The sequence below is a fragment of the Bos mutus genome, chromosome 8 (assembly GCF_027580195.1).
Source record: "Bos mutus isolate GX-2022 chromosome 8, NWIPB_WYAK_1.1, whole genome shotgun sequence".
NCBI lineage: Eukaryota > Metazoa > Chordata > Mammalia > Artiodactyla > Bovidae > Bos > Bos mutus.
In genome coordinates this window covers 36,798,533-36,868,577 of record NC_091624.1, presented here as the reverse complement: position 1 = coordinate 36,868,577, position 70,045 = coordinate 36,798,533, and the positions used below count along the sequence as shown (strand labels likewise).

General features: G+C 54.5%; 2 protein-coding genes across 7 annotated transcripts in view; both read right to left on the bottom strand.

Moving 5' to 3' along the window:
• Positions 1-448, bottom strand: part of ENHO (energy homeostasis associated) — a 2,084-nt gene extending 1,636 nt beyond the window's left edge. The window contains exon 1 of the mRNA XM_005903040.3: positions 71-448. The gene's annotated coding sequence lies outside the window, so the exon portion shown is untranslated. The remainder of the gene's footprint in view (positions 1-70) is intronic.
• Positions 449-23,812: 23,364 nt separating this feature from the next.
• CNTFR (ciliary neurotrophic factor receptor) lies at positions 23,813-62,563 on the bottom strand. 6 transcript variants are annotated; one of them, XM_070375439.1, is made up of 11 exons: positions 61,498-61,637; positions 53,511-53,624; positions 42,071-42,212; positions 41,796-41,880; positions 37,374-37,607; positions 30,652-30,769; positions 30,319-30,485; positions 29,105-29,268; positions 25,085-25,265; positions 24,562-24,730; positions 23,813-24,466 (listed from the first exon to the last, which is right to left on the bottom strand). In XM_070375439.1, coding segments are annotated over exons 4-11 (1,119 nt in total). In that variant the 5' UTR covers positions 42,071-42,212; positions 53,511-53,624; positions 61,498-61,637; the 3' UTR covers positions 23,813-24,465. The 6 variants fall into 6 exon arrangements, with proteins under 6 accessions (XP_070231540.1, XP_070231537.1, XP_070231538.1 ...); XM_070375436.1 differs by lacking the exons at positions 42,071-42,212; positions 61,498-61,637 and adding an exon at positions 62,428-62,563; XM_070375437.1 differs by lacking the exons at positions 42,071-42,212; positions 61,498-61,637 and adding an exon at positions 62,233-62,251.
• Positions 62,564-70,045: the final 7,482 nt, after the last annotated feature.

Below are 70,045 nucleotides of genomic sequence, written 5' to 3'. Positions count from 1 at the left end.
TGTCTTAAGCTTCTTTATCTCCGTCTCTGGTTCTCAACCCCCATGCCCGTGGTGGGTGGGCCCCTCTTACCTGAGTTAAGCCCGGTGCGCGCCCGCGGGAGAATCCGGGGTAGCGGGATGCTGGGCGCCGAATGATGCTCGGGAGTCTGCGGGCGGGGGGCAGCGGGAGGTGGGCACGGGTGACTTCCCCTCCCCCGGCCCTCCCCCTCGGCAGCGCAGCCTCCGCCGGCCGCTCCCGCCGCGGCGCGACCGGGGCGGCCTCTGCCGCGGGCGGTCTGCGGCGAGCGGCCACCTCCTCCCCCTGGGGCGGCGCCTCCTCCGCGGCCGCGGCCGCTCGCCTGCTCGCACGGCGGCGCTCGGGCGGCGGCGGCAGTCTGGGCGCGGGGTTCGGCTAGGCTCGGCTGCGTTCGGCTACGTTCGGCTGGGCTCGACGGGTCTCTCGGCTAGGCTCGGCCAGGCTCCGCCGGACGCAAAAACAGCGAAGGAGCCCCGCCTCCTGGGAGGCTGCGGCCGGTGGCTTGCCGGAGGAGGAGCCATCCCTCGCCGCTGCCGCTATTTAATTGGCTGCCCGTGCCAGGCTCCCTTGCCATTGGTTGTGCCCTGGGGAGAAGACAGGCTCACCCCTTGTGCGGGCGGGGGCGGGGGTGGGAAGAGGGCTGAAGGGGCTATTCAGTCTGGATACTTCCCCCGGGGAAGGGTACAGGAGCGGGACCCGCCTACCTGCGGGGATTTCTTACACCTACCTCACCAGGAAGATCTGCACACCCAAAAGCTGAAAAAGGCCAAAGCCTCTGTATCCACTTGAGGGGACCACCTCTTCATATCTGGGAGAGGTCTCTGTCCCCTTCATCAGCAGGAAGGCACTGGGATACCACATCCGGGAGGAGACCGAACCTCCTGGTGTTGAAGTCCCCTATACCACCGCACGTCCACTCTCACCTGAATGTGAACCCTGCATCCCCACTTCAGAGGGTCTGTGGTTGGTTCCACATTCCCTGGCCTCAGGACGTGTGAGCAGCTCTGACAACATAAGTTGTTTTGACACATGTTGAGTTCCTACCCAGTATCGGTCAGGGCTTCGTACTCTGACCTTCTATGGGGGAGCCTAGGACAGAGGGGAATGGGGTATTTTGAGGGATGGCTTAGCCCCGGCTGGAATATAATCAGGCACGACTGTCCATCCTAGAAGCTCCTGACTCCTCCATTTAGAAGCTCTCCTAAGAGAAAAGTCTGTTTGGGCAGGAGCCATCAAGTAGGGCTTCCCACCCGACTTCATATGCCAGTGATTCCTCAGTGTTCTGAATGGACCCTTTTCTCATTCCACTAGACATATTCTCCCATGGGTAAGCACAGCTCTGAAGCTATACTGTGAAGACTTCTGAGTGCTCCCAAATCCAATGTTAACTTATCTCTGGACTTCTAGATGCAAACCCAGCCAGAATCAGGGTGGTGTTGATTTCTGGTTCTGCCACTTAACTAACTTTGTGATCTTGGGCAAGTTACTCAACCTCTTTTAGCCTTGGCTTCCTCATGTGTAAAATAGTTTAGCCTCAGCTTCCTCATCTGTAATAGCTACCTCTGAGGATGGTATTTATACCAGACACATCTCAGCAAATGCTGCATCTCAATAAATGCCAAATGACACAACCCCAGGGACCACATGGGTAAGGGACCCCCTTCCTTCAATGACATCTCTATAAATCCAAGTGCTATCTTGAAAATGAGACAAGGAAGGGTAAAACAACCTGAAAGTCTGAGTCATCCAAACCTATTGAGTTACTTAGACATGTCTAAAATAAAATTTCAGACCCAACTGAATTTACCAGAGAGGATTAATTTTAGTTTCCCCTGCTCCTGTTACCCAGCAGGGTGGGGGCACTGTGAACAAGATCAAATCAGTTCTAGGAAAGAGAGAAGACTAATAATATTGCACATCTGAGTGTAATATGAGTGAATTTGTGACCCAGCTGCAGGAGTTTAGATTTTATCCAGAAGACAGTGGGGAGCCACTGAAGAAATTTTGAACAGAGGGGTAAATGTGATCATATTCAGAAATTAGAAGGATGATTTGGGCGGCTGGGTAGAAGGAGGGATTGAAGGCATTTGAGAGTGTAGGTGAGGGATTGAAATGACGTAGGGAAATAGGAATGGGGAGATCAAGAAAGCATTGAGAATATAACTCTCTAAGTTACAGTTGTCAGGACTTGGAGCCCTAGACCTATAGGATATGGGGAGTAAGAGGGAGGAAAAGTCTGGGATAACCACCTGGCTGGTGATAGGGATGCATGTGTGCGTGTTCAGATGCTTCAGTTGTGTCTGACTCTTTGCGACCTATGGACTGAAGTCCCCCAGGCTCCTCAGTCCATGGGATTCTCCAGGCAAGAGTACTAGAGTGGGTTGCCATGCTCTCCTCCAGGGGATCTTCCCCACCCTGGGATGGAACCCGGGTTTCCTGCATTACAGACGTATTCTTTACCACTGAGCCACCAAGGAAGCCCGGTGATAGTAGTACCGTGATGCTATTTGCTAAGATAGAGAACACAGGAAAAGGAGTAAGTTTCAGCAGGGGTTTGAGGTGGGGAGGTGATGAGTTCTGTTTCGGGTATGTTGAATTTCAGGTACTAATTGGACATCCAAGTTGAGATGTTCACTAGATGGTTGGATAAACAGGTCTGAGGTGCAGGAGAGAGGTCCAGGTTGAAGATAACATTTTGTGAGTTTTAGCAGAGGGGCAGTAGTCAAACCAGGAGAGTGAAAGAACTCATCCAGGAAAAATAGGAACTGGTTTAAACAAAAAGATACATTTATCATCAGATACCTGAAACCTAAAGACAAGGATGCCTCAAGAACAACCGAAACTAATAGGTACAAAAGCCATTAGCATCTCTCCACTTTTCATCTCTCTTATTTTCTGCCTGTCTCCTTCATTTCCATCCTCTGCCTTGCCTCAACATTGTCATCCCCACCCCAAGACTGGCTTCCAAGGTGCTTCTGGTCCATGTGCTGAAAAACAAAACTTCAGACAACCCCAAAGCTTAAAATCGTACTGTCTAGGCGTCCAAAAAGACACTGGCTTCATTTTCTTGGCTGCAGTTTGCATGTTTCTCAGGAAGCACTTTGATTGACTCAGCTTAGTTAGAGGCTTGGACCAATTAACTGGGTCCAAGGAATGGATGAGAATCAGATTGCTTAACATGGCCCTACCATCATAACTGCATGGACTTTGGGATGAGTAGAACAGAAGAAGAGAGATTCTGAAAAAGCAGAATGGCATTTGTTCACTATAGTTCATTGTTTCCCTATATGTATGATTCCAAAAATGCCCTCACCTATATAATCCAACTATCCCATTGTATATATGCCAATAAATTAACTTCCTTTTCAATGGAGGACAGCTCAATGACACATCCAGCTGCTGCTTCTGGAGGGTAAATCACAGGACCAATATTCTTCGTATCCTTTAAACCACTCCTCCCCACCTGCCCACAAAAAAGCCTCCTGATATTTAGAGATGGAAGATATAGAGAGTAAAATGGAGTAGAAAGAAAACATTGTACGGTAGCCACTAATTATATAGTGGCCATTATATAGTGGCCATAATAGAATGTATTTTGGCCATGAGTAACAATGAAAATGATGGGACTAGAAAATCTCTTGGCAGCTATTGGTTGACTCACTTCTTTGAATACAGAGTTCTTCCATCAGCCAATCTGGTTGCCCCAGGTTTTGCCCACAAAAATGAGATTCCTTACCCAGTGCTCTGAGAGCACCATTGTGGGAGGGTTTCTCTATGGGACACTGAACTGATTAGCACTCCACTTTCTGGTGGTGTCTTAGGGATTTTTCTGGAATTGAGCAATCACACATCTCTGCATTTATAAGGATTGGGTATGGTTTTATTTTTCCTCCCAGATGATACTATTCTTTTACAACTATTCTTTGAAAATCAGCCATCTGTCAATTACATCTGGGGTGGGGGTAGGGAGAATTCCGTTGGCTAATATCATATTTCATTGATCTTGAGGCCCATTTTTCTTCTAATTTAAACAACTCTAAAATCAGAATATATCTTACCATTAATGGCATGTAACAGCCTCTATTTTTTTATTTCAAACCTCTATTTTTTTAGTGATTCATATTATTCATTTAGTAATTCAAATAACTTGCCTCTTATAATTGATAGAACATGAGATTTACTAAATATAGCAATTTTATCAGTCAGAGTTCTTGATCACAAATAATGGAATCCACTTCTGAATAGTTGAAGCATAAAAGGGATTTGTTCAAAGATATCGTGTAGCTCAGCGTTGTTAGGAGGGTTAGGGGAACGGGCCTGAGGCTGTTTCTAGGAGCAACACCCAAACCACACCGTGCAACCTGATGAGGAAGTGGCAGTCATCACTGCTCCAAACACTAAGCCCTATGGCACTTTGGTGGTAAGAACTCAGTATTGTTTTTTTTATTTTTAATTAGAGGATAATTACAATATTGTGATGGTTTCTGCCGTACTCAATGTGCATCAAGAACTCAGTATTGTAACCACGAGGAAGCCACTGCTGTTGCCATCACCACTCCTAAAAGCTAGACACTTGTGCTATAGGAAATTCAAGTCCTATGTCCAACCTGCCTCCTTTCTATATCGGTCAGAATTTGTTAGATAACACAGAATTCGTTAGATAACAACCTCCAGATCTTACTGGCTTAAAATAGCAAAGATGTATTTCTTGTTCAGCTACGGTTCCAGTATGGGTGAAAGGGAGAGGAAGAGTCTTCTCACTGTGGTCACTGAGGGATCTAAGCTATCGGAAGCTCCACCAGCTTACGATGAAACCTTCTTCTTTTTAAAATAATTTTTTTAAGTATTTATTTGGTTGCACTGGATCTTAGTTGAGGCACACAGGGTCTTTCAGTAGTGGCATGTGACCTCTTCGTTGCAGCATGTGGAATCAAGTTCTCCGCTGGACCACCAGGGAAGTCCTGACGCTACCTTCTTGACATAACCTTCAGAGTTGGCTGTGGCAGAAGAGAGTGAGGTTGGAAAGCGTATACTGGCTTCTGCTCACACTGCATTGATCAGAACACATCTCATGACCACAAGCACTGTCCTCCTGGTGCTTAGAAGGAGAGGAGAACCAGAAATACTGCTGAACTTTAGTGATATTTACCTCACTCAGATTGCTCATTTCCAATCAAAGATTCACGTGGGGGAAGTAGCATGCCTGTAGACAAAATGCAAGGGGTGCCTGGAATTTTAGTTCTGACTTCTGTATTGAGGAGGCTAGGTTTTTAAATGAGAACTTTGCCCAGATAGAAACACTATTTAAAAGTTGAAAACATCCATGAATACCACAAGACTTCCACTTCCATAATCAATGCTAGAATTTTGTAGAACCACGCTTTCTGAATCTTCAGGTTTGCCAAGAAGATGCAAGGTTTGTGCCAGCTCTTGGAGCAGTTTCTCCTTTTTAGCACTCTGTCTGGGAGCACTTTCAGTCCCTCTGACTGTGGTTTCTGGCTTCCTGGGGCATCACAGGCTGGAGTGACAAGGCTGGAAACCTTTCTTCAACCTGTCCTTGAATGATGTCCTTGCCTTTCCTGCATCCTATTCAAGTCACTTTATGGTGAGAGACATCATCACGTTTGCCTGGCAGCGGGGTGGTGGTGGTGGTGGTGTTTAGTCGCTAAATCGTGTCTGACTCTGCAACCCCATAAACTGTAGCCTTTCAGGCTCATCTGTCCATGGGGTTTCCCAGGCAAGAACACTAGAGTGGGTTGCCATTTCTTTCTCCAGGGGATCTTCCCGACCCAGGGATTGAACCCGGGACTCCTGCATTGATAGGTGGATTTTTTTTTTTTTTTTTTTTGCTAAGTCACCAGGGGAGCCACACCTGGCAGGGTAGAGATATCCAAAATGGTGGTCTGAAAGCAATTAGAGGACTACAGAGCAAGTTTTAACTTATTTAACTCAGATATGGGAATGTTTCAGTCTTGACCTCAGACTTCTAGGAGCTAGATCATTTATGCACCTTGCTGAACTGCAGAAGCTAAGTTATCGGCTGTTCTCTGATATTGATTCCCTGGACCTGAGAGGCCCAGGTCCCAGCAATCAAGATGGAAGTACATTGCAAGAGCCTGAGGAACTGAACAAGCCCTGCTTGTTGTCCCGACCCTGCCTTCTCCCTCTCCTTTCTTCTTTCCAGACAAGCATCTTACACTTCCTCAGTCACCACAATAATAATAATAATAATAACAAACCCAGCTTCTGATAATGCTCAAATTGATAGTTTAAATCCAGGTACCTAACAAAATGTTGATTCATCTCTTTCAGTTCCAGTTCAGGTTTATGCTTCTCAGTTCAAACTCCAAAATTCCTAAGGATTTGCTCTCATCAGCCTGGCTTTGGTCAGGTGCCATTCCTTGCCCCAATTATGGAGCCCTGCACCAAGGTCACAGATGTGGAGCCCTGCACCAAGGTCATCCCTGAAACTGACTGAACCCCATAGCAACCATTGCCACGAGCCCCCCAATCTAAACCAGCCAGCCCCCTGACTCCGTATTTGATAAAAATAGCCACCCTATTACGCACCCTATAACACCCTATTGTTATTGTTGTTCAGTCACTAAGTCATGTCCAAATCTGCAGCCTCATAGACTGCGCACTCCGGGCTCCTCTGTCCTCTGCTATCTCCTGGAGTTTGCTCAAATTCATGTCTTTGAGTCCGTGATGCTATCTAACCATCTCAGCCTCTGCTGCCCTCTTCTCCTTTTGCTTTCAGTCTTTTTCCACATCAGGATCTTTTCCAATGAGCCGGCTCTTCACATCAGGTGGCCAAGTTATTGGAGCTTCAGCTTCAGTATCAGTCCTTTCAATGAATATTTAAGGTTGATTTCCTTTAGGGTTGACTGGTTTGATCTCCTTGCAGTCCAAGGGCATCTCAAGAGTCTTCTCCAGCACCTCAATTTGAAAGCATCAATTCTTCAGCGCTCAGCCTTCTTTATGGTCCAACTCTCACATCCATATATAACTACTGGAAAAACCATAACTTCAACTATATGGACCTTTGTCAGCGAAGTGATGTCTCTGCTTTTAAATACATTGTCTAGATTTGTCATAGCACCCTAACCAATCACCTAATGCCACCCTTCCAGCAGGAATTTTCTTTGTCTTGAGGCTATAAAAATTGGCTACTAGCCCATGAAAGGTGTTGGCTCTCCCTGGTCTGTCAGGAGATGAACCCACTGTTCTAACAGCATCTTCTGCTCTAATAAACTTTATTCTCCATTCATTCTGCTTCATGTCTGGAAATTGTTTTCCAACCTACGCTTGGACCACAACACCAATGACCTGTGGAGAGGGAAGGGAGGTGGGGTCATAGGATGTGACTCCCATGAAACCATATGAGTAAAAGGCTGTTCCACCAGAAGGGAAAAGAAGCATGAAGGAGGATACCATACTGATGTTCATGGATACATGTTCAAAGTAAATAAGGAAGAAGCTCTCAAAGAGGTAGAACATAGTTTTATGTTCTACTATATTTACAGGAAGGAACATAGTTTTAAGGAAGCCAAGAAAGGACAGAGATTCAAGAAGGAGGGAGAGATCAGCAATCCATAATGCCAAAGAGAGGGCCAGGTAGTTCATAGGAAGGGACCATTGGACGTCAGAACAAGGAGTTTATTATCTTGGCAAAAAGCAGCTCACTCTATATTTGCAGTGGGCAGTGGAGATGGGGTATTGTGGTTTCAGGAGTAAGTTCAGTTCAGTTCAGTTGCTCAATCATGCCCAACTCTTTGTGACCCCATGGACTGCAGCACGCCAGGCATCCCTGTCCCTCGCCAACTCCTGGAGTTTACTCAAACTCATGTCCATTGAGTCGGTGATGCCATCCAACCATCTCATCCTCTATCGTCCCCTTCTCTTCCTGCCTCAATCTTTCCCAGCATCAGGGTCTTTTCAAATGAGCCAGTTCTTCGCATCAGGTGGCCAAAGTACTGGAGTTTCAGCTTCAACACCAGTCCTTCCAATGAATATTCAGGACTGATTTCCTTTATGATGGACTGGTTGAATCTCCTTGCAGTCCAAGGGACTCTCAAGAGTCTTCTCCAACACCACAGTTCAAAAGCATCAATTCTTTGGCACTCAGCTTTCTTTATAGTCCAACTCTCACATCCATACGTGACTACTGGAAAAACCATAGCTTTGCCTAGACAGACCTTTGTTGGGAAAGTAATGTTTCTGCTTTTTAATATGCTGTCTAGGTTGGTCATAACTTTTCTTCCAAGGAGCAAGTGTCTTTTAATTTCATGGCTGCAGTCACCATCTGCAATGATTTTGGAGCCCCCTAAAATAAAGTCTGTCACTGTTTCCATTGTTTCCCCATCTATTTCCTATTAAGTGATGGGACCAGATGCCATTATCTTAGTTTTCTGAACGTTGAGCTTTAAGCCAACTTTTTCACTCTCCTCTTTCACTTTCATCAAGAGGCTTTTTAGTTCCTCTTCACTTTCTGCCATAAGAGTGGTATCATCTGCATATCTGAGGTTATTGATATTTCTCCCGGCAATCTTGATTCCAGCTTGTGCTTCTTCCAGCCCAGCGTTTCTCATGATGTACTCTGCATATAATTTAAATAAGCAGGGTGACAATATACAGCCTTGACATACTCCTTTCCCTATTTGGAACCAGTCTGTTGTTCCATGTCCAGTTCTAACTGTTGCTTCCTGACCTGCATACAGATTTCTTAAGAGGCAGGTCAGGTGGTCTGGTATTCCCATCTCTTTAAGAATGTTCAAGAGTTTGTTGTGATCCACACAGTCAAAGGCTTTGGCATAGTCAATAAGGCAGAAGTAGATATTTTTCTGGAACTCTCTTGCTTTTTCTTACTTCTGGAACTCTTGCTTTTTCTGGAACTCTCTTGCTTTTTCTTACTTCAGGAATAAGAAGCGCATGCAATATAGATTACTGACTGGAAAAATTGGGTGGAAGGAGAATAGATACAGAAGGATGTGGAATTAGAGGAATTTTTTTTCTGAAATGTTTTTGGATTCCCCTGGTGGTGCAGTGGTTAAGACTCCATACTCCTAATGCAAGAGATCTGGGTTCAATCACTGGTTGTGCATACTGTGCTCAGTTGCTTCAATCGTGTCCAACTCTGTGTGACCCTATGGACTGCAGCCTACCAGGTTCCTCTGTCCATGGGATTCTCCAGGTAAGAATACTGGAGGGGTTTGCCGTGCCCTCCTCCAGAGGATCTTCCCAATCCCAGGATCGAACCCAAGACTCTTATGTCTTTCTATCTGCATCGGCAGGTGGGTTCTTTATCACTAGCACCATCTGGAAAGCCCGAATCCCTGGTCAGGGAACTAGATCCCACATGCCGCAACTGAGACCAGCACAGCCAAATAAACAAATAATAAAAATAAATTTTAAAAAATAACCCTGAATTCTAACTCAGGCAAGATGGTTCTTTAAATAAGTAGAAATAAAATAAAAACATCTTATATGTTTCTAACACAGGATTGTTTAAATACTGGTGAGAAGGAACCAGGAGAAAGGATATAATTGATAACTATTTTTATTATTACTCTCTGTCTGCCCCAGGCTGCACAGATCCAGGCATGAAGGGAGAGGAACGGAAGCCAAGGCCCTGGCAGAAGGTGTGAACCACTTTGACTTTTCCTTGGCCACACCAGAAAGTAGGGTGGAGAGAGGAGGTGCCTGGCCTTGACGCTGGGTGACCCAGGTTGGGGCCCAGAGCACCCTGGGATCGTAACATGGTCTGTGCCCAGACAGAGAGGCTTTGTGTAGACAACAGAGAGTCCCAGGCCTGGAGCCAGCACCTCAGGTGGAGGCAGGGTTGATACAAAGCAGTCACACTCTGGGATGGGCAAACGTGCCATGTGCTCTGGTTCCCCATCTCAGAACCATGCCTGCCGCGACCCACTCCCCATTTGATCATCTTCCCTCCTCCCTGCCGAGCAGTCACCTGCTTGCTTAGCTCCACTTCCTACCTCCCATCACTCCTCAGCCACTGCCCCCACCTTCTGTGCTCAGCATCCCTCAAACTGGCTCACCAAGGTCATTTTCATCTCCTTGTCACATCTAATGAATACACTTCTGCCTTTATCTTTGTTGACTTCTTGGCAGTGGTGAGGCTGTTGATCCCTTCTTAAGACACTACCATTCTTTTTTTTGTTGTTATTTTCTTATTCTTTCTTGACACTACCATTCTTTGTCTTCCACGAAGCCACTGTCTCTGGGAACATTTATTCCTTCTCCTAACAACAGCTATTGTTTATGAAGCACCCAGAGCTGTACAGGTATCACAGATTTCCCTCACCTGCACACAGACCAGGTCAATGGAGCAGATGAAGGAATGGGGGATCAAGGCAATTGGGGGGCTCTTCTAAAGCCCCATAGCAGCAGTGACAGCCTAGATTAAAACCCAAATTTGAGGGACTTCCCTGGTGGCCCAGTGGTTAAGAATCTGCCTGCCAATGCAGGGAACACGAGTTTAATCCCTGGCCTGGGATCCCACATGCCACAGGGAAACTAAGCCTGCACGTCACAGCTACTGAGCCTGTGCTCTTGAGCCTGGGAGCTACGACTACTTACTGAAGCCCACATGCCCTAGAGCCAGTGCTCTGCAACAAGAGAAGCCACTGCAATGAGACGCCTGAGCATCACAACTAGAGTTGCCTCTGCTCGCTGCAACTAGAGAAAGCCCGCATGCAGTGACAAAGGCCCAGCACAGCCCAAAATAAGTAAGTTAATTAACTTTTCTAAAAAATGAATTTGCTGCCTTACCCTCAACTCCGCCATGCAGCATGGCTGTCTTGCTTCTCTGGCCCCTCCGCAGCCTCTGTGGTAGGTTATCCTCTCTGCACCCACCCTCCTTTCCTCTTCTCCTCTCCAGTGAGCTCCTCCCTGGCATCATGAGTTCAGCACCCACTGTTGTGCCAACAGTGCTTTAACACCAACCCAGACCTTCACTCCCAAGTCCCAGACTAGTATTTGTTGCTGCTGCTGCTGTGGTTATTAGAAGCTAAGATTTATGGAGTGTTTACAACATAGTAGGCACTGTACTAACTTCTTTATATACATCATCTCATTAAATCCTTACAACCCTAATGAGATAAGTGTTGTCTCCCCATTTTCCACTTAAGGAAACCGAGCCTTAGAGAGATTAATCACCTTGTCAGAGGTCAACAGGAGCCCGGGTTACCTGACCCCTGAGCACATTCTAGTAACTACCGACTGGATGCTTCCGTACTTATACTTGACGTGTCTGCATCTGAGCCCGGCTGCCTCTTACATGCTATGTAACCACAGGCAAGTGACTGAATGTCTGAGCCACAATTATTATCAACTTCCCCACAGCCTATCCTCCTCCTACGCTCACTAGTTCAATAAACAGCCCTCCAGTCTTCCAGTCAACAGGGCTTGCTCAGGTCTCTTTCTTCTCCCTTCCTCCTCCACCCTATGCTCAAGACGTGGTGGTTCTGTGCTCTAAAAGCACAGTTCTCCAAACTGGTTTTTACCAGTGGGGACAGGAAAGCGTGGAGGGGCAACACACGGGTAGGGGGGTAAGAGTACAAACTACCGTGTATAAAATAAGCTACAAGGATGTACTGTGCAACACAGGGACTATAGCCAATATTTTATAAAAATTATAAATGCAGCATAACCTTTACAAATTGTGAGTCACTCTATTGTACACCTGGAACTTATATAATATTGTACAGCTACTGTACTTCAGTTTTTAAAAAAAAATTTTTTTTAAGGCGAAAAAAAAGACACAGTTCTCATTGTCCCGACCCTAGTGCTCACACACTGTTCTCTCAAAGCACCTCACGCAGTCCTGCTTCTAGTCTCACCACCATGGGTTCTGAATTCACTTCCTCCTTGCCTCCTCTGCAGGGCCCCAGCGCAGTCTTTCCCAACACAACCTCCCCAGCTCCCAGGGCCCCCTGACTCTCAGCAGAAGCTCCTGAACCTCAGCCTGGCTTTCAGAGCCCAGCCTGCCCACGTCCACCTTCTCTGCCGCTCCAACTCTGCACCCAGTCCGCTCCTCCCCACAGGAGGGGCCTCATGTGCCCATCTTCCCCCCCAGGGTGGCATTCTCTGCCTCTCCACAGTCTCTCCTACAACTGGTATGTGCTTGCTTTTCTGGTAACACTGAGTCCAGAGATTGAGTGTGCTCAGGCTGGCAAAATTGGTAATGTTTCTCTATTTTATAAACCAAATAATTATATAAATGAAATGTATTTTATATAAATTATATTGTTGTTGTTGAGTCCTAAGTTGTGTCTGACTCTTTGAGACCCCGTGCAACGCAGTAAGCCAGACTCCTGTGTCCTTCACTACCACCCAGAGTTTTCTCAAACTCATGTCCATTGAGTTGGACTTGCTATCTAACCAACTTGTCATCTGTCGTCCCCTTCTCCTTTTGCCTTTAGTCTTTCCCAGCATCAGGGTCTTTTCCAGTCCTTCAGTGAATATTCAGGGTTGATTTCCTTTAGGATTGACTGGTTTAATATCCTTGCTGTCCAAGGGACTCTCGAGAGTCTTCTCCAGCACCACTATTCAAAAGCATCAATTCTTTAGCACTCAGCCTTCTTTATGGTCCAACGCTCACATCCATATGTGAGTATTGGAAAAACCATAGCTTTGGCTATATGGACCTTTGTTGGCAAAGTTATGTCTCTGCTTTTTAATATGCTGTCCAGGTTTGTCATAGCTTTCCTTCCAAGGAGCAAGTGTTTTTTAATTTCACAGTTGCAGTCATCGTCCACAGTGATTTTGGAGCTCAAGAAAAGAAAATCTGTTACTTCCTCTACTTTTTCTCCTTCTATTTCCCATGAAATGATGGGAATGGATGCCATGATCTTAGTTTTTTGAATGTTGGCTCTTCTCTTTCACCTTTTTCGAGAAGGTAAATGGCAACCCACTCCAGTATTCTTGCCTGGAGAATCCCATGGACAAAGGAGCCTGGTGGGCTACAGTCCATGGGGTCACAAAGAGTAGGATACGACTGAGCGACTAACACACACACACACACACACACACACACACAATGTTCTGCCGTTAGGGTGGTATCATTTGCATATCTGAGGTTGTTGGTATTTCTCTCAGCAATCTTGATTCCAGCTTATGATTCATCCAGCCTGGCATTTCACATGATGTACTTTGCATAGAAGTTAAGCAAGCAGGGTGACAGCATACAGCTTTGTTGAACTCCTTTTCCATTGTTCCAAGTCCAGTTCTAACTGTTGCTTCTTGACTCACATACAGGTTTCTCAGAGTAAAGGTAGGGTAGTCTGGTATTCCAATTGCTTTAAGAATTTTCCACAGTTTGTTTTGATCCACACAGTCTTCCCTGGTGGCTCAGATGGTAAAGAATCTGCCTGCAATGCGGGAGACCCACGTTCGATCCCTGGATCGGGAAGATCCCTTGGAGAAAGGAATGGCAACCCACTTCCAATATTCTTGCCTGGAGAATTCCATGGACAGAGGAGCCTGGCGGGCTTCAGTCTATGGAGTCGGACACGACTGAATGACTAACAGTTTCCCTCTCACAGAGTCGAAAGTTTCCATGTAGTCAATGAAGCACAAGTAACTGTTTTATATACAAATACATAATTTATATATATTTACATAAATATATAAGCCAGATATATAACAATATATTAATTATTTATTTTTTGGTTGTGCTGGGTCTTCGTTGCTGCACAGGCTTTTCTCTAGCTACAGCAAGCGGGGGCTACTCTCTGGTGATGGTATGCAGGCTTCTCGTCACGGTGGCTTCTACTGTTGCAAAGCATGGGCTCTAGGGTGCATGGGCTTCAGTAGCTGCAGCGTGCAGTCTCAGGAGTTGGTTTGTGGGCTGTAGAGCACAGGCTCAATTGTTTCAGAACACAGGCTTAGTTGCTCCACAGCATGTGGGATCTTCCCAGATCAGGCTTGGAACCCATGTCTCCTGCATTGCCAGACAGATTCTTTACCACTGAGCCACCAGGGAAGCCCTATATAACAATATTATATAAATTAAATATATAGTTGCACAGCAGTGTGAATATACTCAAAAGCACAGAACTATGCTTCCCTGGTGGCTCAAATGGTAAAGAATCTGTCTGCGATTCAGGAGACCTGGGTTTGATCCCTGGGTTGGGAAGATCCCCTGGAGAAGGGAATGGCTACCCACTCCAGTATTCTTGCCTGGCAAATCCCATGGACAGAGAAGCCTGGCGGGCTACAGTCCATGGGGTCACAAAGAGTCAAACACGACTGAGTGACTAACACTTCTACACTTTATGCACTAAAATGGTTCAAGTGGTAAAACCAAACCAAATTAAATATAACTCCTCTCCAAGGTCCTAAGCAGTAGGAAGGTCATGGGGGGCACCACCCCACTCCATCCTCTTCAACCGTGCAGAGACACTGGATATTTGATGCTGTGGTGTACACGGTCTCTACTGAGATTCCTAGGTTGGAGCTCAATGTCCAGGATCCTTCCTTCCCAAGCCTGCCCTGACCCCTCTCCTAGGTCATCATTAGGGAGTATTTGTGGGTCCCACTTACCCATGCAAAAGCAGAACCCCCTCTTCATTTGGAGGGACTCTCTGGGTGACTTTGCCTCTCTTCTTAGCAAAATCACTTCAAGAAGCTTAGGCCTCCAGAAGGCCAGAGTTTGGAAGATATCTGTGGCTGGCCCAACCTTGAACCTGAGATTGTCATCCCAGGAGGAAAAGGAGGAAAAAGGTCCAGCCGTATGCCTGAGACAGGAAAGGGAAGACAGCAACCCTATGGGCTAAGCTGGCACACCAATGTCTGCCTCAGGCAGCCAGATCGCTTGGGAGCAGAAATCAAAAGGTGTCTTTCCCTGCATGTACAGACATACACTAACACAGACACATAACCCACAATCAGAGACACACAGCACACAAGCAAAAGCACACGTGTGCAGAAACAACAAGCTTACCCACAGGTACAGGCATGCGCATGAAAACACACATCCATACAGTACACATATGTCTAACGCTCACTACACATGTCCTGCATATCCAGGAAAATACACTTAAAGGGGTTCACGGGTCTCCATGACACACACACACGTGCACACCCAAAGGTAAACCTATCCATAGACTCAACAGGTATCACCAAATGTGTTTTGGACCAATGACCAAGGAAAAGAACTCAGAGATAAAGACACAGATTGGTTTTCTAGAGATTAGAAGCATGCGAGTAATGAGGAGGAGAGGATCCTGGGAGACAGCCAGGTGGAAATCGGGAAGGGAGAGGCACTGACACCAAGGAATGAGAGTAATGATTATTTACATGGCACCAACTGCTCACCTTGCCCTCACCTACCCATCTGTTCATTTAGCAGTTACTGAGCTGGGTCTTCTGCTGGGCTTGGGAAGCAGGGAGCCTGGTCTCCAGCCCTGACCTCACATGCACAGCTTGGGAGGGAGAGACACCTATCCGTGAGCAGCTCTAACAGTGGTTAGTGTTGTGATGGGGGATACACACTCCCCTCTGGGCGATGTCAGGGAAACTTGAACATTGAACAAGTAGGAGTTGGGAGGATGAAACAGATGGCTATGGAGGTCAACTTGGACCAAAGGAACAGCACATAGGAATGTCTGGTGTTAGTTTCCTGTTGCTGTTTTAATAAATTACCACAAACTTAATGGCTTCCAACAACAGATTATTCTCTTACAGTCTGAAGGTCAGAGGACTGAAATCAGTTTCACCAGGCTGAGGTCAAGGTGTGGACCTGGGAGGGGAATCGATTTCCCCACCATTTCAGCTTCTAGCAGCTGCCTGTGTTCCCTAGCTTGAGGGCCTTTCCTACATTTTCCAGCCTCTGCTTCCATCATCCCATCACCTTCTCCTCTGAAGACTCCTGCATCTTTTCTGTTAGGATAGCTGTGATTGCATCCACACCACCTGTTAATCCAGGATAATCTTCCCATTTTAAGACCCTTAATTTAATCACAGCTGTAAAATCCTTTTACCACGTACATGTACATTCAAAGTTTCTGGGAATTAGGGTGCAAACTAATTTGGGGGCCATTATTCATCCTACCACCAGGTGGGTGGTGGATTATCTCACAATCTTCATAACATCTTCTAATGTAAATCTTATCCCCAGATTGAAGAGGAATCTTAGGCTCAAGATTAGGTGATTTACCTTAAACCAAAAGGGAGAGAGAAAGAGAAAGATAATAGTTTTTTAAAAACAGAAAAAAGATGCAAATTTATTTTTTAAATGATTTTTAAGTCATATAAAAGAATACAGAGAAAAATTCAATCAGTCATTCAAAGATCTCACCAGACAGAAATGGTCAGTATTATTTGTATGCATAAAGCATTAAGGGAGATTGAGAGAGAGAGAGAGGTAAAAATAGAGCCAGACACAAAAATGAATGAGACACACTATAGAAGTTTTTTTTTTTTTTTAAGAACCAAAGGGCAAAGTGTATTGTTGTATTTAAGAGGGGAAAGAAACTAAAGTGAAAATGAAGAAATAAACAAACTTCAACTAAATATTTCCTCACCTCAAAAAGCTATTCATTCTTAAAAGCACCCTCTCAAGTTAAGACAAACAATTTCAGCTAAGAGATTAGAGTAGGATTTTTACAATTATGTTTTGGATTTATCTGCATATTAGTTGCTCTGAACTATGAAAGAAAATGTGATTTTCTGCCCTCCTTCCCGCCCCTTTCCTCCATTCAAGACTGTGTTGCCAATGTTGTTTTTATTTTATCAGGATTTATAATATTTACATTCCATTCTGCAACTAAAATTCCCAACAGTTAAATCTTAATCTAAAGGAATTAATCTTCACCACCAGTCCTCTTGGGGCTTCCCAGGTAGCTCAGTAGTGAAGAACCCAGCTGCCAATGCAGGAGACACAGGAGACATGGATGCGATCCTTGGGTTGGGAAAACCCGCTGGAGGAAGACATAATGACCAGAGGAGCCTGGCAGGCTGCAACGAGGAGCATGGCGGGATGCAAAGAGGAGCATGGCAGGATGCAAAGAGGAGCATGGAGTCGCAAAGAGGCAGGCACGACTGAGTGCCTGAGCACGCTCCAGTCCTTTTACCATGAATTTGCCCTTCTCAGCTCCTTATTTTGGTTCAAGTCTCGGCTGGTTGGATTTTGTCCTTGCCTAGTTTTTCCAGAAGGACTCCTGAGTTCTGTATCCCTAAATTCATGATTGAGATCAACCCCTTGGTTCGTTATGTTTTGGGGGGTGACATTTTTTTACCCTCAGAATTTTGTAGATTTTGTTTCATTATCTTCGTTTGGTGAATGTTACCTTGGAGAGATCTGAGTTCAGACTGACTTTCCCCTCCACTGACATGACTTGCTTTTTCTGCCTAGATTCCTCAAGTATTCTTATTTTATCCTCTAAGTTTGGTTACTAAATCAGTGTGTCTTAATGTCAATGCTATTCCGTATCAATTCTTCTAGCATATGGTGTGCACTTTCAATCTGAATATTCAGTTCTTGTTTCATTTCAGGGGAAGCCTTCCTGTGTTTCATACCTTAATAACTCTTGCTGTTCCTCTTTTGGAACCTCAGCTTTAGGGCTGCTAATTATGCTATGGTAGCTTGTCTTTGTCCTTCACTCTAATTGCTTGAATGTCTTTACCTTTCCAATCACATTTACTCTTGGTATTTCAAGTCTTTCCTACACATTACTTTGGTGTCCAGTCATATCCATTCTGTGCTTTGCTGTCTCTGGTTTATTTGTTACGTCTGTAACGGTACTGTTTTGGTCCTTTATTATTTTTCCTTAGTTCTGTGATCTCTCTTGCATCTCATTGTTGTTTTATCATTCTGTCTTTGAGTTCCTGTTTTATTGATTTCATACTATTATTACAGCCTTCCGTAACAGGAAGAACTTGCCAGAAATCTGCTTTTATTCCTTTGGTTGTGTTTTCTTCTAGATTGGGCTGTTTATCTTGTTTTTGCCTTCTGTCCTGTTCCGTTCTTTCCCTGCCTCCCTCCCTTCCTTCCCACCTTTTTCGTAGCTATGATCCATGAGCCTAGAGGCCATGCTCTTTCCTTTCCTCTTACATCTGCCACACTCACATTTAGCAGACCTCTCCTTGCTCTGGAGTCAAATGCCTGCCCATCTTGTCTGGACCATTTTATCTTCCCCTGGGAGCTATGGTTTAAAAGCTGGCTATTGCTTTCAAGTCCACCCACCCCATCTCTATGGCCTAAGGGTGGCTTGGGTGGGGCTGCCTGCTGACCTTGATGGGGCCTAAACGCTGCCTCTTTGAGGCCGTGTTAAGAGATTCTGCTGCAGCTAGAGGGTGGGGCATTCCTCATCCTGTAGCTTTGGAGCCCCCAGCCTCAGACCAGTACCCTGGAAGATGCCAAGCCATAGCACCTCTTCCTGCCTCTCCTGAGGTCTCATGGATGAATACAGCAGGAAGATCCCCTGGAGGAGGGCAGAGAAACCCACTCCAATATTTTTGCCTGGAGAATCCCATGGACAAAGGAGCCTGACGGGTCCATAGTGTTGCAGACTGACTGAAGTGACTTAGCACGCATGCACATTTACAAAGCATTTTTTCTCCCCACCCCTCCCCAGATTTTCCCTGAGGCTATCTACTCACTCAACAGTCCACTTCTCTCAGATTACAGTGTATTAGTGAGAATTCTTGGTGTTCTGTTGACTTGCCTTTTCTCAGTGCTACTTTTGGCCATGGGGTTAGGAGACATACCACTCATACACTGCTTCAGAATCTTCTGTTCCTTTCCTTGGCTATCGCATTTGAAGGTTTATAAAAAGAACTTCCTTGTTTGGTTGGACTTGAGCTTGTAACAGCATTTTTGTTTTGGTTTGTTTTGGCTTTTGTTCGGTTTGTTAGTGGGGGGTAGGACCAAGTGGAGTGATTCTGTAATGGTGACGTCTCTTTGCTGTCCTAACTCGGAGATTCCCAGCCTTGCTTGGTCCATGCCTCTCCCCTCAGGGACCCCCCGACTCTGGACAAGATCCTACCAGCCCCATCCCGGTGACTCTCAGGTCCCAGTGGTGAGATTGGGGTCCACAGGACTAAGCCTCTGCACAGAGTGGGTACCCAGCCCACCATGAAGAGGGATGAGCAGGGAGTGTTTCACAGAGGCAGCATGAGAGGAGATATCGGGTAAGGAACAGCAGGAACCAAGACATGGAGATAGGAGCACTAGAAACAGTGATGGAGGAATGGGGTGCAGTGGGGTGGGCGTGGGGTGTTCAGCTGGAGCAGCACCAGCTGAAGGTAGCAGGAGGAGAGACACTGGAGAGGAGGGGCAGGCAGGGCCAAGGCTTGCAGACTGGCCTGGGGACTGCCCCTGTGCGTGACCAAAGCACTCAGTGTCTGCACTCTCAAGGATCCTCTGGTGTGCAGGCGCGGGCACAGATGGGGAGGCCTGGGTCCATCTCTCCTCCCCATCTCAGCTCCTCCCAGGGAAACTTCTCTGATGGCCCACCCACAGCCTCCCTGTCCAGGTGCCCCAAGAGACTCCTGCTCCGTCCCCCATAGCCACGCACAAGGCCTCAGCTGCAGCTGCACTGGGCACATGCTGCCACATCACAGACGTGCCCCTGCTCACCCAACCACACCGAAACATGACTGCACAGCTGCACAGCATCACACAGACGTGTCCTCGATGTTGCAGGCACCCTTCACACACAGCCCCACACTGTCTGGCTCCCTCTGGAGCCTTTGGCTCTGATTCTCTTAAGAGCTTGCCCTGCCCCCTGGTGGCCACTCCCGAAGCCATTGCCCTTTGGAAGGACCCAAACCGTCCACTCCCTTCAGGGCCTTTGTTGTCGTTCAGTCGCTCAGTTGTGTCCGACTCTTTGCGACCCCATGGACTGCAGCATGTCAGGCTTCCCTGTCCATCAACATCTCCCAGAGCTTGCTCAAACTCATGTCCATTGAGTTGGTGATACCATCCAACCATCTCTTTCTCTGTCCTCCCCTTCTCCTCCTGCTCAAAGAAGCTTCTAGCCTTGAGCAACCTCTCCCCTCAAACCTCAGGCACTGTCAGACCAGGCCCCCTTGGATCTGCTTGCTCATAGACAGGCCTCTCCCATTAGACCAGCGCTGTTGGCCAAGACCTTCTAAAATAGAGTGACCAACTATTCTATTTTCCTGGGAACGAGGGGGTATTCAGTGCTAAAACTGGGAAAGTCCCAGGCAAACTAGGGCTAGCTGGTCCTGTTCTCAGACCCTTGTGTCTTCAGAGTAGACCCTCCTCAGACTGGTCCCTTTGGAGATCTCTGGATCGGCCTAGGCCCTCACGTTGGCCCTTCCAAACAAGATCTCTTCAGCAGCAAGTGTCCCGGGCCAGCCTCCCTCAGACCAGTCCTGTCACACAGGCCCTCTCAGACCCACTCACCTCCAGATTAGCCTTCCCCATCAGAGTGACTGTCAGGTAAGTCCCTTCCAGCCTCCCTCCTCAGACCAGCTCCATCAGACTGCTCTGCTCAGACCTCCCTCCTCTCTGCCCTCCTCTGAGAAAAGGGGTGAGGACTGCACTCCAGTCCTTCCTGCCCCCCAGTCTTTAGCCCCAGGGAGGTGCTACCCCGTGAAGGTTCTGTCTCTACCTGTCCATGTTCAGTAGCTCTGGGCATAGTGAACACATGGACCTCAAGACACAAAGACACGCAGGTGCCGGCCCCAGGGCTGGCTTTGGAGCCAGTATCCTATTCTTTACATGTGAGGATAAGCTTTCTCAGAGCACCAGCCTAGGGAATTAGTGAGCTCACTGGTTCTAGGGAGTTCTCAATGCCGGGGGTTGCATGGAGGTATTCCTGCCTGCAGTCTCCTGACCACCTCCCTCTCTTGGCTGGCTGCTGGGAGGCAGGCGTGGGATGCCTGCACTGATCACTGCCTGCCCGGGAAGATGAAGGGCAGGCAGGCAGCCGAGAGGGGGCAGCAGAAGCCAGGACAGCCCCTGGCTCAGGCCAGGGAGGCATGGCAGCCAGGGGCTGGGGTCTGGACCAGGACAGGAACACGGAGAGAGAGGCAGACAGAGGGAAGGGATGCCAGAGTCTGGAAGAAGGAAGAGAGACACACAGCTGGGCCTGGAGATATATATACACAGAGACAGACACACAGGGAGAGATACGGAGACTCTGAGCAATGGGGACAGACCCACAGCGACAGAGGGAGGGAAGCAGGAAAAGACAAGACTGAGAGATAGAGACAAGGGACAGAGGCAAAGACAGGGATGGAGACAGAGAAAAAGATGGCTAGAAAGACAAAGCGGGCAGCAGACACAGGAGACATACAGAGAGGAACACAAGGATAGGGACCAGAACAAAGGTTCAGAGATAGGCATGGGACGGAGACATAGGCATGGAATAGGTTCAGAGAGATGATGGGCGGACAAGTTAGTGCTACAGGAATGGCACAGAGGAAGGTTCCCATGCCCCTAGAGAGAGCAAGAACTAGTGAGCTGAAAGGCTGGGCTGCTTGCTCCATGGGGTGGGATCCAAATCTCCCCCAGCAGTGGCCCCCCCCAACCCCCACCAGCGGGATTTTAAGTCTCCGGGTTCTGACTGAGCTCCAAAAACTGATGCCAAGGCTGTCCTCAGCTCCCCAGAACCATGACGAGATATAACGGATGCGGAAGAGCCAGCCTGAGGAGGCAGCCACAGACAGCAGCCAAGACCCTCCCCAGGCGAGCAGCCTCTGTGAGGTCGGGGATCAGGACCCCCAGAAGGATGACCACCGCTGGGCCCGGGTCCAGTCTGGTCAGAGGTGAGGACACTGTCCCTGAAGCCCCCTAAGGGCTTGAGATGGGGCTGGGGCTCTCCCTTGGGAATGGGGTCAGGGAGATGCCTTGATCCTCCTCTCCATCGGCCTCTGAGGTTCCTGCAAGCCCCCTCCCCTCCTTCTCCTCCCCAGGCCCCACATAATTGCTTTCCCATGTTGCTAATGGAGGCCAGATTGATGATGCCCAAGCCTTGGGTGGGCGGTGGGTGGGTCAGGGCTGACCAGGGCTCTCAAGGCAGGAAAGAGCATGCGCCTGAGACCCCCTACTATAGCCCTTCTACCACAAGGACAGGGAAGAGGGAGGCTCAGACCAACTGTCATTGTCTTGAGAAGACAATGTCCTTCTCAAGAGTTGGTGACCCTCCTTCGCCCTCCACCCCCGCTGGGCCTGGAATGCAGGTTTCAGGCCCAAGCTTCACCTCACAGAGACCAGACAGACACAGTGGATCCAGGACAGACACTGAGGATCCAGGACACAGAGATGGGTCCACAGCAGCTTCTCAGGAGGTTCTTCCTGGGAGCCCCTTCCTGTGGATGAGGAGCAGTGTGCTCATACAGCTGGGGATATCTGGCTTGAAAAACCACAGGCGTCTCTAGCCTGACATTGGCCTCTGCCTTCCACAGCATCTCCAGCCTGGAACGCCCCCTGTCCTCCAGCGCCCAGACTGGAGGAGGGCCGGGCACCTTTGTTCTCAGCCCTTTACCTACCTGGAGTCCTGTCCAGGCCTGACTCATCAGTGCTCCTGGAACCATGAACCCATCCTCCCAGGACATCATCCCAGGTGGGCAGGGAGACCAGTAATGGAATGCCCATTTCCTGACCCTGGCTGGAGGAGGAGGGCTTGAACCTGGGCTGCATGTGTGACCCAGGGGTCAGTGGCTCAGTGGTGGTATGGCTTGGTGCATGCTGGGGGTGGAGGTGGGGGAAGTGTGCACAGGTCTGCATGTTCATGGCTTTGACTCCACTTCTCTCCTTGCTCCAGCTGCCCAGAGCACGGCCAGGCCTGGCTCTCTGGCTGGGGCTCTGGCCTAACCCTGTGCCCCTACCCCCAGGCCAAAGGTACCTTCCAACTTGGCCCCAGCCTTGGGCCTTCTCAGCCAAGGAGCTGCAGGGGGTGGCTCTGACAAGAGTGGGACTGGACCTGAGCAGGCCTGGGGCAGCCAGAGGCTCCTCCTCTGAGGAGCAATCAAAGGGAACCTGGAGGCCCAGTCTGGGGACTGGGAGGGTGTGGGTGTGAGCAGGGTGTGGGGCTGCACCAAAGACTGAGTACCCTATGAAGCCAAAGCCTGCTCCTTTCCCACTCACACAGAATCCTCGCTGTAACCTAACCCCGGGGTAAACCACGCAGTCCACACTCCCCGTCCTGAGTCAAGTCCCTGGTCACATGCCAGGTGGCCTCCTCCGGGCAACCTCCCTGCCCGCCCAGGCCCAGGCCCCTCTGTGCACTGAGCCCCGAGTTCAGGCTGAACCTTGGCCTGTGTCTCCTGGCTGGCAGGGATGACAAGCCCTCCATCCAGAGGATGGAGCCTGATCTCCTCCCCTTCATGCTCCTCTGCCCTGTGGGTAAAGCCAGGCCTGGGCACTTGTGGGTGCAGAAGCTCCGAAGACAGCCCTTAACAGGCCACGGCCCTGCCAGGATTTAGCAGCCTGCAGGGCTGACTAGAACCCACTCCAGTATTCTTGCCTGGGGAATCCCATGGACAGAGGAGCCTGGTGGGTTACAGTCCATGGGGTTCCAGAGAGTCGGACACGACTGAGCAACTAAACAAGCAAGCAAGCATGGGCTGTCAGGACATCCCCAGGTGAGAGCTGCCTCGCTGGCTGGGACCTTTCATTCCCCACAACTCTGCCCGTGGCCTCCAGGGAGTGCTCCCTCCCCACCAGAAGCAGAAAGCCCCGACCCCAAACACCTCCTGGGAGCTGAACTGCCCCTCTCCACCCCTTCCCTCCTCCAGGCCTGGAAGGGGAGGGGTCCTGGGGTGAGGGTTACCTTTCCAAAGCGGGTCTGTTCCAAGGACTCATGAAATGGTGACGTTTAATGAGAACCCCCCGCCCCCACCCCTGTATATACATCTATAAAAAATTCAAATACAGCAAGTTACCATTGAGTCAGACTAGAAGGGACTGACAGGGCATTAAATACTGTGGGGTGGGAGCAGGAAAGGGGGAGGGTCGTACAAAAACAGGGGCAGAGGTGGGGGACTGAAAAGTGTGGGCGCTGGGGGGAAGGGGATGGCTGGGCCCCCCCAGCGTCAGGAGCTTATAATCTGATGGTGGCAACAGAGACCCTGGGACAGACAGGAGGCGGGGACAGGAGGAGAGACTGGATGTGAGGGGCTCCCCTCAGGCCCCCCCAAGGGCTCCTGGGAGTCGCTGGCGTTGGAGGGTCCAGCCCCAGGGGGGCAGGACAGGGGCGAGTGGTGGGGTCTTTGGTGGGCGGGTTAGCTGCATGGCCCCCTCCCGTGAGGGAGGGAGGTGGGCCGGCATGGGGTGGCGGGGCCAGGGGAGGGACGGCAGGCCCGGGCCTGCCGGGGTCTCTACAAATTGTGTCTGAAGAGAATGCAGAAGGCTCTCCTGCCCGTGTGCAAAATAGAAACCGGGGTCTTCGGGCTCAGCTCCGGCCTCCTGCTCCTCTGCAGGTCCGCTGGCGTGTCCTCACAGGATGCCGGGCTCTGGGGGTGCGAACAGGGCAGGAGGCCATAAGAGAAGCGGCTGGCCCGGGGGTCCCCTCAGGCTCCTCTCTGCCGCCCAGCCTCACCCAACTCACCAGATCAGGAGACGGCTGGCAGTGGCAGCAGCGGCAGCCAGGGCCAGAGTAACAGGGACACTGACGAAGGAGGGCGCCGAGGCTGCCCCGCCGCTGCCCAGCTCCCCGGGGTCACAGATCTTCGTGGTGGGCGGGGGTGCCAGTGAGCTGGTGGTGCTGGTCGTGGTCTCTGGGGAACATGGGGGAAACTCAGGGAAGGGCTGGGCCAGGGCTGGGGATCCCCCCAGATCTGGGGGTCCACGAGACATGGCTCCTGCCTCCTGTGTTAGACCAGTGCTGCCTCCCCGGTGAGACAGCCTCAGCCTCACCCATCAGGCAGGTCCTTGCTGCTTCCCCCAGGCGCACAGATGACCTCTCCATCCAGTGGCCCCTGCTGAGAATGTCCAAACAGCAAGGACAAGGAACAGCAGGGGTTGGACAGACCAAGGGGAGTGTGGCAGCCACACAAGGTTCAGAGAGCCCTGGGGCACACACTCCAAGTCCCAGGAGGACAGGAGGCAGCACGGGGTGAGGGGAGGCTCACCGGGGGCCTGGGCCTCAGTGGTCAGGTGTCGTGGCTCCTCCGTCCAGGGCGTGGCGTGGGCAGCCACGCTCCAGTCGCTCCACGTCCCAATCTCGTTGTCCTTGGCCGCCACCTGGATGATGTACTCCTTGCCAGCGTAGGCATCTGTGATGGTGTGTGCCGTGCCGTCTGACAGCTCCACCTGCAGCCAGACCACCATGGAGTAGGAGGGGGGAGACGGATGATGGACCCTGGAGGTCAGGAGAGTGAGGCACCCCCAGGAGACAGGAGAACACTTCGGGGAGGGGAGAGGAGTGAACATACCCCTGGAGGGCACAAGGACTTCCCTGGGGGAGGGAGGGGCTACTGAGAACACCTCTAGGGGAGAGTAAAGACACCTCAGGGAGGAGACCCGCCGCCCCCAGGGAGCGAAGACAGTCCTGAGGGAGATCTTTAAGGAGACAGAAAGCTCCCCGCACCCTGAGGGGAGAGTCAGCAGGACTGTGCTCACATCTCCACTCTGCTGTCACCCAGCTCTCACGAGCCCCTGACCTCGGTCCTAGCTGGAGGCAACACGAGGTTGGGGTGAGAGAGGGTTAGTGCGGGGCTGCCCTCTTCCTCCCCCATGAAGAAGCTGTTGTGGGAAAGCCACACGCACAGACTTGGAGCTGGGCTGCCCGAGTCCAGATTTCAGCTCCATCCATCCCCTCCTCGCTAGGTGACTGACTTAACTTCCACTTGCCTTGCAGTCCTCATCTGTAAAATGGCGTTAACGATCTCCCTCACAGGGTTGTAATAAGGACACAGGGACAGGGTGAGGGCCAAACAGACTTCAGCCAGCTCTGTCATTATCACGGGTTCCAACTCGGAGCCCGGGTTCCCAGATGCCCAGCGCACCCACCAGCCTGGCCCCAGCTGGGTCTCTCCCTCAGGGAGGCCTCCAGCCTGAGGCGGAAAAGGGATGGGGGGCAGTTCCGGGGGCAGCGGGACCGCAGGACAGCTGCTCCATTTCCTCCTGGAGGCATCGCCACCCCGCCCCCGGCCTGGCCAGCCCCATCGTGCTGGTCTCCCCCACCCTCCAGGCTGGCCTGCCTGTCCGGCGCCCCTCCCAGGCCCAGGCTGGGCTCTGGTTCATCTCAGCGGCACCCGCCGCCTCATTAAGCCGCCTCGTAAACAGGGGCAGCCGGCAGGGGCGGAGGAGGGGCCGCTCTGGGCCACGTCTGGCTTTAGGGCTTTTTTGGTCCCTGTTCCAGTCTTCTCCCAGAAAACCAGGGTCTGGGCTACCTGACCTAACAGCCTGTGAGTACAAGTGTGTGTGTGTGTGTGTGTGTGGCGCGCACGCGCGCGCGTGCGCGCAGCGTGTGTGCAGCTGGGTCCAAGTTAGGGGGGGGAAGGCTGAGAGCCTGTGAGTACAAGTGTGTGTATGTGTGTGTGTAGCTGGGTCCAAGTGGGATGGGAAGGCCTCCCAACCCCTCCAGGGTCCATGGGCCTCAGGTAGGAGGTGTGGGTAGAGCCAGAGTCAATATGGAAGACATTTTGGACCCAGACCTGGGCTCAGTGAGTCCTACTCTAGCTCTAGAAGATGGGTGGGCCTCAGAGACCCTCCCTTCCTGGAGCTGGAGCCCAGTTCCAACTCTGGTCCCCTCTGGCTCTGCAAAGACTCCCTCTGCTAAGTAGACCCAGCTCATTCAGCTCCTTCTCCCCCTTGCCAGGATTCCACCCTCAGGCCCCCTCCTTTGATTCTGTCCCCCAGATCTTTCCCCAAAGGGAGAGAACCATGGGGAGCAGTTCAAATGACCACCTCATTGGCAGGCCTAGGGTGGGCAACCCACCACACCTCTAGTGATGTGGCCTAGGAGCCCATGGCTCTCCAGGAAGCCACGTCTCCTAGGCCTGGGCCCTTCTAGTCAGGTGGTCACTGATCCCTTAATCCACCCCCTTCAGAGAATGGCTCCACAAGTGTCAGGAATTCCCGAGTTGCTGGCATCTGCCTTGACTAGGAGGCCTTCCTCCAGTCTGTGGCTGTATGCCCTTCTCCCTTCCTGCTGAGTGATGCCCAGGGCAAAAAGATGCAGGGAACCCACGCTCGCCTCCCCGGTCCATTTTGAGAGCCCCTGCCAGACCTGAGCGAGTTCACTTTCACTTTTCACTTTCATGCATTGGAGAAGGCAATGGCAACCCACTCCAGTGTTCTTGCCTGGAGAATCCCAGGGACGGGGGAGCCTGGTGGGCTGCGGTCTATGGGGTCGCACAGAGTCGGACACGACTGAAGCGACTTAGCAGCAGCAGCAGCAGCCAGACCTCAAGGCACCCATTCTTGTGCGATTCCTGGCCTGTATCTCTCACATCCTCCTGAAAAGCCAAGTGATATTTTTCTCTGCTTGCCCCTCCCCATCATACACCTGCCTCTCGCCAAGACTAAGGACTGGGGACAGTCAATGCTGTTCAGAGCAAAACTCAAGTTCAAAAGAACCATACATCTAGCCAACCACCAAGCCGACGTGACATGGAACAGGGCTAACATGGGCCACAGGCCACACGTGTCCTTGCCATGGAACCCACATACTCTGCTCTGCCCAAGTCAGCGTGGGGGTCAGTTCTGCCCACGGTGCAGGCCAGTGCGTGCCCTTGGCACGTTAGTCACATGCATGGTGGGAGCATGGTTCCTGCTGGGGACCACATGTGTGTGTGCACGTTCCCGTGTGTGTGTGGTGGGCAGTGTGCCAGGTCCACGGCAAGGCGTGTGCGCCGCGACGCGCAGGGCTGCTGCCTGTAGCTCGTTAGCAGGGGAGGGGGGCTTGTGAAACTAGACCCTGGTTATTAGCAATGCATTAGTCGCGGGCAGCTGGCCAGGCAGGAGGGACTCCGGACTCTGTCAGGGAACATATGAGCATATGAGCAGCCTTGTGGGGGCCAGGCCTGCAACCAGGACAGGCGCCCTGGAATTGAATTACATACTTTAAAGGCCAGCCGGGACGGGGGCATGAGGAGATGGGGCTGGAACCAGGTAGATGTGGTGGGGGTACAGGGTGACCCTGAGTGCCAGCCTGGGTTGCCATGGGGAGCATCCTCCCAGCCCCAGTCCTTGCCTTCAGACCTCCCGCCCTCAGACAGCACCCACAACCCCAGGCTCTCAAGGAGAGAGAAACTCCAGACTGCCCCGAACCCTTGGCAGATCCCCAGAGCTCTCTCTCATAGCTTGATCAGCATCCCAGACAACAGCCTGACCCCGTGCTGCCCCTGTCCACTGCTTGCTTCCTGGCCCAAATCACCTTCTGACCCATAACTTTAAGCTGACACCTAAGCGAGGCTTGACTTTGGAGCCATGACACTAGTCATGGCCTGAACTCACACCTTGGGTTGAGCTTAACTCTATTGCCTGATTCTGACCCCTGGAGCCCATCTGTGAAGACAGGGACTATCCTGTCCCTCGGGTCCAGGCCCAGAGCCTGGTCCAGAGTGTAGGAGAGAGATGTCTGATCTGGGCTGAAGCCAGAGACAGGAAAAGAGAAACACTGCCACCATCTGCCCCCAGCATCTCTCTCCACTATCCCGGGGAGTCACATAGACAGGCGTGTTTGACTGTCCTACTACTAATAAGTCACTTCAGTCGTGTCTGACTCTGCGCGACCCCATAGACGGCAGCCCACCAGGCTCCCCCATCCCTGGGATTCTCCAGGCAAGAACACTGGAGTGGGTTGCCATTTCCTTCTCCAATGCATGAAAGTGAAAAGTCAAAGTGAAGTCGCTCAGTTGTGTCCGACCCTCAGCGACCCCACGGACTGCAGCCTTCCAGGCTCCTCCATCCATGGGATTTTCCAGGCAGGGGTACTGGAGTGGGGTGCCATTGCCTGTCCTAATGGGGGTCAATCAGGGTGCCCCGCCTCAGCTCCATCCATCCTTCCAGGCCCACCCTCCACCCCAGAAAGCCTCTCCGACTGCTCTCTGTTCCCACTGGAACAGGCAGCAGCAAGGACTCCCATGCCGGGTGGCTCTGATTCCTGCTCTCAGGATCCAGGCAGGGCAGGGCAAGGCACTCACATGCTGCCACTGGTCCAGGATGAGGGGTCGATACCGCAGAAAGAACTTGAGAGGAAAGGACTCCGGGTCGGGCCAGGTCGACGGGGTCTGCCAAGTCACCTCTAGCCGGCGAGGGTTGCTGGGCACTGGCCGGGCTACCACATTTTCCGGAGGGTCAGGCTTCACTGTTTAGGAAACACAGCTTTGGTACCACACTGATCTCTTGAACAACCCCAGCCACCATGACAACCAGCACACATCGATAATCATTGGTCTCCTCTGTTGTCAGCTTTGGCAACTACTGTTAACAACCATCTCATTCCTTCCACCTTTCACATCCCTGTCATCACCAGTGACTGTCACCACAGTCATTGTCACCAGCTCATGATATCAACATCATAAATTTCACCCCAACCCCATCCTCATGATGACCAGCATCCCAATTACTAAGCCTGTGTCATGCTCTATCACGACCCTCATCATCACCTGGATCACCCACTCCTGTACCAGCATCATATACTCCCCCCAAGCCTGGCTTTCCACCTCAACTTTTCCAGTTCCCTACTGAGACACGGCCTCCCTTGGAAGAGTCTGGGCTTGAAGCTGCTCTGTGGGTCAAGGTCAAAAGACAGTTCACAGGTGTTGCAGATCTGGGTTGGAAGTGGGCTGAGGATCTGATGGAAGCAGCTAAGGGCCGAGGTCATGTAGAGTCTGGCCAAGGACCCAGCCATGGCGGGGGTGTGGGTGGAGGCAGGGGGTCTGGCTGGGATGGGACAGGGGCAGGCAGGGGGTCTGGCTGGGATGGGGGCTGGGAGGAGGGCGGTCTCTGTCCCAGTCCCGTCTCCTATTCTGACACCTCATTCATCACAGGCCGTAAGGAAGCCATTAGCGTGGTTGTGGGGGGGTGGATTGGAGGCTGCAGCTGCACAAGGTTCTGGCCCGGCCTGCCCCCCTCCCCCTCCTGCATGCTCTGGGAGCCAGAGAGATGAGAAGAGCTGCTGGAGAGGCCTCTCGGCCCCAGCAGGTAAAGGGCATCCACTCAAACGTTCACAGGTGTGTACATGCCATGCGTGGATGCACATGTTATACATTCCACACACACCTGGGCAGACACTCGCGAACATCCCCACGCGTGCTCATACACACCTCTGGCAAACATCCACTTACACACTCCCACTGCAGGATGCAGCAGGGAGCCCCCTCGAGCCCCCTCCCTCCCCGCAATCCCCACGCACCGATGGTGAACTCATCAAAGGTGATGGCTGTGGCATTGTGGCCCAGGGCGTTGCTGACACTTATCGAGACCTTGTACTTGACGGTGGAGAACAGGTGCATGTAGCGGATGTGGCAGCGGTTCTTGACGGCCGGGTCCTTCTCACAGACCATCATTTTGGAGCCATGCCTGGGGAGGGGTGAAGCCCAGGCACCATCACCAACCTCAAGGATCGGGCAGGGTGGAGGCTGGGAGAAGGTCAAGCCCAAGGCTGGGCTACAGGGTATGGATGGAGGGCATGGAGGGGGCCCGGGAGAGGTCAGGGTTGGACCGGGTCCTGGGTGTGTCTACTCACAGCACGGTCACATTGAAGGTGTTGGGGATGTAGGTGGGAGTGGGCAGATGCCAGCTGCAGTAGAAGCCCTTGGGATAAGTGTTGGAGCGGCAGCTGAGCACGGGCTCCCGCGGCGGCACTGGGGAGGGGGGGTCGAGGACAGCACGGTCAGGGCGTTCCTGAGCCCCCAGTCCCTGGTGCAAGTGTGGGGACAGGTGGGCCCCAAAACCCCAGCTCTCCCTCTTCAACCCAACAGCAATGCCAGAGGTGGGGGTGGGAAGTGCTGTCAGCGAGGGTCTGAGGCTTCCCAGGCCACAGAGAGCCAGATGTTTAATTAAAGAAAAACAAGGGCTGTATGGAGAGGGAGCCCCCCCTCCACCTGCTCAATGGAGGCGGGAACCATGGGGAGCAGGGGGCTGCGGGCCTCAGCTCATCAATCACGGGACGGAGGTGATGTCTGGGGGAACTGGCCCCAGCCCCACATCTCCTGCCACCTTGCGTCCATCTCCAGAGGGAGCCTGCAACAGAGGTCAAGGGTGGGGGGCTCCACCGGGTCCTCTGGTTGCTGGGGTGATCAGGGTGCACTCCCAGCCGAAGACACATTCCAGGCTTCCCCTCAGGAGAGAACAAGGAACACAAGACAGCCCTGGGGGCTCCACACAAACGACAGCACCGTTCACGTGCATGTATGTGTTACGTGTGTGTGTGTGACGTGAGTGAATGACGTGCGATGGAATGTGGGAATGTATGTAGGAGGGTCCGTGTATGCAGCTCACACCACATGCCTACACGTGTGACTGTGTGTGTGTGTGTTGTTCCGTTGGCGTGTACTCACCCCAGCCCCAGTCCCCATCAGACCCTTTAAGAAGCCCTTTATACAGTCAGCAGCTGCCTTACTCTGGGGAACGCAGAGGGCCAGAGAGGGCTGGGGACATGCCTGGGGTCACACAGCAAGCCGGAGCCACTGCCAAGCACCAGGATGGGAATACCCACCGGCATGACCACGCCTACGTACTTGGGAAGTCCTCCCTGCGTTCTAACCACTCTTTTTGCTGCTGTGAGCACTCAGCCCAGCTGTCCCAACCCTCGGGTGTTGGGTAAGGCGTGAGGACAGCCGGCTCAGGTTCCTGGAAGGAGGCAGTTTCTGTGATCTGACCCAGGCAAGGAATGTCCGTCCACAGCTCCGGGGATACTGACACCTCCCTTCTGTGCCCTCCCGCCCCGCCCCTTGCCTGACAGGTGGACAGGAAGCCGGAGGGGGCAGCTCAATAAGCCAGGGATGGTGAAGGGGAGGGCATGTCTACGCCTGCTGAGTGGCTGTGGTGATACACGGGGAACTGTGGGCTCTCATCCAGGGTGCACGTGATTGTGAGTGACTCTGTGTGATTTCGTGTTCATGCCCAGTATGTGTGAGGTATGTATGTGCTCAGACCCCCAGGGAGCGATCCAGCTCTGCAGCAGGAGTCATGAGGGTGTCAGACGGGCATGAGGGGAGCTCAGGAGTGATAAGGGGGCCAGAGAGGTGTGAGGGGAGCTCAGGAGTGATGAGGGGGCCAGAGGGGCATGAGGGGAGCTCAGGAGTGGTGAGGGGGTCAGAAGGGCATTAGAGGAGTTCAAGAGCAATTAGGGGTGTCAGGGGGCACGAGGCCAGCTCAGGAGTGATGAGGGGGACAGATAGGCATGAGAGCAGATAGGAGTGATGAGGGGGTCAGAGGGGCACGAGGGCAGCTCGTGTGTAGCAGGCAGAGTGGGTGACGGCGTGGGCTGAGATGTCTCCAGCCCCAGGCCTGCAGGGAGAGTTGGGGGCCAGCGGAGCCTGCACAACGGGCAACCTGCCTGCCGCCCGCCGCGATCTGCCTCCCCTGGGAAGCCTTCCTGGCGCTGAGTTCATCTTGTGTCTGTCCTGTGTTCATCCTGTGAGCCTCACATATCCCTTGCCTATCTGCCCAGGGGCACAGAGGCATGGGGGTGGGGGGGGGCGGCCAAGGACACAGGAAGTGCCTTGTGGGGGCCTGTGGGCCAGGCCAGAGCTGGCAGTCACCCCAGGAGGAAAGGACATTCCGAGGTCGGCTGAGAAGCCTCCACTCCCCCCCGCACCCCGCCCCACCCTCCCTTAGCCCAGGCTTCAAAGGAGAGGGCGCTGAGGGGGTGAGGACTGAAGCCTGCAGAGTCAGCTCCCTGCCACCTGGGACTCTGGAGGGCAGAGCAGGGACGGACTCGCCTCCCCATTGACCAGCTCCCTCCATTCCCCTCTGACCATCCTCCCCCCTCAGACGAGCCTCCCCTCAAACCTTCCCCTCAAACCAGTTCCCCTCTCTGACTGGCTGACTGGGCAGGTCGTGGGGGGCGGTGGGGGGCAGGGCTTTGTCTGTCATCTGGCTACTCCTGCCTGGCCCTGGGCCCTGAGTAGGGAAGGGCTTGGGTTTCTGACAGGGACCAGGTTTCTCAGAGGGAAAAGGAGGAAAGAAAAACAAAGAAAAGGAAGAAAAGGAGTGACTCGCTGCAGCTGGAGCCCAGCTGAGGGACTGGGTGGGTGGAGGTGGGGGTGCTGTGAGAGACCAAGTGTGAGGTTGTGGGACAGTGTGCAATTAGGAGGCCTGTTGTGAGTGTGCTGCACGTCAGGGGAGAAGCAGTTTGTGAGAGACTGCAGTTGTGAGGCGACGTGTGGAACTCTGATGGGCTTCCTGTGTGTGACTGGGAGTCCGGGCAGCTGTGTCACTGCGATTGGCCAGATGACTGTGTTTGTGTGGGACGCGGGGTGAGGCCGTACGATGTGGGGACTGTTCACATGTCTGAGGCCGCGTGGCCGCGGTGTCCTCTGTACAGAGGCATGTGAACGCGCTATTGTGTGTGAGACAGTGATGGCAAGACACGGACCTGCGATACTGTGTGTGAGACAGACCTTAAGCCTGAAGGTGTTTTTCAAACCGTGGGTGTGGGAAGGTGCCCAGTGTGTTCACACATATGAGCAGAACGCCGTGTGAGAGCATGTGTGTGAGCCAAAGCCCGTGCACATGCGTGTCACGTTATCACAAACATGCACGCTCCGGGGTGCCCAGACTTGCTGAGTCGCCCCTGTGGGGGCTCCTGAGATGCCCAAATGACAGCATCAGCCTGCAGCAGAGCATCCTAGCGCCCCACGCGGGGCCGTGTGTGCGTGTGCATGCGTGCATGTACCCTCGCTGGCCCAGGGTTTGTTTGTTTTCCTCCTAATTGGCTTGTTTTTCCATGTCCAGCCCACCAAACCGCATGTTTTTCCTCTCATCTCGCCAGCCCGCCTGGGCTGGAGCCCCCGGCACGCATAAGGCCTGCCCAACGGCTCAGAGAGGAGGAGAGGCAGGCTGCCCACGCCCCTGGCCAGGCCAGATCAGGCCAGGCAGGGCGGGATGACTCTTCCAGCTCCAGCCCTCCCAGGCCGCACCCACACTACTCCTCCTCCTCTTGCCTGGGCATTCAGGGCCCATGGCCCGTCCTAACCTTATCTCGTGACATCTCTTCTGGACTCCTAAATGCCCACCTTCCACCTATCTTTTCTCTCCCCAACTTCCTCAACCACAGGCTTCTCTTTCCTTCCCAGCAAACAGAGCTGAGGAGGAAGCAATGCTGAACCAGGGGGACTAGAGTTCCTGTCCTAACCAATCAAATACGAATATTTAAAAACTGGACAAGGAACTGTCTATTTAAAATTAGTCAATCTCTGATTTATTTCAGCTCAAAATCAGAATGACATGGAATTAGCACTGTCTAGGCAAACAAAAGGATGCTACTAAAAGGAACCTTGTGGTCCTGCTTCCTGATGTGTGTGTCGGGGGGTGTCCTTTCATCACCCTGGGTAGGGGCCTCTTTAGAAGGGGGTGTGAACATCTGCCTGAGGGCAGAAAGGTGGGTCAAAAGGAAGCAGTTCAGGGATCAGCCTGGTTAAGGGGACTTACAACAGAATATTTTTATGATCAGGTTCCCTTGGAAATAGAGACACGAAAATCTTACATGTTTAAGATAAATATTAAATAATTTTTAGTCTGAATGGCCCACAAATCAGGGGTAACTCTGTCCTGTTCTCTGAGCGCTGGTGAGAAGGATAATTTGATATTGAAGGTTGCCAAACCCAGTCTCTTGTTACTAATATAAAGTGACTGAAACAATCATGATTAATGTCCCCTGTTCCTCTGACCAACCCTAGAAGGAAACAAGGCAATGCGAGATAAGTACCTGTTACTAATGCTACAGCCAATTCATGGCCAGCACCCCTCTGACAGGCAGGGCCTGAAGAGTGGTCAGTGCTATACAGAAAAAGTCTGGGCTCTGGTCACAAACAGCAGCTGTGGGCATGGCCTGTGGGCGTGGCCACCGGCCTTACTTCCAGACCCAATCTCCCTTCAGTGACCTCTCAAAGAAACTCAAGAAATTGGGAACGAGGGCCGGAGTCACCCAGGCCTGGCCATCACAGCCAGCTTTGTCCATCAGAAGACTTCTGGGGCTCAAGCTGATAAGACACGGGTGTGGCTGGCTGGTGCCAAGTTGGCCTCATCCTCCCTGCATGCCACTCAGCATGTGGCCTCTTTCCCCATGTGAGGGCCCAGGGCTAGGCTGCGTGGTCCACTTCTAGGGTACCCTGTGGTGGGCCAGGAAGACTCCAGTGGGCAGGAGTCACTCCACCCTGGGCTTGCGACTAAGACGTTTTGTTACGACTGCCATCTCTCCAGTTTAAACATGTAAAAAGGCTTTTCTGTGGGCAAAGGAACATCCCTACCAAAACATACTTTCCCCTCTCCTCTGGCCCCACTGATGGGTCAGTGTTTTCGTGGAGCACGCTGAGCAACCCTTCGGCCTAACATTTCCCATGGTTGTCCACACCTATCGCCTGACAATGGGGCAAGGACCCACTCTCAGGCCCCTCAAGCATCTCTTCCCCTCGGCAGCTCAGAGGGAGTAAAGAAAGCAGCTCCAAGGGAGTAAGTAGAGTGGGGTGTATCGCCCAAATGGGATGAGGCCAGAGAAGCCTGAATCCTTGGCTCAAAAAGAAAAGAAACGAAACTATGTTCAGAGTATTTATTCTGTCAGTTGATGGCTCCGGCTGACCACCAAGGACCTGCCCAGCTGACCCTCAGCAACACTGATAACCTCCTCCTCCTGAGCTTCCTAACACCTCTTCTGAATCGCACTCACTTGCTCCCCCTTCTCCCGTCCTGCTGGGCTCCTTCTGATCTCCAATCTCTTTTTGTGGCTCATTTCCTTCGATCAACCCCTTTTACAGCGGGTCCTGGGTCCTCTTCTCTCCTCATCCCACAGCCTCACCCTTGACCATCTCATCGTCTCCCAAAGAATTAATGCTGACAAACCCCCCCCACCTCTCAATTCCCATCTCCAGCACAGGCCTCTCCCTGAGTCCCAGAACCTCAGATCCATTGGCTACCAGCCATCTACTCCTGGTTGTCCCCCAGGGACCAAAACCCAACATCTATAGCAGATGGTGCCGCAGATCCCTCACCCGTACCCGCTGACCGCCTCTGCAGTTATTTGCCTAAGAGCTTTCTTTGGCCACCAAAACCTGCATTGCCTGCCGGGGCATCAGGCCAAAAGTGCTGGGGAATGAAAGCCTCCCCTCCCCCGCCCCCACTCCTCAGTGTGTAAGCATCCGGGCTCCCTCAGCCCTCAGGCAGGAGAACTCCTAGGCACTTGCTCTGCCTCCTTAGCTCCCAGAGCTCCCTCAGCAGGGTGCCCAGAAGCAATGGCTAGGTAACTCCCTCTTTATTGGCTAACTTCACTTCCTTTTCTCTATCATTCTCCCATGCCCCAATGATGTTTCTGTCACCTGCCAAATAAACTACTTGCCTGCGAACTATCATCTTGGGTTCTGACTCCAGGGAAAGCCAAACTGAGACACCGCATGAACAGAACACACTGTCTCCTCCTCCAGCTGACCCCTGCACCTTGTCTCCATTGCAGCGATCGGTCCTACCAGCTGTCTTGACTCTTCCCACTGTCCACTCTCCCATTCTCCCTATCTCCGATCCATCAGCGACTCCTGGAGGCGAAATCACCCTTCTCAGCTTCCCAACCCCATGTTCCAGTCCCAGGTCCTCCTCCACTTTCTTGCATCCCAGCAACAGCCTCCTTCCTGCCCCTTGCTTTGCCCACCCACCTGCCAGCCCTGCAGGACAATGAGAAAGATCTTTTAACAACGTGACCCTGATCATGTCCCTCCCCTCCTTCAGCTCCCTTCTGCCATTTACACCAACCCAAGTGACCTTCCCAGGCCCTTACAGCCTCCAGGAAGCCTTCCTTCTTCCCCGGGGCCTCCTAGACTGCCCACACCTCTTCCAGCATCACTAGATATCCCATTTTCTCCCCCTAGGCCCTCGCAGCCAGCCCCTGGGAGAGCATGCACTGGAACGAGGCCAACCCAGCTAGGAGCTGTGACCTAGGATTCCTCCCACCAGGCTGCACATGGGCCGTGCCCTGCCAGCCCTCCTGAGCCCATCTTGTCATAGGGGACAGGATTTCTGAGTCTCAAAGACCTCCAGTGGAGGGTGGATACCAGTGCAAAATGCCAGGGGTCTGGACTCAGGGGGCAACACTGGGCTCAGAGGTCAGAACAGTAGGCTTAGACAAGGTCAGCGGACAGGGGTCAGGACCTCCACACCACCAGGAAGGGGATGTGATTGGGGCCGAGGGCCTGGGCCTCACTGGCTCCCCCACTGAATGCAGCGGGGGTCACGCGAGGGGCTGGGAGTCACACTTACAGCCCACATGGAGAAGCACCTGGTGGCGCAGGTGCCAGGAGTCCCGGTGGAAGCAGGCGTACAGGCCGCCGTGGCCCAGCTCCAGGCTCCGGAGCACGAGCTGAGAGCCGTTGAGCAGGTCGGGGGCCAGGTCTGTGCCATTCACCCGCCACGTCACCGCTGCGTCCCAGCTGGCAGTCCCACACGGCAGAGTCACGTCTGAGCCCAGGCGCTCGTACTGCACGTGGGGAGTCTCTGTGGCGGGTGGGGAAGGCACAGGCAGAAGTCAGAGGTCACAGCCTGGCCCAGCACTCCCAGATGATAGCGAGAGCAGGCCCCCTGAGGCTCAGGGCGCGAGTGTCTTGAGGAGACAAGGGATCTGCAAAATTCCTTCATGGCGTGCAAGGGCACAAGTATGTGAGTGTCTCCAAACTTGGACGTGTGCATGCGTGTCTGGGGACTCTGTGTGTGACTGGGTGATCCTGTGTGCGTGTATGAGAGAGAGAGTTTGTGTAGAGTGCTGGGACAGAAGACCTAGGTCACCTCCAGTCACCAGGTCCTTTTGAAAGCTTTCCTGACCCCCATAACCCCAGCCTCCTGCCACCAAGAGGCCCAGCCCCAGTCACTGACATCTGCTAGCCAGGCAAGCTGAGCCAAGGGGCCCCCTCCTGAACTCCTTCCTCTTTCTCTTCCCTTCTCTTCATCCTCTCCATCCTTGTCTTTGTGTCCTGCCTTTCTCCCTCTCCCCGACAACTCTGAACCCCCGACAAGGCCCTGTGCCCCAGCAGTCCAGGGCAGCAGAAGGAGGAAGAGTGGGCACAGGAGCCCTAGGGAGCGCCTGGCAGCTGTCAACGTGGTGGTGAGGCAGGAACTGCATAGGGTGCGGGTGGGGGTCGGGGAGCGCAGGGACTGCAGGAGCTCTGACCCTGACTCTCCTGCCCCCAGGAGGGGCCTGTCAGAGCCCAAAGCAAAGCCCAGCCCTGGCCTCAGCCGCCCAGGCATGATGGACAGAGCCCAGGAGACTGGAGTGGAAGGGCGGAGGGGGCAACTATAGAGAGGAGAGCAAGGTGGGGGAGGCAGTGGGACAGAGAAAGTCCTGGACACCGAGCAGCAGGGCACGGGGAGACATGGGGAGACACGGGCCTGCCCTCCTCATCCCGCCCCTCAGCCTGGAAGGATAGATGCTTCCCCAGACCTGAAGTTCTGTGCAGTAAGGGTGGGAGGGGCAGAGCAAGGGGGCGTGGAGGGAGAGGGGGCTGCCGGATCCCTCGTTAACACTCCCTGGGTCTCCCCTCTAGAGAGCCACCCTGCTGAGTTGGGGGATTTTCAGAGGCAATTCCTGTTAACGAGCCAATTAAGTTGGGCCAGTGGCCTCTTAATTAGACTTGTTAACACCACTGGGGCCGCAGGAGGTAGGGATCCCCCTATGCTGCCAGGCCCCCTTCCCCTGCCTCACACCCCCTCCCCAGCCCTGCTTTTCTCTGGGCTGGAACATCTGTCCCCAGTTGCTGCCTCTGTGGCCCTCCCCAGGCCAATCCCTGTGTGTCTGCAGGGCCCCGTCCTGCCCCTCTCTGAGCCTCTCTGTCCCTGTCAAAGGAGAGGGAAGCAGGAAACCCCGCCAGCCCTGACCACTCGTCCGTGGGGCCTGGGACCAGCCGAACAGAGGATGAACAGGCGGAAGGGCGGCGGCTGGGGGGGACCTTGGAGGCCGCAGCTGTGAGGCTAGAGCAGAGATTGACTGGGGGCCTCCCTCTGACCAGAGGCCCAGGGTCCAGGGCTCAAGCCATCGAGCCCCCCCCCAGTCCACCAGCCCTAGCCCCCGAGCCCCCCTCCAGCCTCCCTTCCAAAAACCTGGAGCTTCCAGGAAGCAGGCCAAGCCCCTCTCTCTGCACACCGCCCCCCACCCCAGCAGAGATTCTGCATCCAGCTGCCTTAGGAGGAGGCTGAAAACTGACCGTCGGGGGGTCAGGAAGAGCAGGGGGAGAGGGGCGTGGTCATTACAGTCCCCGGGGCACTACAGCAACACTGACCAACAGAGGCTCAGAACTCATGTGGCCCCAGCATGGCTCACTAATATTGGGGCAGGCAGGAACAGCAGCAAGAGAAGGACACCCACCATCGGCACAACAGATGTGATGGCAGCGGTAACATAGAACGCGGCAACCCTGTCTGCCTCACAAAGGAAATGGAAACACACAAGCTGGCAACAATGACAAACCAACCATGGAAGGGCAGGGCAGGAGGAAAGACACGACAACGCAATGACAGGTGACCACCACAGGCCACAGCGCAGAGGCAGGGGAAAACGTGAGGCGACCCTCACGGCGTCACAACTGCTACAATGACACAACAGCAGCGATACACATGGCCACGCCACAGCTCCAAAGATGGCCGTGATTCAACCCTTTGTCTCTGGACAGCTCCCCCCACCCCCCGCCCCATGGGTGCCCCTACTGATGTGCTGTCCATTTCAGAAATTAAATCAAGCCGCAGGGGGAGGATGGGGTTCTTGGCCCTGACGCAGTGACAAATGCTCCGAAGGAATCAGCTGTGAAAAGGTTGTTAGAAGCCAGGATAAGAGACAGAGACAGGATGAGGTCATGGACACGGGGAACGCACAGGGACAGAGCCGACGGCTCCCTCACACCTGTGCACACAGGCTCACATGGGGACCACATGCCGGAAACGGTCCCCAGGGTGTCCTAAGCAACTTCACATCACCACACATATAGGATGAGGACCGTCACCATGAGAAGAGCACACACACACAGGACAACCATCCACAGGTCAAGGCCACACTGGGACACCGTCCCATGCAGGGACGTGATGATGACATACGTGTAGAGGAATGGCACTGTCAGCGAGAGGCACAGTTACACACAGACACATGGTCTCACACACAGAGACACAAACACAGAAAGCAGACACAAAGAGAGACAGTCATGCATGGTGGAAAGTCTCAGCCACAAGGACACAACTGCTCACAGGCCACAGTCACATACTGGCCACGTTGGACACAGGACACAGGGCACAGCCCACAAGGATATAACCACAGAGAAATGCACTCAAACAGGGACACAGCCTCACCCACACAAGAACACAGTCCAGTGCACAAGGACAGTCTCACACCCAAAGATGCAGCCTACGTCCCCCACAGGGCAGGGGCCAGGCCACTGGGAGAGGCCACCGGCAGGCCTGGGCTGGTCAGGTCAATACAGGAGCCCCTGGCATGCCGACTGCAGGTGGGGCTCGATGGGCTGGCCTGGTGGTCCCTTCAGTCCCTACCCACTGGGGAGCAGCCCTGAGGTAGGCCAGGATCTCTCTGGGCCTCAGCATTGGGTTCACAAGGAAGAGGCCACGGGAGCCTTGACCTACTGAACTCTGTGAACCCACAGCCTTGAGGGTCATGGAGCTCAGTCATCCGGGCTGGCTATGTGCCTGGGCCCCGCCTTCTCTGCTTCTACCTGGGCCAGCTGAGGTAGGGGGCAGGACACAACTAAGGGGGGGAGCTCCCTACACTTGGAGCCTCATTCGAGGAGTTTTGAGGTCAGAACTTGGGCTAATGTGGCCACCTGAAGTGCTGCCTCAAATGCAGACGGGCTAGGGGTCACATGGTCACCCTTCCCAGCAGGGGTGCCCCCGTCTCTGCTCTGTGTGTTTGTGTTCCTGTGAGGAGGACACACCTTGCACTGGACAAGTGGTCCAGGAAGGGGAGGAGGCGACCAATGGCCCCGCCTGGGCACCCCCCGCCCCTCCAGCCATCCCAGCTCACTGGTGGGCGAGCCTTCTCCCACTTATCCTGCCCATCCCCTCAGCGTGTTCTGGGGCCTCCATCCCTGTCCCTGTATTCCTTCTAGGATAAGCGAGGGGCATTCTTACCCACTGTCTCTCCCAGTGCCTCCCACTGCACCCCCCATAAACCTGAAGGGACCCCACTTCACCGGATACTGTACAGGGTCCTGCCCCTGGCTGCCCTCAATGTAGTTCCTCAGTTGTGTCCAGCTCTTTGCGACCCTACGAACTGTAGCCCACCAGGCTCCTCTCGTCCATGGAATTCTCCAAGTAAGAATACCAGAATGGGTTTCCATGCCTTTCTCCAGGGGCTCTTCCTGACCCAGGGATCAAACCCGGGTCTCCTGCATGGGAGGCAGATTCTTTACCATCTAAGCCACCTGTACCCTGTATCCTAGTGGGAAGAGGATCGGACAATCTTCAGCCAGAGATGCCATCAGCATGAAACCACCCAGCAGTGACTGGGGGGTTGTGCTTTTGGGACAATGTCAGTGGGTCACCCCGTGTATCAGAGTCACACAACTCATGCTCATGTGTGATGATGCCAGCACATGGCAGTATGTGGCTCTTGAGTGGGTGCATACAGTTATGCCAGAGAGGGTCCTGCTCAGCTCTGGAGCGCCCCTCGCCCCCCACCCGCCCAGCACTCACCCTGCGGACTGTGTCTCTGGGCGTAGACCACGGCAGCAGCAGCAGCGAGCACGGCACAGCAGGCCCACGGGACAGGAGCAGCCATCTGCTGGGAAAAAAGTGGACGGCGGGGAAAGGGGTAGCATCAGCCCAGGCAGCAGCTGCCTGGGGAGCCCCCCACCGCCACCCCATTCTCAGGGAAGACTGGGAAATCCCAGGCCTAGGGCCAGGGCACCTTGACCCCAAGCGCCCTTCTTAATGGAGCTCAGGACCCTCTTCAAGTAACAGAAAATAACCTTATTGGCATCTGTAGGCAAAGGTTTGCTGAGATGGTAGAAGGCAACCTACAGTGGTTTGTTGTTCGATAAGGAAGCTGGCTGCAGGATGTAGTCAACCGCAGATGAGTTATAGAACACTGGTAATGCTAGGGCCATTTTTCTAGAAAAAAAATAACTTTACTGGTGAGGTTAGCTAATTAGCTATAAACACTGCAAACTGAAAGGGTAATGCTTTAACTTGATTGGAGGTCTATACATCTCCAAGCTGCCTTGAACGGAAGGCCCCTGCCATGCTCCTGGGGAGACTCTGGGATCTGCCCTACCATGTTACCCCTACCTGCCCCCCCTCCACCCCCAGGTGAGCCTTGCCCGGCAGGGCTCTGGGAAGTTCAGAGCAGCAGGGTATCAGGGCAGTGGTACGTTGTGAGCCGGTCAGATGTGGTTTCTGCTTTAGTGGACACCAGTGACCATGAGAAGGATGAAGGATTTTCAGATATACGTTCCAGTCAGGGACCCCAGCCTATCGCCCTCCAGCCCAGGAGCCTGAGAGCCCCAGTCCAGCAGATGTACATGTGTCTGCACACTCCCACGTGGGTACACACAGCACAGTCAGGACGTGTTTCCGGAAGCCAGGATGGATCCAGTGGCCCCTCAGTGTGTTGTCCTGCTTCTAGGATGGGTCCAGCTGCCCTCACACTGCTCCACCCCAGCACACACCTACACCTAAGGAGAGGGAAACAACCATCTCCTGCCCAAGAGGTTCCAAATCTCTCTCACTCCAGTCTTAAAGAGAGACAAAGTTCTGTCAACAAGACAGAAGCAGAGACCCAGAGACAGACCACTCCCAGACACTCAACCAGGGCCACTACCAGAGGTACAGTCAGACACACAGCAAAGACTCTGCCCCCAACAAGAGACAGAGCCCCAAAGAGCGAGCCTACACACAGGCTGGAGAGACTGTGTGGGGCACAAGCCAGAGAAACAGGTAGATCAACCAGATAACCAGCCAGGGACATGGCCAGAGAACAGCCAACACATAATCAAAGGACCCACCAGAAACACCGTACCACACTCAGCCAGATGCAGGCAGATATATCAGAGAAAGAGCAAGAAGCCCAGTCAGAGAAGCAGCCATCAGCGACACAGGCCAGGGACACTGTCAGAAACCCTGCCAGAGAAACTGCCTGACACACAAGCAGAGAAATACCAGAGAAACTGATAGACGCAAACAGGCATACACCCAGAAAAACAGCCGGAGAGAGGGCCAGAGACGCAGCAGATGCTCAGTCAGGAAGTATCCACAGCACTCAGAACACTGCCAGGGACACTCAGACACACAGTCGGACACACTGCCAGAGACACCGTCAGAAACGCTGCCAGAGAAACAGCCAGAGACACTGCAGAGAGGGCTAGAGCAGTGCGGGTGTCAGCCTGGAGCGGTGTGGGGGTGGGGGAGTGGAGAGAATCTGACTTCTGGGGGCTCCTTTGGGGAAGGGCTCCTGCCTGCCCACGGCTGCCCTTGCCCCTGCCCAGGCCAGTCTTCCCCGCTGCACCTGGTGCTCCTCTAGCCGTGGCTGCTGGAGCCCCGGCTGCCCCTCCCTGGCATGGCTCGCCTCTCTAGGCCCCGACTGGCCTCGGCAACCCCTCCCACATCTGCAACTCCTGAGGCCTTTGCTACCACTTGGCCTGGCTCCTGACCCTCAGCCACTCCCCCCTCTCCAGCTACTCCTCAGGCTTAGGAGGTTAAGACAATGGCCAAGGACACAGTCAGCAAGTGGTGGGGCCAAGAAAGGAACCCAGGATGAGCCAGCTCTAAATTCAGAGCTGGTGTGAGAATCAGATAAGAGGCTGGAAGCCCACCTGGTTCCCCCCGCTCCCCACAACTTCCCTCCGCCTTCAACCCTTGCAGGGAGCCCTCAGACCCTCCCCTAACATCTCCACCATCCACTTTTCTCCTCACAGCCAGCAAGAAACTCTACCTCAGGGCCAACCTGCTGCCCAGCACATGGGAGAGGACCCAGGGCCTGGGAGGCAGATGGGCAGACAGGGGACAGAGGTTAGATGACAGGATGGGAGTAGAGAGACAGGGTGGTCCTCTTCTTCCAGCTCCTTCCTGGTCCCAGCTGGGAGGGGCGTGGTGGGTGAGGAGAAGGCCTGGCACGAGTGTAATGCATACAAGCAAACACACACACACACATGCGGGTCCCCACAGGGGGAGGGGTGGCTTCTTCATCAAAGTCGCCTCCATCAGCCCGATGAGTTACTGTAAGGGCCGGGCCCTGGGCCAAAGAGGCTGCAGCCATGGGAGCCGGGTGCTGCTGAGAGAGCTGCAGAGACAGGGGGATGGGGTACCAAGCAGATGCTGCACGGTTGGGGGCACCCGGAAAAGGGAGACACCCAGGGAGAGGGGAACAGAGAGGGAAAGCTGTGAGCCGAATCCCTGAGGGACGACAAAAGACCAACACAGGGAGAAATGGAAGAAGAGACACAGCAAAACACAGGGAGCACACGATACTAGCAGAGATCCAAGGGCAGCGGGAGAGAGCGACAGAAACAAGACACAAGCAGGGTCTCTGTGCCCACTGACAGCATCTCTCTAAGCCGACTCAGCTCCGGCAGTGTAAGGGGAGGATGCTGTCAGTGCGGCCATACTGGCAGATCTGAGACAAAAGCAGGGCTTCCAGGGGGCTGGGGGGCTTCTGCCCATAAAGCCAAGAGCCTAGCCCCTAGGGGATAAGAGTGGCTGGAAACCCCACCCCACCTACAGGCCCAGGAAGTCCCAGGCCACTTTGACTTCCCTCTTCCCTCCGAGTCCCAGCTGGACCCATTCCCAGGTAGGGAAGCTGAGGCCAGAGACATCCAGGCTACACCTCTGCCCTGCCCTAGCTCACCTCAGGTCACCCATCCCAGGGCAAAGAGCGTCTTTCCCAGGAATTTTCCAAGTCCACACCCACGGCTCTGGGATAGATCTAGAGCATAAATGCTGTAAAGCCCCAGATGAGGGCTATGTGAACTGGCCCAGGCTCCATAGACCCTTCCAGAGGGCCAGCCTGGCCTCCAGCCCCAGACCCAGCAGTGAGGAGAGAGCAGAAGGCACCCCACTACCAAGTGCCCAGCAGCCCAAACCCCTTGTGAGCAGAAGCCCAGCACCTCTCCCAACACAGAAGCCCAGTGTCGCCACATACACACACACACAGGTGACTCATCAAGAGACCATCCTGGCCCCCAACTTACCATCATGTCCCACGACGACACAAGGACACCACTACACAGTAATAACAACATTCACTAAAATGACACAGGTGCACAGCTGACAATGCCCACGGGTACAGACAGTCACTACAGTGGTAACGATGCACTGAGTGACAGTCACATCCAGTGACGCCAACAAACAGGGGGACGACACCTGTTGACACTGACACAGTCACAGTGACAGTAACCTTGGTATCAAAGATGCAACGAGACTGCCACTCACTCAGGCTGACAATGACGGTGACATCCACAGTGATACAGGGAGGCTGACAGACTCAGTAAGATGGACAGTCACGCAGAGTTAACACCGGCCTGCAGAAATGTTGACACCATGGAGGCTGACAGTCTCCAGCCACTACACTGACAGAGTGACAGGCTCCGGATCAGGGATCTCAACTACCAAGTTTCTGGCTTAGGATCCAGGGCCCAAGACCCCTCTCACCGGTCCCAGCAAGGTCCCAGGTACCCTGAGCCCCGACCCTCACCCCCTGCCCAGCCGAAGGCAAAACCTGAGAAAGGAAAGTGTGAATTTGAGAAAGCCCCTATTCATCCTGCAGAAAGAGGGCAGGTTAAGTTAATCAACCCAACCCTGAGGAATCCCTGCCACATACAGGGTGAGGGTGGGAGTTCTGAGCACCAATGCCTGGAGCCCAGCTCTGACTGAGTGTGTGCTGATGTGCAGTAGTGTGTTCAGAGCTTTAGGCTTCAGGGTGTTGGTTGGTGTGGGTCAGGTGGGCTCAGTCTGGCCTGGAAAATGAATGAACAGCGAGGGCCTACGTGGTGCCTTTGAGAAACTGAGACCCAGTGAAGGTCACTGGCCTGGGGCTGGGGTGAGGTCAGGAGTGTTTCTCTGATGGAGAGCATCTGGCCTACCCCGGGGGCCATGGGGATATCTCCATGGCTTCCAGTCCCCTTCAGCAACCCCAGGCTCTGGAATCCTCCAGGAAAGGGGAAAGGCACTCTCTCTTGGGGCCTCATCCCCTTCTCTTCGCCCTGCAGTTGCCCTAGGGGACACATCCTGGGAATGAGGCAAGAACCTGGGACAAAAGAACCCACTGATTCAAAGGCCTGGGAAACTCTACAGGCCTCAGACCTGCAGAGAAATTAGGGTGAAGGGAGGAAGAGAGGCACCTACTCTTGGGGACGGAGAGAGAAAACGAGGGACAGAGCAGGGGCAGAGATAGGGACAAGGGCATGGTGGGCAGGGAGGCTCGGCCCCCGCTGGCCGAGGGGGAGCCCAGGAGAGACAGTCTGGGCGGGCGGGAAGCTCCAGGAGCGGGAGGAGGGGCTGAGGCCAGAAGGCCCCCAGATCCCACCAGGCCTAGGCAGCCTGGACAGCGTGGGCGGTGAGGGTGGGGGCAGAGGCCGGAGGAGTCCAGAGGCCGGGGGTGGGGGGGAGGCCAAGGAGGGAGGCCTGGCCCCTGGCAGCTGGCCCGGCAGGCCCCCCATGGGGGAGGGGGCGGGCCCAGGTCAGGGGCCAGCTCCTGGGCTGGGGCTGGCTGGCCATGGGGCAGGCTCCCACTCCCCATGGCGTCTCTCCCTGTCTCTGAGTCTCTGGTCTCTTTCTTTCTCTTTGAATCCAGACCCAGCCCTCCTCTCAGCGGCCCCCCACCCACCTTAAGGGGCACAGGACCCAGAAGCTGTGCCTGGGTTCAAGCCTTATCTCCTCTTCCGATGCCACCCCATCCCCACACACTCCAGGGGCAAGCCCCCATGCTCTGGGGGAAGGACACTGCCCAAACGTAGCGCCACTCCTCCCTCATAGAAGTGGGGCAGGATGAAGCTGAGCACCAGTGGGAGGGGGCCAGGAGGGAGGCGGGGGGTGGGAGCAGTCCCCCAGCTCCAGTCTCTGGCTGAGGTTGTGGAAAAGGAGGCAGCCCAACATGAATGAATTGGGGGGGCGGTATCCGCACCTGCTATTGTGACCTCCACAGCCGGAGACGGGGGCCTGGGGGGGGGGACAAGATTCCAATGGATTTTGGCAGCGGCTTGGACTCTTGAGTGCTCACGCCCCCCACCCCCCAACCTCTTGCACCGTGGGGACCCTGAGATCAGCATGTGCGTGCCCTGCTGCACATGTGTGCTGGCGTATTGCGCGCTTCCCGTACCGGGTCTGGATGGGCCACTGGGAGGTGTCCAAGAGAGATACCCATCCAAATCACACCAGCCGGGCCCACACGTGGAGCCCCAGGCGAGCCCTGTGTGCTGCCCGGTGACCTGGGTGCTGGCTCGTCCACACTCATGTATGCAGGCCTGGACAAGAACAGTCCTCTAGAAAGGTCCAGGCTTGCTCCCTGAAAAGTCATCTGACCCAACCCTCTGCCTCTCCAATGGGGAGCAGGAAGGGGCAGAGAAGTTCATATCCTCCCCGTGGGCACATGGGCTCTGGACAGCTTCACAGCATCCAAGATGCAAGCGCTAACCCCCCTCCCCCTAGCCCCAGTCCAGAGTCCCTCCTGGCTTCTAGGAGAATCAGGAGGATCTCTCCATGCAGAAGAGGGCCACACACCAGTCTGGTTAGGTCTAGGGGGAGCCAGGCGGCTCCTCATGGAGGAACAGACGCTGCAGGAGGTTATAGACAGCTGGAAGGCCTCCATGGAAGGCGGGGGATGGGCAGGTCAACGGGGCTGACCAAGACTTCCCTCAGCTGACAGGGGAGGGGGGGCTTGCAGCAGACTCACAGCAGATGAGGCAGAAGGAGGCTGCAGAGCCCTCTGTGGAGACAGAAGGATGGACAGAATCGCTCTCCAGGCTTGGGGGCTGGGACAAAGACCTCTTTGCCTCAGCCTCTCCCACTACCCCCCACGCAGGGCCCCATCACCACTACGGTGCAGACACAACCTCGAATACATACACAGAGGTTGACACTTGCAACGTTGTGTGTATGTGGGTGCATGCGCGTGCACACACACACACACACAAGGCGGGGTGGGCAGTGCGCGCGAAGCGTCAATGTGTAACAAAAAGAACTGAAGATGGTCTTTCGGACAGAGTCTGAGTTGAGTGGGGGGAACAGAAACTTCGACTGTCCACGTGTGCTGTTCTCCTCAACCCCCCTCCACGCACGCACACTGCACACACTACTTCTGAGGAAGCTTCTGGTCTGCTGGGCAAAAGCAAGCCATCCTTCCTCCCCCTTCCTCCCCTCCGCACAGTGGGGAAGCCAGAGCAATCTGTTCCTGATGGGTAAACACAGGCATGAGTATGCGCGCACACATGCTCACACACACACACGCTCACACACACACACGCTCACACACACACACACCCGCAATCCAGGGGCAGACAACACCCGGTGCTCGCTTCACCCCAAGACAGAATGCACACTCAGGCTCTCGCTACCATCGTAGAGCTCCCCAAAGCCCCCCATCTCCACCACACAGCTAGAACTTCACAGACACACCCAGGCACCCCTCTCGTAGACACTGGCATCGTATTCTCCCATTACCGCCACTCATCACGGCCTCCCACGTGGACACCCACTACCACATCCTCGCACACAGTGGTGTGCGTTGCACACAAGAATCACAGTCACAGTCACACACACAGACTCTCACACATATGCTCAATCAAAACAGTTCTGGCCTCACATATGGATACCAGCACACACTCAGAACAGTCACCCTTGCACACAGATACCGTAGCACCTCCAGAAACTCCGAGACCAAAGACCCCACCCCCTTCACCCTCAGCCCTCACACCTCTACACCCGGCAGTGAGAAACACACACATACACACCCAGAATAGTCACTCCCTGCTGGGACCTTGGGTTGCCAGGCCCGTGCTTAGGGGAAGGGAAGATAAAGCTCAGGGTGGCCTAACACAGAAAGGGAAAGTTTCTAAAAATTGAGAAAGCAGAACACCATTCCCTACTTGGCACCTTTCTCTGCTCACCCTTTCACCAGCATTCAGGAATGAGGAGAGATCCTGGCCAGAGTAGAGTGGTGAGGAAGCCCCCAGGCGAAGAGATGGTGGCACTGGTAGCAGCAGGAGCCAGCAAGCCCCAGAAGCCAGCCTGCTCCCCAGGACCCTCCCGCCTCTCCTCCTCACCACTTCTTCTCCAGCCTAGCTACCTGCTGTGTGAGCCCAGGCCTCTCGGAAACCTCTCTGTGCCTACAGCTGTCTACAGGGCACCTGAATGTCAGGCCTGGCTGCAGGAAGTGGGGGAAGGGGAAGGAGATGAGACCTTGACCTCAAGCCCCAGCCCCTGCCAAGGCCCTGTCATCACTGTCAGACCCAAAGAGAAATGGGGACAGCCCTGGCCAAGCCAGCGCTGCCTTAACAAACCACCAGGACAAGAATCCTAAAGCGTCCTTGGACCCTGCAGCCCCGCCCCCCATCACAAGAGAAGAGGCTGTGTCGCTGTCCAGGCAGAAAGGAATCCAGGCTGGGCTGGCCAGGCCCCAACCCGGGAACAATCGTCAGTGCTGTTGACGTCCTCACCACTTGCTGCTCCAGGTGTAGTGTGAGCCCTGATGCCCCATCCTAAAGAGAGCCTGCTTGGGCCCCACGGACCAGGCCTGGGAGGGAACACCGGGTGGCAGAGCCTAAGGAAACCAAGCAAGGCAAAGCCCAGGAAGCCAGGTGACAGGGACTTAAGGAAAGTGACAAAAGAATTCAGGCAGCCGGGTTAAGGGAAACTAGGTGACAAGGCTCCAAAGAACACAGGCTGTGGGGGCCAAAGGAGACCTGGCCGCAGGGACCGAAGTTATTTAGCTCAGAGGTGGGGACCAACGAAGCCAAGCAAGAGGCCCACAGGATGCAGGAAAAGAAAGATATTGGGAGCTCATCCCTCTGCCTGGACGTCACCCCCACAACCGGGGCCTCTCTCTCAGTAGCCCCCTTCCCACCCCGGTGGTGGTCCCCTCCCCCAGGCCAATGGACACGGCCAGACCCCCTCCTCTTGCTGGAGGCCTGGTCCGGCTGCAGCCAGTGGGCCCCGGCCCCATCCCTGGGACCTCAGGAAGTCCCAGTCCCTCCCACCGGCTGCAGAGGCAGAGGGGGGCTGCTGGGGGGAGAGAAAAAGAAGAGGAGAGAGAGACAGCTTGGCAGGGGGAGCGCCGAGCAGCCGCGGGGGGCGGGGGCCGAGAAAGGAGCGGGAAGCGCCGGGGCGGGCTGGCGGGCGGCGCGGGCGGGGTGACAAGTTCTCCGGCCCCGCGGCCGCGCGGCCACTGACCTGGGTCCCCGCGCAGGCGCCCCGTCGGTGCCTCCGGCACTCCGTGGGTCCGCCCGTCCGCCCGCGGGCATCGGGCCCCCCGGGGGTTCGGGGCTTGGGCCCGGGCGGCCCGGGGAGCAGGCGTGTCCCCCCCACCCCCGAGCGTCCCGGCGGGCGGGGGGCCGAGCCGTTGCGAGCGAGCTGGGCGGCTAGCGGGCCGGGAGGCGGGGAGGAAGGAGCGCGCGGCGGGCGAGCGAGCCGAGCGAGCGGAGGGAGCGAGTGAGGGACGGCAGGCAGTGAGGTCATCCTTTGAATCTAATTGTCTGAGTCAGGAGGAGATGTGGCACTCGAGGCAGGGGGAGGGGAGGGGGAAGGGACCCTCCCGGCTCCGGCCCACCGCCACCCCCGCCCCTCCTCACCCCTGGGGGCTGCCGCGGCCTCCCCTCCCCCGCCCGGGCCGAGTCTTCTCAGGCCAACTGGGACCAGCCCCGGCCGGTCTCACTCAGGGCTGACCTCTGCTGCGAAGGGCTCTCCGTCCCACATCACCCCCAGAGAGTCTAGTCTCTAGGGGGGACGGGGAGCCCCCTCCCGGTCCAGTGTGCCTTCCTGCCTGTCTGAGGTCAGGGAAAGCCCCCATTCCACCCCAGGTCTACTTCTGCCCTCTGAGGAGAAAGAGGGAACTTCCACTAGCCTTCCTACGGACCTTGTGCACTCTTAGAAGCTGGAGTCCCCAACTCTCCGAGTGACCTGCGTTGGAAATTTGGGGGAATCTGGACATTGAACCACAGCTCACCTCCCTCCCTCCTGAGGATGACAGTTCAATGCCAGCCAGTCCTCCAGTCCTGCACTTTGAGGGGCACGAGGACCCCCAGTGGACCCCAGGGTCCCCCTACTCTGTATGCCCAACCCTTCAGGAGGGGCAGAAGCCAGGCCAGACACCTAAGGTCCCCAGAGGCTGCTCAGGGAACAGCCCACTCCAGTGGTTTGGGGAGAACAAGATGGCAGTTGGGCCCTGGGCTTGTCAGGTGTGTGCACACCCATGCATGCACACAGGAGCACATGCACACGTGTGTATACACACACACACACACACCCCCACGGGATGGTGGGGGGAGACCAGGAGGCTGGGGATGCTCACACCGACGGCCACACAGCTCTCCCATCGCCCCCATGGGGGAGGGGTGATAAATATTTAAGGGGCTTTTAGCTCTGAAGGGGCCGAAGCTGGGGGAGGGAGGGGGATCCACGATGCCTGATTAATGGGGTTACGGGCTCGGATCAATCCATCCGCCCGCCGCCTCCCTCCCCCTCCTCCCTCCCTCCGCCTAATGCGCTTTATCAGGAGACGCTTTTCTGACTTGGCAGCGTCGGGTGTTTTAAATAGACCCATTTAGAGCAGGGGTTGGGGGAGAAAGGAGCGGGGGAAGGGAGACAGAGATTGAGACAGGCTGGGAGACAGAGACGAATCAGAAGAGAGAGAGACAAGCCCGGAACAGAGAGACTGGGAGCAGAGAGACAGAAGGAGATGCAGACACGGAAATAAGAGGCTGAGGATGACACTCCCGCAGAGGCTGAATGGGAGGGTGGGGGACGGTGATGGGAGGCCAAGGGGAAGCTGGGGGGCTGCAGAGCAGAAACAAACAAAAAAGAGAGAGAGACAGACGCAGAGAGAGGAAAGGAGCCACCAACAGCAAGGAGAAACCGAGAGAGAGGTTCTCTGCAAGGGCTGAGTGCTAGCCTGGGAGACAGCAGATATCTTTTATTTCCAAAAACAGTTTTTCATCCACTTTGTTAAATTAAAAAGCTGTTTTTAAAGCGGTGCTGAAGGTGCTGCTGGAGGAGGGTGGACAGAACTGCCAAGTCCTCCCTCACAGCCTCCTCCTCTGCCCCCACAGAAGCCGCCTCAGCCTTTCCCCCCCGGGGGTGTTCTCCAGCTCCCCTGCTCTCTGTGCTCCTCAGGGATCCCCAGGGACAGGGTCAGGGCATCTGAGCTACTGTTCATTGGCAGAAAGTCCTTCCTGCTGTCTGGCCTCAGTCCCTCCTGCTCCATGGAGCCCATTCTCTTGCCTGACCGCTAGCCTTCTGTTCTCCGACCCCAGTTCCGGCTCCCTAAGGTGTCCCCAGTGTGTCGGGGGTGATTAGCACAGCTCAACAGCTCAGTTTCCCAACCGGCCACCAAGCTCCTCCCAGGTGTTCCCCTCACTGTTGTGCCAATCTGAACTTCTGATAGACACCCCACTCCAAGTCTTCAGGTCCTCTGGGAACCGGGAGACTGAAGCATAACCCTCTCCAGCCTTCTAAAGTCCCTTTTCTACTCTTCAGAACCCCAGCTCCATTTTAAGTCCCTTTTATGGCCATGATGTTGTCAGCCTGGGATACACTCGGCTTGGACCCCACCCTCAACAACACCCCACTGCTAGTTCTGAAGGGTCAGCCCCCCACCCCCACCCCACTTCCAGGCCGGGAAAATGGCCAGTCTGTTTGGGAGCTGAGATGAAAAGCCCTGCGGCCTTTGTGGGCCTCTGGCGGGTTTTCGACAATAGGCCCTTCCGTTCCGCTCCAGTGCCTCGATTTCTTGAGCACCCCCACCCTGGGGCTGCCAATCCAGGGGCCTTGCCTGGCCTGAATGAAAGGCAGGGAGAGTCAGGCCCAACCCCAAGGCTGGCCTCAGAAGATTTTGGACTTTCTGACCCTCCATCCCATCTCCTCCAAGCTCAGCGGCTCCCCACCAATTAAACCAGAAAGATGCTTTGGGCAGAGAAGAAGCCTGACAATGAGACAGAAACATGCTCCCATATCCGGGATTCAGTCTCAGCAGTGCAGAACTCAGTTTTCTGACCTGGCTTTGCCCTTGCCTGTGTGATGGTGGGTAAGTCTCCTCCCCTTTATAGGCCTGTCATGGGGGCATGAAAAGCCTCAGGAGGAAGGATAGGGGAAGAACAGGAAGGGATCTCAGACCCTCCTTCACTCACATCCCCAGACCTACGGCCCCCATGGCACCTGCCAGATGCCCTGAAACTGACCTGCCTCCCCCAGGCCCCCAGCACATACCTCTTCACCAACCGCTGCACACCGAGCACATCAATGTCCTCCTCTTCCTCCAGACCAGGCTCTTCCGGAGACTTCTGAAACCAAGGGGGCGGGATGATGTGACAAGGCTGGGTTCTAGAAGGGCAAAGGGCACAAATCAGAGGCCACAGAGGAGCCGCAGACCTTAGTCAAACTCAGAGCTCATTTCACGCTCACAGCCCCACTGTGAGAAGGGGAGACTGAGGCAGGCAGCAGGTCAGTGTCCAGAGGAGAAAGAGCTGGGAGTGGTCCAGACTCCCTGAAGCACCCTTTGCAGACTTTAGGTTCTGAACCGCAGGGACAAGGAGAGGCCAGAAACCAGCGGCCTGACACCACACATAGATGCAGACCCACAGACCATCTGAAATCCCCACACAACCGGTTCACAGACACAAGTACCTCCATGTCACACACATCCTCCCATGCACACTCACACAGGGACACATGGCCCCCAGCAGGCAGAAACACACACCATCATACTGTCTTCTCCTCATCACCACTATGATTTATTGAGCATCTGTTATGTGCCAGGAACTGTGTTAGGCACTTTATATACATGATCTCATTTAATCTTCATGACTTCTCCATGAGGTAGGTTCTATTATTATTCCCATTTGACAGCTGAAAAAACAGATTCCGGGAGGTTAACTTGCCCAAGATCACACAGCCGATCAACTCAAATCTCAAAGCAGAGATTTGAGTGCAAATCTTATTCTGGAGCCCTTCTACTAGTGCCCTTCTACTTGCCTCTGCAGATCTCTCCCCTGCCAGCACAGTGCCTTTCCCAATAATAACGGGAGCAGCTAACACTTGCTCAGGGCCCTTGATAAGCCAAACACAATGATAAAGACCTAACATACAGTTTTGCACCATATCACCGAAACAACCTTTGAAGGCAATCCTGGTCCCATTTTGCAGATGAGAAAACTGAGGCTCAGAGAACAAAAGCACCTTTCCCTCCCCAACATCACATGACTGGTGCTGAAGAAAGCTATTCTGAAAGTCATTGTTGCTTCTAGGACTCCAGTTACTTGAACAGAGCCCTCGACTTCTACAAGACCTTGGAAGATTCTCAGGGTCCAACTGCTCCATTTCCCACCACAACAGGTCCCAGCTGCGTCTGCCAAAGGCACGATAAGGTGCCTAAACACATACGCATGAGAAAGGAATTCCATGTCATCTGACTGCCTGGAGAGGCAGAGGTACCACCAACCAGGGAAAGATGGCTGGAAACTCAAACAAGGTGTTAGGGACAAGCAGACTGGTGGTAAGAGATACAGACACACCGACAGGCCCACAGAGACGGAGACAGACAGGAAGACAGACACACGGGGCTGAGCGATGACAGAGATGGTGGGGAAAGGAGACAACAGAGGGAGAGGAGGATACAGGCTGACATGAAAAAGCAGACAGGTACACACTGACATACACAGGCAGACTAATAGAGAGTCATCCAACCTTGAGGAAAAGAAAACTCTGAAAGCAAAACAGGACTCATGTATAAGTGAATGTGTAGGTGAGTATGCATTCGAGTGTGCCTGTGTTGGGGGCATGCAGAGTCTGTATAACTACACACATTACACCAGCTGCTTCTAGCAGTTTCATCTGATTAATAATAAATGCCCTATAATTACAGCCACTCCCCCCAGCCCTTCTTCCTGTTTTTGTCAGCTGCCTCCAGGCCAGCCCCCTATAGACCCCAGGGCCCCCTCCATCCTCACCTGCTGCCTTATAGAGGGCTGAGAGACATGAGCTGGGCAAGGAGGCCAGACTCCCAATCTGAAGGGGAATACCCATTTCTCTATGTTGGATTAATGCCCCATGCCTCTAAAAAAAAGGTCATGCCGTTTAGATCTCACTCAGAACCCTCCCCCAGCTCCTCTGTTCCCCTGGTATAACCTCTGAGCCCTAATATGGCTGAGGGGCCCAGGTCTGGGATGCAGAGAGATGAACTCTTGATCACTGACTGGCTGAAAGAAGTCTCCATTCACCAAGTTACCTCAGTCTCAGAACCCCACAGGCTCAAAGGAGGAAGGGACCAGGACAGCCCCCCCAACCTCATCATTCCCACCCCAGCAGCGCCAGAGTCTCTGCCCACTTGTGTACTCCCACGCTTTGGACACCCAGTGCCTGCCTCCATTCCTGAGCCCCCTCAAGTCCACCTCCTCCCAGGCCCCCCACCCTAGCTCTCCAAGGCAGCTCTATCAGAGTCAGCTGTGGGTTTGTGCTGATCTGTTTCTAATCGCTGGGGCCTGGTTCACGCTTGCCCACCCCACCCCCCCAATATTGATTCCATTATTTGGAGAGTCATTGACGTCAGGGACCTGGATGGGTGCCAAAACCGCGTTCTCTCAGGGCCTGGGCCAGGGCCCAGCCCCCATCCCACGATTTCACGGAGGGGCCCAGAAAGGTCAGCTCATGGGCCAAGGTCACATGACATCTGTCCTCAGAGGCTGGGCTCATCTTACCTTTCGGGGACCACTGTGAGTCCCCTTCTCCTGGGGAGAGGGGCTCCACAGAGGCCTGGGGGTCAGAAGTGAGGTGGGGACGTATAGCACAGGGTGTGGAAGAAACTCACTGGCACTTGGGCTGCAAGGAAGAGCTCTAGGAGAAGGGATAGAGGCAGCGGCTCAGAAAAGGCTACCTGGGAAAGACATTTTCCTTGGTCACACACCATTTTGGAACATTCTGAAGCTGGACTTGAAATGGTTACCACTGACTACTTGATTTTTATGTCTGTTATCAGTTGTATCTCCAAGCTCTCTGAGAAGGAAATTCTTGGTGGTGCAAGATAACAGATTACCCTAAATGTTGCCATCATGTGACTAACTGGCACCACTCTTTTAGAAACCTTTGTTCCCTACAAAGGAAGGCTCTGTCTCCTGTGCAACTCCCGGCCCATGCTGCCTGCCTCAGTTTCTCCGCATTCTCTCTCTCTCTCCTGCCTCTGTGCCTAACCCATCAAGATGCAGCCACTGCTACCCCAGCACCTCTGAGGCTCTGGCTGCACAGGGTATTTTTAGGATCTGAACTCTGTGTTCTCAGACAGACATTAATAACCAATACAGACAGTCTATGGTGCCCACAGCAGCTAAACCTCAGAAGTGAAGTAAAAGTTGCTCAGTCGTGTCCGACTCTTTGCGACCCCAAGGACTATAACGTCCATGGAATTTTCCAGGCCAGAATACTGGAGTTGGGTAGCCGTTCCCTTCTCCAGGGGATCGTCCCAACTCAGGGATCAAACCCACTTCTCCTGCATTGCAGGCAGATTCTTTACCAGCTGAGCCACCAGGGAAGCCCAGCCTCAAAGGCTCAGACCTGGGGTCCACTGCTTTAGCTAGAGTCCAAGAAACCCAGACTTAGAGAAAGCAAGGGACATGTTCACCACCACACGGGGGAGAAAAGGATTTTCCCATCTTCTGAAAAATCTTGAAGCTGGGGAGAGGACAGAAGTGAGCTCTGACCTCTGCCACAGACCTTTTCAAGGAAGAAGCTGCCCATCCTTTGCACTCCTTCCTTGAATACAGGGAAGTCCTTCCTTTAATCTTGCCTGCAAATCACTTAGGGGTGGTTCAAACCAAAAAACAGGGTTATGCCACAGAGGCTGTTGAGTCTCAAGCCACAAACCCCGGAGAGTCCCCTCTCCCCACAGTCTGTCCCACTCAGTGTTCATTCGTTAACATTTCTTGAGCACCTAATCCCTGCCGGCCAGGGAATTAGGGACATGGTCCTGCCCACCAACACCACTCAGTCTGGTTGGAGAGAAAGATTGTTTACTCAACACTGGCCTCCCACTGTGTACCTTGTTTATAGCAGAGGCAGGGTCGGTGGGGGCTGAGACTCGTGGACCCCTGCCCCTAAGTCCCAGATTTCACAGGCAGTTAGTTACTCTGCAGCCTTGCTGAGCACTGTAAAGAAGTAGAGGCAGTGTACAGTGGGGCATTCTGACCTCCCTCAGGACTAAGGATGCTTCAGTCCATTCCTGAACCCCAGGACGGGCCCTTGGACCGCCCAGGAGTCACCACCCTAGTCTATTAATAGACTGGTGTTCCAGCCCCAGCTTTGAGGAGCTGGTTCCCCACGGCTGTAGGGTCCAGCTCTTCCCCACATTTGCCCAGCTCCTCCTCTCACCTCCTTGGCTCTGGTGACCCCCAACCCAGCATGGCTCTATGCTTTGGGGGCCCTCTTTGCCCTCTGCAGAGGTAAAGAGGGGCGATGACCTCAGTGCCCTCAGCCCACTGGGACCACAGCCTCCCCAGCCCCTCCCCACAGGAAGCTAGGGTCTGGGGTGGGTGTGGTCACCCAGGGCCACTGGAGTTTACACAGCTGAGGTATTCCCCACACACACCCCCAATCCCTTGGCGGGTCTGGAGGAGGGGTCAGCTCTCTTCTCAGCCTCCTAGTTCTCTGGGACCCCCCCTCCCAACCGGGCACACATGGTCCCCCCCCCAATCCATCTGCATTTCAAAGAAAATAGGCTCCATCTGTTTCCGATTCATTTACACTTCAACTCACCATGGGGGGGTAGAGCAGGGCGCCTTGCCTTCAAGCCCTCCACCCCCATAGGGGGGCTGGAGAGCACGTGTCCCGCTCTGGGACGAGGAGCAGTTACAGCCTAGCCATCTGAGCCTGAGAGCCAGATCCCTACTTCGTGGGGTGCTGGTGCACTGGCCTCCACAAAAAGAAGAGTGTAAAGCCCCGAGCAGTGTCTTCAAGGCAGGTGGAGTCCTAAGACTGATTGCAACCTGACCCAATTGCCACCCCATCCCACCCCCGCAGAGCTACTGCTCTTTTGGGAGCCAGAGGGGAGAACCCCAGGCAGATGCTGGAGACAGGATAAGGACTCAGGCATTCCAGGAGACACTGGGAGATATAACAAAATGTGGCCCAACCCCGTTCCAGCCAGGGAAAAGGAGAGAGAAGAGGGTGCGTTCTACTCCAGTCTTCTCCTCCAGCCACCTTCTCACCACAGATCTGGGGCTACCATCTCCAAAATCAGAGATTCGCCATCTAGGAGAGGTCAAAGAAGCCAGATGTCTATCCCCCTCAAGTCAACCTTCACGCTGCTCCCATCTGAAGGATAACTGGGATGGGGGAGATGTCTTGGGAAGACATGAGTCTTACTTCCCCATACCTGACCCTCTCTATCACAGGAGGGGTACCCAAAACTATTGAACAAAGATGTGCACGTACATGGCTCATAGGGAACCCTAAGGGTACATGTCACCCCTGAACCAAAAAGACACTCGGCTGTCCTGAGAGTGATTGAGAGACTAGTCTCCTCTGGAAGAACAGGCAGAAAGGTTTAACTGGGTGTTTCCCACCACTCTCCACCAGCCCACAACCCAAGTAATGGACGTGACCAAACACATATCTCTTCCACTCCCCACCTCTGGAGAACACAGATCTTGTAATAGTCTCTGTTCCCGTCCCCAGCTGCCCTGAGACATACCATAAACCAGTGAAAGCATGGGTGAGTTGAACCGTGAGTTCTAAGTTCCCCTGGGAGTGTGAACATAATCCTAATGTGGGTTTGAGTGTCCCAGAATGGAAAGCTAACTTGGTGTGATTCTAAGTGTGAATCCCAGGGTTTCCATGTGAATATGAAAGCCTCAAGGTGCAAGCACCAGTCTGAGTGTGAGCACTGGGGCCCTAGTGTGACTCTGAATCTAAGCCCCAGGATGGAAGCAAGTTTAATTAACTACCAGGGATGTCAGTCTGAGTGTGAACACCAAGATGGAAGTTTAGGTTTGAGTGTGAATGCTGGTCTCACTGTGCATGTGACTATAAGCCCCAGGGCTGAAATGGGAGTCTAACTGTGAGCCCCAGGATTCCCAAACAAGTCAGTACAGGCAAGAGTCCTAGTGTTCATGTGAGCCCCTGGTCTTCGGGGCTTTCTGAGTGTTAGCTAAGGTTCCCCACGTGAGTCTGAGTATGAGCACTGGGGTCCCTTTATAAGTATGGGTCCCTAAGTGATCCCAGGATGGAAGTGAGTATCTTGCGTGTCCTAGTGTGAATCTGAGTGTGAACTCCAAGATGTGAGCATGCATGTATGAACCCCAATGTCTTATGTGAGTCCTTGAGCTCAAATGAACTCCTGGTTCCCCAGGTAAGTCTGGGTGTGAGCCCCAGAATGTGTGAATCTGAGAAAGCTCCAGGGTGTCAGTGTGAGTCCCAGTGTGAGCCCTAGGACCTCAGGGAGTTCTCAGCATGGGCACTAGGTCTCAGTATTAGCCTATGAGCCTCAGGACAGAAATGTGAATCTAAGTGTGAGCCTAGAGTCCCAATGTGAGTCTGAGTGTAAACTCCAGGACTGAAATGTATCACTGGATATGACCAGAATATAAGTGAATCTGAGTGGAAGTCCATTGTCCAAATGGTAATTGAGTGTGAGTCCATATGAGTTTAAGTGTCCCAGTATGAAGCTGACTATAAATTCCAGAGCCTCTAGAAGTCTTGCATGTGAACTCTAAACTCCTACTTTTCACATAAGGCTCAGGGTCCCAGTTGGAGTATTAACCGTGATGGACTGTGAACCTGGGCTGCATGTCACCAATCCCGACCAGGAGCCCTAAGAACCAGCCCAGAGGATCTATGTGGATTTTGGCAGTGGAGCAGGTATGCAGAATTTATGGAGACACAGTCCCCTCCACCCACCAAGCTCTGGCTAGCTATACAGCCATAGAAACATCTAATTGTTCAAGCTCCATCATCCCCACATATGCATTGGTACACAATCATACCCAGAGTTAGACACACAAAAATGCACTCAGTGTTTCAGACCCCCCGACAAACAGCATTTACAGATGCACAAACACACCCAGCATTTCATACACCCACCTCCTCCGTGATTACAGCCACAGGAATACCCCCAGTGACACGGACACAATTACATCAAGTACTACAGGCAAAGCAAATAGTGTTGCAGACACACTTCTCCAGCGGCATGCACACACACACCCAGTGTTGCAGACACAACACTGCCAGCCACACAGACGCTTCTCAAAAGAGAGAGACTAGACGGAAAGAGACAGAAAATCCTGAATTTTCAACAAGGCGTGAAAATAGTCCTGCCCGCCTGAAGCTACTGACGGGGGGGAGGGGGCCAAGGGAGCGGACGAGCGCGAGATCTAGCGCTGGAAGAGAGGCTCGGGAGAGGAGAGGCTCGGAGCTGAGGAGGAGAGCTGTCCGTCTGGTGACCTCCCCGCGGCCCAGCCCCCACGCACCGGGCGCTACACTACTCCGAGCAGCACAGGGACACCCAGGCCGGCTCCAGCAGAGCCACACTAGGGGAAGACACACACCGGCAGACTCACAAAGAGGCGGGGATACACCGCAGGCGGACTCACACGGACACACAACACGGGAGCACTTACAAAGAGATTCTGGAGGAGACCCACTAAACGGAGATACATCCAGGCGGACTCACGAGGAAACCACAGGCAGGCTCGCGCCGACACACACACACACACACACACACACACACACACACACACAAGCGGATTCACATGGACACCCATTTACAGGCGGACGCGCAACCGTCCGTTCACACCCCTGGGCGCTTTCAAGTCCAGATTTCTGCTGGAGAAGGAAGCCGCCTCTGGGCGCGCGGGGGTCACTACGACCCCCCAGCTCCGGAATTTTCCCAGACCCTGCGCGCCACGCTGAGAGGTGAGGGAGAACCCGGTGCTAGGGCAATCGATCTCTGCCACCTCCCGCCGGCCGACTGTCCGCCCCACCACCACCACGCCCAACCCCCGGCGCGCCCGGACGTGGGGGGCTGTTTCTCCTGCGCCCCCGCCCCCGAGTTTACGGGCAAAGTTTCCCGTGAACTTTCCTGTCCCCCCCACCCCAGTCTCGGGCCCATGCACGTCCCCTCTCTCTTCCCGCGCGCACGAGGGCCGCGGATCTGTCGGTCAACCCGAATGTTTGAGGGTCCGGCCGCGCGCGCTCTGCGCGAGGTACTCACCGCGCCCTCGGACCGCCGGGGCTCCGCGCCTAGCTCTTCGACCGCCCCCGGCAGGGAGAGAGGCAGGGAGCGCGGAGCTAGCACCGCCGCCGGATCCCGCCGCCGAGCCCCGCGCTGCGCCGGCTGGAGCCGCTGCCTCCGCTGCCGCCGCCGCCCGCTCTGCACCGGCTCCTCGGCGCTCGGCGGCTTTAACCCCCCCCATCCTCCTCCCTCCCTCGCGCGCTCCCTCCCTCCTTCCCTCGCCCATGTGACCGCGGGCGCCCGCCCGGCCGCGCGCGCCCTCGCTCCCCTCCCCCTCCCTCCTTGTCTCCCCGCGCCTCCGCGGCCGCGCGCCGCGACCCCCTCCCGACCACGGCCCCCGCGCGCCCCCGCCGTGGCACGCTCCCTCTCCTGGCACGCGCGGGCACAGTCATCCTCAGCAGGCCTGTGAGCCCCCACTCCCCCTCACTCAGGCTGGCTCCCACCCTCCCCCCGCGGGCACACTCGCCCGCAGTGGCACGCGTGGCCCCCTCGCCTTCACCCTCTCTCGGGAACGCCCTCCAGACGGCTGTAGTCCCCGTGCTTCACGCGCAGCCCGGACCGCGGGTCTGAGAAACGCGCGCGCACCCACACCCACACCCACTCCGCCGGATCCCCCAGGGCCGCTGGGCGCGCATCCAATTCCCCAGGGTCGCTCATTCACACTCCCTCGCTCACTCAGCCTTGGCCAGGTCTCCGCGGCTCACACTCCCGCACCTTCGAGCCCTTAGTGCCTCGGACGGACACCCTGGCACAGCCGGGGCCAACTCTCAGGGTTCTCCCGCCAGCATCTCTTTGAGAAGAGCTGGAGCAGGCCCTACTTTGGGCCAGAGAGGCCAGCCGCCTCCGCCCCTCCCAGATCTCCTACCGCCCCCAGCAACGACACCCCCTCTCCCAGTCTTAGACACTTACACCCCTCACACCGAAGGAATGGGGCTATTTGCTCGCATGACCCGAAGCAGACCAGGCTGAAAACCCAGGCCCTCGCTTCCCATCAAGTCTCCGGTGATACACCACAACTACCCCTCTCCCCTCTCCTTCTTCACCCTCACTTAACCCATCCCCGGACACGCGGCCTGGGGAGTGACCGCCACTGGGATGCAGGATGTAGGGAGAATGCGCCCTTTTTGCCCGGGTCGGCAGTGCCAGAGCGCGAGTGCCAGAGTTGGGCGCTGGAGGTTCACCCCTCGAGCTTCCCTTTCGCAGCCTGGGCCTCTCGCGAGCTGGTGTGCTAACTTCACGCGCCCCGGGGCCTGGGGTCTGGCTCTTACAGGGAGGAATTCAAGTTAGACAACCCGACTACTTCTGAGGCCACAGGAGAGCGCAACAGAAAGGGTGAATGCCAGGGGGCGGAGAACGAGTGGCCCACCCCCATCCCCACCCCTTGGATTTTTCACCTGACCTTTGACCCATAATCCCAGCTGCCTGGCCCCTCCAGGGAGCTGCGCGAGGTTTGCGGGCGGGGAGAGGGGGAAGGAAGTATCTCGCTACTTCCTCACACCCTTCCCTAGTAGGCTGCCCAGAGCGCCCGGGCCCTTTTCCCAACAAATGCCTCAGGGACTCCCATTGCAGAGGAAAAAACCTTCCCGCCACTGCCCGGGCCTTTCACTTTTATTTCCGTGGCCGCAGGATCCCATCAGTGCAACCAGCAGGGGTCAGCCGGGGCTGGGGCTCAGAGAGGGCCAGCTGGGGCTTAGGGACACACGGAGAAATAGTGGCTTCCAGCCGAAATCAGCTCACGCCCACCCACAGTAGGTGTCTTCTATCTGGCCTCTCTGGGTCAGGAGCCTACAAGTACCCAGGCCACAGGCGGAGACAGGGTGGTGGGCACCGGGAAGGAGTGGAGACGGTGCGGCAGAATCTGGGGGTGAGGGGGGCGGCTGTTGGGGGTGTCAGGAATTGCCTCTCCTTCTGCTCCGAAACTAGGCCTGGGAGAGGTTGGGTGCTGAGGCGGGGGGCGCCCCTCCCCTCGAGGCGCAGTCTGGAGTCGAGATCTGCGGGGTTCTTGGTGGGCTGACTTGACCTCCAGATCTTCCCGTGTCCTGGACTCAGCAGCTGTCTGCCAGGTTGAGATCGGAGGGGAGATCCGCCCCGGACCAACGTGCCCTCCCCACCTAGGGGCACTGGGGGTGCCATAGGTCGTGCCCAAGCCCGCGGGTGCCGGGGCAGGGTCCGGGCGGGGTAACCGGTGTCCGGCAGCCGGGTAAATCGCTGTTTCCGAGGATTAGCGAGGACCAGAGGCGCACGTCGGAACGGATTCCACCGTCGGTCTATCTGCAGCTTCTCGCGGCGCAGTACCCAGCGGCCGCGCCCGCTTCCCCAGGGCCGCAGCGACACCTGGCGGGCGGTGCGGGAGGCGCGTTCTCGCTCAAGCCGCAGCTCCCGCAAAGAGGCAGCAGCGTCCTCCTAACCGAGCAACGAGGGTGCGGCCCCTCTCTCCTTCCTGCCCCTGCCGCCTGGTCCAGAAGAGATTCTCCTTGCGTCTCAGCTGGGGCAACAGATTACTCGTGCTTTTCTGCTCGTGCTGGCTCCAGTGTCCTGTCTGCAAACGAGCTTTTGAGCTTTCTAAGCCTCCGTGTTGAGCCCTCCTTTACCCCATCTCCCTGGCGGCAAAGCCGAGCCTCGTCGGTGGCTCTTCAAATCCCTTGCAGGAGCTGGCCCTGTCTCCTCTCCGGCCTTAATAGGCGTCCCTATCCCCGGTAGCCCCAGCTCTGCATCAGTTCCCTTCTCTTTCATGCCCACTTATCCTTAAGCCACCTCCCACTTTGCTGACCCCCTCCCCCAACCCCACGCCATCTTCACCATCTGCCTCTCCTATGGGTCAGCAGGAAATAACGTCCCCAGTTCAAAGCCCTAGTGCTCTGCAAGAGACAGGGATTACAGATTTGAGCATTCTGGAAGGCCTTGGGAAATTGGAGGTGGGGGTTCTCCCTGACTCTGTAAAACTCCTCAGAGTTTTATAGCTACCATGAAAGACTTTTGGCTCCACCCTCCTCCATCCTGACCTACACTTGGACCACCTCCCACCCACATGCCAAACCTTTGGGTGACAAGGATCCTTTCCCATTCCTTTGTCCTCAGGGAAAAAGAGCCCCCACCCCATCTACCTTTTCCAGTGCTCCTTCAGGAAATGGTGCTTATTTCTAACCTGTTATAACATCAGAAAGGTCCACCTTGAGGCACATTCCTGGATACCCAAAATCACAAATACACACCCAGACTGTCTTACCTCCAAATGCTGGACACACCTTATTTAAAATCACATGTGCATGCGTGCTAAGTCACTCAGTCGTGTCCAACTCTTTGCAACCTTGAGGACTGTAGCCCATTAGGATCCTCTGTCCATTGGATTCTCCAGACAAGAATACTGGAGTGGGTTGCATGCCCTTCTGCAGCGGATCTTCCTGACCCAGGGATTGAACCCAGGTCTCTGATGTCTCCTGCATTGGCTGATGATGGGTTCTTTACCACTAGCGCCACCTGGGAAGCCCATCATGTTACATACCTAGTCTCAAAGAGTGAAATGTGTATATTGAACCTCACTATGGCACACTGGGAGTCCGGGACCCCTGCCTGGGGCTGGGAGTTAGAGGTCTTAAGGACCGAACTCCTGGAATCACACACTTACACACCGCACCACACACAGACACAGTTACCCACACAACCATGTACTCAGTCACACCACGCGGCACACACGCAGAGTCACACACGCTCTCAATCACACATAGTCCCACACTGGGGTTTGGCAGGTCGGGGCGGGCTCCCAGAGGCAGTTACGTAAACGCCCTCGCAGCCCTCCCTTGCTCCCCCTCACCCCCCTCCTGCTTCCTCACACAGTGCCAGCGCCCGGGGCGGCTTGGCCGGGGCCCGGGAACAGCTCGGCCTCGCGGAGGCTCCAGGCGCCGAGAAACCCGATCCGACATAGCCCCAGGCCGAGCCAGGGAGGGGGGCCTGGAGCACCACCCCCAGCATACTCAGGGTCCAGCTCAGCCCCCCAGAGATGACTCCCCAACACCCTGGGACAGCACCTAGGGCCCACTTACAACACCCCCTGCAGACCACCCCTTCTAGAATCTGGATCACCACCTGAGTGTACCCTGATCCATTCACTCTCTGGCACCGAAAAAGAGCAAATTCCCTAAAGGTAGAGAAGGGGTTAGGGCTGAAGCCATAATGGTAGTACTTAAGTATTCAGCCGGGAATTGCCCCCAGTTGTCTGGAGCCATCTCCTCTTCGTCCTCACTGGGGTTCTCTAAAGCCGCTGTGGGAAAGAGATGCTTTTGGTCTTGCCCCAGGCCCCCTCACATTCGCTGCCTACAGTTCCCAACATATTCTATCAGAATTCTAAATTATTCAAATAGATCCAAGGCTCCCCCATCGCCTTTGGTATCCTTCCTTCCTCCTTAGTTGGAAGTTCTAACTCCAGTCTAACCCCAGTTCCTCCTGTTTTGCTAAGAAGGAAGTTTGAGGGCAACCTGAGACCTTGGGACTGGGGAATGAAATCCCCGAAAGGAGGAAGGATTAAGGCTTAGGAAACTGCTGACAGTCAGGAGTCTAAGAGGAGAGGAGAGACTGTCCGTGTCCCCCCCCCGCCCCCACCCCGCCCCCACCACCACCCATTCTGCAGCTCAGACTCAATTTTTCACAATAGCTTTTGAGTATCTGCCTGGGCTGCCCAGGCCCAGGCAGAAAGGGAATTTCCCCCTATGTTCTCTCTTAATGAACAAAACATTTCATGTTGAAATTCCTTCTCTGCCCCCAGCCCAGTGTCTCCAGGACCCCCCAGCCTGACCAAGCAGGGGGACCACTAAGAGGGGAGCAACAGAGTAGAGGGAAGCCCCCAGAGGAAGTGTCATTCACATTGAAGGGGGCATCTTTTTTCATGAATAATTAGGGTGACTTTTTTTTTTTCACTTTTGGCTAAAATCATCCACTCCTATGGCAGCTTCCCAGAAAGGGCGGCGGGAGAGTGGCCGGCGCTGTCCCGAGGCCCAGGACATGGCCCCCCTCCCCTGGGCGAGAAGCCTTCCCTGAGTTGTTTTCCTGGTCTCTTCCTCTTGGATGTTTTTTTGATTATTAATCACATTTTCCATCCGCAAGCTCGGTCCAGACCCCCTCCCCCTGGGGTCAGGGCTGGACACAGGGAGGAGGAGCAGTCTCTAGGACAGGATGGGCAGTGACCTGGTCTTGGCTGCCCTAAAAGAGGTGGACAGCAGCATGTCACAGATCACACCTCCGCCACCCCAGGAGATAATAAGATGTCAATCAATATGAGCAGAGTAAACGAATGAACAGGTGTCCAGCTTTCACAACATGCAGCTGGTACTGAAGGCAAAGCCCCCAGTATCCCTCTCTTGATGGCACAGACAGGGAATCCGCTCAGAGAGGGAGAGTCATCTGCCCAGAGTCACACAGCAAGTTAGTACCAGAGCCAGAACAGGACCCCAGCAGTGCTGATGGTTCCTCCATCCATAAGGCAGTCAATAAATATGTATTGAACACTTGGTATGTACCAGGCATTGACTTAAGTGAGAAGACAGTAGTGAACCAACCAGATGAAAATTTCTTCCCTCTCAAGGCTGTGGAGCAACTAAAACTCCACACGCTGCTGGTGGGTATATAAGTTGGTTCAACCACTTTGGAACACTGTTTGGTGGGATCTTCTAAGCTAAACATATGTATATCCCATGACCCAGCAATTCCACTCCTAGATGTATAGCCAAAGGAAATTATTGTGCATATTTACCAAGAATGTTCTCTGCAGTTTATTCATTATAGCCTCAAGCTGGAAACCACTAAGTGAATGAATAGATTGTGATAGAGTTCCAACAATGGAAAAGGACCAACTATAGCTACACACAACAAAAATGGACAAAGCTCACAACCAAAACATTGAGCAAGGGGGCGGGGAGACAAGAACCAAACAGGAAGGAGTACGTATTGAATGATTTCACTTCTATAAAGCTCAAGGCAAAGCTGATTTACAGTGAGAGAAGCCAGAATTGCAGTTACCTTTGCTGGGAGTGGAGGGGGGCTAGGGAGGGCAGGGAGGTTTCCAAGAGCATACATGCGTATGTCAGAATTTAAGTTGTGATCTTAAGATGTGCGCACTTCATTGTTTACTTTTTGCCTTTAAAAAATAAAAAAGATGTTTAAAAATCTCCTGGCCTCATGAGATTCACATTCTAGTCGGGGAAGATGAATACTAAATAAAATAGGTAAGTGTTAAGTCTGTCCATGTAAGAGTGCTGAGTCTGACTCCATAGGCCCCTCGGGGAAGGAGCGACAGCCTACATGTCACCTAAAAGAAGCCTGGATAAGCCCCTCTGCCCTTCCCCAAAAGGCCACACTCTTTTCCCCTAGAGTAGTGAGCGCTATGTTCCACTACCTATCTACTTGGATGGCACCTGTGAGCTCCATGAGGGTGGCCCTATGGCCGCCATCTCCAGGCACCTAGAGCTCCTACATGGGAAGAACAGATGCTCCTACCATGGGAAGCAGAGCTAAATAAATGTCGAATGAGTGAGTGAATGACTGATGCAAGCAGGAACTGGGGAAGTAGAGTCCCAGGACACAGGAGAGAGAGCCTGTCTGGATGGGTCACAACCTCCAGGGATGGGAAACAGGGTTTGGTATTCAGTAGGGGGTTGAGCAGAGACCTCGAAGGCAGAATGAGGTTTTCTGAGTGGCTCAGAGACCACATCCTGAAGCACCTCTGGTGCCAAGGCCACACAGGCCTGAAAAGGCATAAAGTAGGTGAGGAACAGACCCAGATTTGCCTTCTAGTGGGAAAGTTGAGCCTGCCAGGAAGAGGATGGCAAGAAGGTCTAAGACTGGAGGTGGGGCAGCTAGGGAGGAGGTGTTAGCAGTGACCAGTGGGAGAGAGACCTCCATCCTGATTAGGGGCAGGGCCATGGGGCAGAAGAGAGAATGCCGGGCTTTGGAGGAGGCAGGGAGCATGGGCACTCAGATTCATCTTCTTCATCTGCTCCCATTACCACTAGAGGGAACCGCACCCCCTCCCCACCCGTTGCCCTATACACAGAGAGCAGGATCCCCAGACACTTAGTGTCCAGGGTCTCTTCTCCTGAGGTCCCGAGGCCCAGGTGATCCTAGGCTCTGGGCTATCTGGAAAGAGAAGTAGATGGTCAGGGATTGGGGAGAGGATCCAGAGCGGGTGGGGAGAGAGGGACAGAAGAGGACAGGGCAACTAGGGGTTAGCCGCTCTGTGTGTTGGAAGGTGGGAGCAAGAGCAACAGACTTGCACAATCACAGATGCAGATTTCCTCTTGTGTTGCAAAAAATGTGCATGAAACTAATTCCCTGCTCAGAAACACCCACCCCCATGGGCCCTGATCCCCCTCCCCTCCCCTTCTTCACAGGGGAGGCACACGTCTTTAAGGATTGTCCCCCTGGAGTGCCAGCCCAGAGTCTGCCCTTGATCTCTGCTGCTGTAGAGGTGCCTCCAAGATAAGAAAGAGGGCTGGGATTTCCAAACCAGAGGGCCATGTGGCCCCAAGACCAGCTCCCTCCCTTCATCTCCCGAAGCTCCATTCCTGGACAGCCTGTGATTCCCTGGGGCAGAGGGAAAGGGGAGAAAAGAGGCCCCACTTTCCCCCCAGAAACTCAACTGTGATGATTCAGAAGATAGAACAGGATTAGAGATTTGGAGACTGAATGCCAGAGACACCAAATCCCAGGGAAACAGACAGAGGCAGCAGGGGAGTTCAAGAGAGAAAACTGAATTAAATTCACCTCAACAGTCATTTATTAGCACCTATTGTGTGCTAAGCCCAGAGGAACATTTGTCTACTGAAGCACAGAGGACTCCCAGGTTTTTGGTATGTGGCTGGGAGATGATGGTGCTTTCCACAGGGCTGGAGAGGGGATGGGGCTTGATGTGGCCCGTGGAAGGGCCTGTGGGATGGTGGCCAGCAGGGGTGTGGATGGGGAGGGCAGAGAACTTGAGAGAGGGTGGGTTGCTGGCGGGTGCAGTCCCTGTCCACAGCTCCCCTACTCTCTATGCCAGCACGTGTCGGCTGCACGGACATTCATCTCAGACTGACCTGGGCACTATGAAGGTGCTGGAAGCAGGCAGGGTAGACCAGGGAGCAGGGAAAGGCAGTGATGAGGGGGAGGGGAGGAGAAAATTGAGGCTAAAACCTTGGGAAGCATGATTAAAAGACAGAGAGAGCAGAGAAAGGGTGGTAGCCCCAGAGGGAGAAGGACAGCCAGGAGGCAGGGTTGTCACAGGACCAAAAAGGAGCCTGGTGAGGCCAAGAAAGAGCCCTGGGCTTTAGCAGCCAGGAGTCAGGGGAGGCCAGCGGGGCCAAGCTGGTGCTCTGGAGTTCGCTGATACAGAGGCCTGTGAGCAGAGGGTGGGACCCCTTCCCCAGCCTCCCCGTTGTCCCCAGAGCCCTGCTTGGTCTGGCAGCACCTCTCTCAGCCAGGGCCAGGGGAAGAAGAGGATGAAAAAGCTCCCCCACCTCCAGACTGCCATCCCTGTGCCCCTGGACTTCCCAGGAGGGTC

Excerpts from the sequence above, each read along its gene's own strand:
- CNTFR (XM_070375436.1), bottom strand. The coding sequence starts at position 41,880 with ATGGCTGCTCCTGTCCCGTGGGCCTGCTGTGCCGTGCTCGCTGCTGCT. Across the intron at positions 37,608-41,795 it reads CCAGAGACACAGTCCGCAGG|AGACTCCCCACGTGCAGTAC; the intron begins GTGAGTGCTGGG and ends CACCCGCCACAG. Across the intron at positions 30,486-30,651 it reads ACCTTCAATGTGACCGTGCT|GCATGGCTCCAAAATGATGG; the intron begins GTGAGTAGACAC and ends ACCCCTCCCCAG.